This window comes from Pyxicephalus adspersus, chromosome 3 (assembly GCF_032062135.1).
Source record: "Pyxicephalus adspersus chromosome 3, UCB_Pads_2.0, whole genome shotgun sequence".
In the NCBI taxonomy this organism is placed as follows: Eukaryota; Metazoa; Chordata; class Amphibia; order Anura; family Pyxicephalidae; genus Pyxicephalus; species Pyxicephalus adspersus.
This window is the reverse complement of record NC_092860.1, coordinates 71,798,331-71,856,012: the sequence shown is the minus strand read 5'-3', so window position 1 is coordinate 71,856,012 and position 57,682 is coordinate 71,798,331. Positions and strand designations below refer to the sequence as shown.

Sequence of the window (57,682 nt, the reverse complement as noted above, 5' to 3'; positions counted from 1 at the left end):
TCAAGTCACACAAATTGCGAGGAGTAGGAATGTTTGCGGTCTTTGTCTAAAGCCTCCCAGTATGTGATTTGAAAGAATTTACAAATATTGTTGTTACACAGAAACTAGGATAGGAAAGTAGGTAAAGTGTCTCTAGACCATTTTTTTAGAATTATGTGCACTGACAGATAAAAATTTTTCGACAGCCTGTTTTGGATATAATTATTAATATAAATCCCCATGCTACAAAAGAGCTCAGGACTTATTCTAACAATTTTTATCTGTAAAGTAACCTTAAAGAGATATACATTTGGAGCCAAGAGCAACAAAGTAAATTGAACTTAGCTGAAGAGACTTTAGGAGACCGCTTTACCAGTCTTTCTTTTTAGATGTGTTCACCAAAGAAAGTAGAATACCTTAAAGGACAGCATAGATGGCTCACCAGCACGCTCTCTGCAAGGAGTTCACATGTTAAAGAATTAAGTAAGACGGCCATGTGGCTTTCCTCAATGCAAGTAGGTTAATTGGATCCCCTAGAAACTGAACTTGGTATGTGTCGAAATTGAGCAGCAAAACCAAAGCGCAGCGTTAGCCACCGGATGTTGGGTGCAATATAGACACATGTAAATAATAATAAAGGTTAAAACGCAAAAAAATAAATAAACAACGTTTTAAGGGCCATGGCAATAAAGGCCTCTTCCAAGGGTTTACATATGTAGAACAACAGAATGTAGAACAAACCACCAAACAATTACTGATGGTGTTAAAGACTAACTTTTCTAATGCTAGTTGGGTCTGTTATAAACTGCTAAAGTACAAATCCTAAATTCCAAAAGCAGAATCACTACCTGAATGAAAGAGAAGGCATTTCTACTCATGAAACCAATGCTTTTAATCAGCAACTGGCTAGACTTTTGAATCCATACACTAATTTGTACTCAAATCTGTTTTTTTACATGGATTACCATTCAATCTGCATAGATGGATCGTCTGCAACGGGGCGCTACGGCTTGCACGGAGGTAGTTTGAGCCCTGAGAAGGGCCAAGACGCAGAGTCTAAGCAGTAACCAGGCCTTCTCCAGAGCTTCTGATGGTGAAGATGTTGTGCCACTGGTTACTGCCAGCTTGCAGTCCTTGGGCACACCAAGGTGGGCAAAACACGGTACCAAATCACAAAGCAAAAGAATAGTGGAGGAAGGTTGAGGCAGGCAGCAAGCAAGAGAGGTCAGGTCACAAGCCAGGGGTCAAATACCAGGGATCCAAGAGACAGACACCAGTGACACAGGGGCCATTGCAGACACAGGGAACACAGGAGACACTGGAAGCAACAGAAGGCACAGGTCAAAAAATATGTGAAATGCTGATTTAGTGTTATATCAAATCAACAATTTTCTCTTCTTGATTGTATATCACTGTTTTGCTGCATTGCAATGCATTTAAAAAATATATCTCTACCTACTTTAACAGTTATTCTATGTCAAGTCCAAATAAAATGCATTTGTAACATGGTTACCCTTCTATGGAACCCGTTGATCCCGCAGAGAAACAATGTTTTTTCTGTGTTGTGATCCAGCTGCGTGCAAAGCCAAATACAAGGCTCATCTACGCTAGCTGCAGTTTTGAAGTGCACCTGATTCTGTTGAAACGCACTCTGTGTTATAGGACCTGCTGCCTTCATGTTCTTCAGGGTCAAGCCCCCCAACACATCATCCCTGGGGGCGGGAAGCACTCATAAGGACACCACAGGAGATAGAATAACTTGCGGGTCCCACTGGACCTTGACTGCAGGATAAGCCTGCTATGTTTGTGTCATCACGCTGTACAACTATCTATAATATCTTCATTTTCATAGTGCTTTTGTAGTTCTGTTGTTTTCAAAACTCCCTTACTAATAGTAAGTAAAGTCAGGGGATTTGTTATGTTTTTTGCACTTTATTTCATGAAATGATTTTGGTAGTTGAACTGACAAATAAGTTCCTTTGGGTCCCATTTATATTTTGGGAGGTTTATGAATAAACGCTGTTTGTGCATGATTTCCATGTTATATAATTATCTATGGATGATTTGCCTATCTTTAATCACTACTTTAATCATCTTGCAGATCTGAAAATCCTCCTGTCTGCGCAATCCCTGGGCAGTAGAAGTTAATTAACCTCTAGTGCAACGGGGATTGCACACTCTTCTCAATGAATGCAGCCACAGCTCCAATTATTGAGAAGATGCTTGGCAAAGGAGAACCTCCTGACATTGTAATAAAAGTATCTCTTACAAATGATACATTTGTTACAGATACAGAATCTTGTGCTGGACATCTTCTGGACATGATGCAGCCCTGGAAATTCTTCTGTTCAGCGAGAGCTCAACCTCTCGGCGAATAAGAAGGCGGTTTTCACGTACATTTTCAGCAAGCAAGAAAGGCCCGATTCGCCGCAAGATCGAACTTAATATTCTCGCTCGCTCATCCCTAGTATGCAATACTGTTTGGGATTAATGTGCCTATTATAAGACCAAATTATTTTTTGTAAGATCAAGGTTAACACATGTCTTTATCCTTTTATTTACATCTACATGTTTACCCCTTATGGGAATAATATGTCATTGCCATATGATGGTGTTATCTCCTTGGGGGAGTTAATAATTGGTTTGTATAATCCCCCTCCCCCTCTCTTGTTTATATGTGTTCCAACACTGATGCTGCATCAGTAACACATTCATATTTCCCAATATGTAATCATATTGGTCATCTTTTAAGGAATAGGCTATTTTTTTATAATCACTTAAATAGAATTAAATATTAAATACATTTTCTTTATTGTTCAGACATGCCCAAGCATTGATATCTGCTGTTATTCCATCTGCGACATGCTTATCCTCGAGCCAGGGTGCTGTTAAACCATGTTTATTCTGGGATTTCCTAAAGATTATTTATAATCTCTCTATATATATGTTATGGGACATCTGTAATTATTCAGTTTACTCTTCTCTTTATAGATTTTTGTACTTTGTTGTTCATTCTCCTGAAGAAAGAGTTCAGTCTAGGAAACATGTTGAGAAACATTGAGGTTTGACTGTGGAGACTTGTTGCATGAACACTGAGTGCTGTGTCTGAGCTAGCTAAATAGCCAGGGATGGTTAAGAGGGTAATTTCTGATTGGCCAGCAGACGGAACAGAATTGATAAAGCCTGGAATCAAAGGCATGCTCAGAGTCAGAACTGACCGCATGCACAGGAAAGAGGCATCTGCACTTCAGTGTGGAAGAGGTAAGTGTGACATCCCTTAGTAAATCAACACCACTACGGTGAAACTTACCAGATTGGGGGAGTGGGCCCATATACTTTTAGGACAGACAATGACATTTCTACAGGACAACTTCACAGAAGTTAGACTCGGAGACTGATCAGAAGAAAGTGGTGTCAATTGAATTTATTATGTTGGCCATTACTCACAAGCCAAAGGACTATTTGTAAGAATAAATGGACTATGAAAAAAAAAATCAGGAAACAAATCTAAATATACTCTTGGAAGATATATACCACCCCCCCAAAATGAGGGAATGTTAGCTCAACATTAGTGTGAAGGTTTAATATTGATTTTGGTACAGCTTTTTGTAAAAAAAGACAGGCTCTGGAGCAGCCTTTCTGAAACTTTTTTACATTGGGGAACCCTTAAAAAACTTTTAAGTCTTCAGTGAACCACTGCTATAAATACTCTATTCACAGCTCACAGTATATTAGTGTGGTGGTCAGAGGGAAGAATTTCAACCGTTTACCGTTTAAAAACACCATTGGCGCCACTTAAACTGATCTGAGAGGTAAAAACTGCTCATTGCTGAAGGAACCCCTAGCAACCTTTGGAGGAACTTTAGGGTTCCACAGAACACTGGTATAGAAACACTGCTTTAGAGTGCGTATAACACCTGGAGCAGCAGCCAGGAGCAGGCATATCTTGAAAACTAGATATGTTGATTTTGTTTATTCTATATACTTCCTACAATGTGATGTGATTGTGAGCTTCACAAGAACCTGCATGACATCTATCATGTTGACATGACAAGTTCCTAAAATAATTAGAGAGAGAGATTAGGCTGCCACATGTCATATGGAGGACTCCATTGGAAGCATTGTGGAATGGTGGACAGAAACAAAAGTTCAAAGTCAGACTCTTATTGATATTAAAAAAATATGAAACAAATATGTCTACATGCTAACTGTGTGATCTTTGTTATAGTAGAATGTTTTTTGTAATGTAATATTATGTCACTTCGTTTTTCTGTTTTTAATCAAGAAGAAGGCTTATCAGATGAGTTACAGACACCATTTGTTAAAACTTGTACAGACTAGTAAAAGTGATATGCTCATAAGTACAGCTGATTTTCAACAGGTTACTGGCCCAACTACAGCTAGACTAATAAATATGATACAGACATAGTTTAGTTATAGCAAAACAGACTATGAACATAAACAAAGATCAGAAATTGTATGGTTTCTAATGATTTGTCAAAGTTCTCAGCTGCCTATCTGACAAGCTTGTACTAGTCATGGAAGAATAAAATGAGGAACAAGAGAAGTGACATGGAATGTGCATACATTATGATCTAAATGTAAAACTGCATTGGACACTAAAAGCTATAACTTAGAAAGCTATGAGCTATACCAGTCTAGATTGAGGAATAAAATGAAGTTACCTTAACACATTTAGGCTATGGGAGAAGGAAAGTTGCAGGTAGTGACTCACTTCCAGTGCTACTTAGTGGTCTATCAGACAGCTAAAAAAAAAACATTTGCTACAGCACTTGATGGCAACCAAGAAATTTTTTCCCATAAAAGCGCCATTAGAAAAGGGTTTATATTTAGATCACACCAGTAGATTACACTTTGTCCTCATGTAAAGTTCAAACTCTTGCCTCAGAGACAAAAGACATGAGTTTGTTACATAATGTACATGAGGACACTGGGAGGGCAACAATGATGCACAAAATAATCTAATGTGAAATTAATGAAAAAAAGGCAGTGGCCTATTGGTTATTATTTGAATGTTAGCATTGATGGCTACATTTTGTACCCTAGTGTTATACTTGAAGCCTTTTTCCTGTATTTCCAGGTAAAAATAGGTATATGGAAAATAAAAAATAGAAAGTTCAAGCTATAATATGCTCAAACAACTGAATCTGCAACCACAATACTAGTAATATGCAGCAGTAAACAGGTAAATATTTTTGTAGCAAAGAGGCAGGTCAGTAAAAGGCAAACTGCAGAATTGGGAAAGCTAAGAAGAATCAGCAAAAGAAGAAATATAGGAAGCTTTTGATGCAGAGTGTATCTTTTATTAAAACAAGGGTACACAATTATCACTTGAAGAATTGCCTCCGAAACAAGAAGACATATGAATAATGATAAAACTTTCTTTATTAGGTTGATCAAACCAAGACACAGAGAATCACCCCAGTAACCATTCTGTATGTTCATAGAAGTAAAAACGGAAGGCTTTTATATGGCCTACTATCCCAAAAAGGCATCAGAAAGATAACATTAAAAGATGTACTATATGACCTTATGCTAAAAAATATCTGCTATATGTTTCTAGTCCTGAAGGTAAACTCATTCAATAAAGAAGCTCAATTAACAGAAATACCAATAGGATTAAAGCAGAACTAAATCCTTATTTGAAAAAATGCAACCAGGTGGATCCTATATTATAGGGTTATCTTTATTGGCCGGGCTGGGTTGATGGAACGCCCACATAGACCTGCGGGAGTACATTCTTTGTTAATGCCAATATTTTGAAGTTTGGTTGTTGTAAAATTAACACGCTAATTAGGTAATCCTGCATTCTTTCTGTTTTGTACTTTTATATATTGTGTTATGAAGTGATGCAGATAACACTATCTGAGCAACACCCTGAACAAGAAGCCCCAAAATCATTGAAATTGGCATTGATTTCCTAAAAAAAAAAAGTTTATACCCTAATTAAAAAAAACAACAAAAAATAATATAGGAAACCCAGTTAGACACTTGTTACATATGGCTTGCACAGTAGTACAGCTTTCTTGTAAATTCAAAAGTTACCTGTGCATAAAAAACAAATGTTAAAAAGGATGTAGATGAAGAGATGACATATCTCAACCAGCTCTAGGTTTGGCAATAGACAGTACAGCAATGCTAGAGTGGCATTTCTATACATTGCTATGATTACACTTCCAAATTTAGGAGCTGCCATGCCACCTGTCTTCAGATGTATAAGTAACCCCCTTCAAAGGGATTAACATGCCTCTAAAAAGTACTTGTACTTGAGAGTACCTAAGATTTTTGGATTCAGAAGGGACAGCCCAATATTCCTGATTCAGGAAAATACAAATGCCGGACATTTTTCTGTACAGAAACCGGATACAACTTTTCAGCTTATTCTAGTTACAGTGCATGTAAATCTTAGCAACAAGCTTATTTTATTTGCTTCCTTTCAGTCTGTTAAACTGTAAATCTGGTATATTTATTCTGTAAATGCAACAAATAGCTATCGACTGAGCTGTTCATTTTTATTTTGGCTTGACATAACCTTCAAGAGGTTCTTTGGTGGTGTCCGCTACTTAAAGACCTGTACGGTGTCACATATACACGCATGTGCAGTGAGACTGTGTGGCATTGGCAGAAGAAAATGGCCTTGTCTGGGGTTCAGCCCAAGAAGTGGGTACCAATGTGTTTTGTTTTTTTAAATCAAAAAAGTTATACATTTTTTTCTGGTGACTTCAAATTCATTTAGAAAAAATATTTTTACATACAAATATACAATACAATATAAAAACATTTATATGTGGAAATTACCACATTTAAATATACACACAAAAATAAAGCTTGCTGATAATAAAAAAAAAAAAAGAAAACGGCATGTAAAACATTTGTATATGTAGTTTTGTATAAGTGGTATTTATTTTGTACTAAAACAAGTTTTTTAACAAGTTATGCAGTGAATAAGGCAGGTGTTGGCATTTTTATATCTTAAAAAGTGATCAAGCTTGCTAAATTGTCTCAACTTTGAAGTTCATGAAACCACTCCCCTCTTCCTGCCCTCTTAAGTCTAAATTTAGGGCACATTCATCAGCAATCAGTCATAAGAAGATACTGTTTGTTGATGACTACCAGAATTCATTAGGTTTGGAACAATATTCAGGTATTTTTTTTTTTTCATACTTTCTTACATTTTAAATGTTTTATTGTAATAGTGTAAAAAAAGAATAATAACAGAAAGTGAGTGGTGAGGTGTTAAAAAAAATCAGGAAAAGGAAGTTTTTTTAAATGGTCATCTGTGACCAGATTGAGAAACCATAAGCATTTAGTAGTGGTCATTGACTGGTTTTATTGACAGTGTTTGCTATATGGTCACTGGTTGATGGACACTCCTTTACACAGATTTAAATTGAGTTCAGTCGCAGCAAGTCTTTTCCTAGTATCATTTTAATCCTAAATGATTTATTTAAAACATAAATCATAAAAGCTTTTCTTTTGAAGTGTTTTGAAGTGTATTAATAACTCACTTAACATGCATATGATTTTCAGTGCATTTTGGACTATTGTATAATATTTGTGCATCTCATTTATTTTTTTATCTTTGAATCTTTGGCAAATTAATGAAAATAAATGAGATGGGAATTAAAATAATAAAACATCTGTCAGAAGGAAAACATCAGAAGGAAATGTTTGTGTTGCTTTAAATGTTTTTCAGGCCTACAAAAAGCATTCAAACATATAAACACACATACGTAATGTATTGTGATTTAAATAGCAGAATTTATATAGTATATATATATATATATATGTATATATATATATATATATATATATATATATATATATATATATATACGGGTATATAAATATGTATAATCTTTAAGCTATTGTTAATATATACATAGAATTGTTGACATTATTTTTTTTAGCAGCATGACCTACTTTTGAACAAACTGTGCAGTTAAANTATATATATATATATATATATATATATATATATATATATATATATATATATATACCGGTATATAAATATATATAATCTTTAAGCTATTGTTAATATATACATAGAATTGTTGACATTATTTTTTTTAGCAGCATGACCTACTTTTGAACAAACTGTGCAGTTAAAATAGGACATACAACCATGAACTTCAGCTAGCTAACTAATGCTGCTGTTTAAACTAAAGCTGTCTCCAGTCTGTGGCATTAAAAGCCTACTATTATGCAAAAATATACAGGGGTGAGATATAAGACTTTATTGCAAGGCTCTTTAAAATACCTATTACATTAATCAAATTAATGTATATATAAATAATCCCTATTTAATGTACAGCGCTGCGTAATATGTTGGCGCTATATAAATCCTGTTTATTAATAATAATATTAATAATAATATTATATTTATATTTGCATAGTCAGGTTGAAAAAAGAAATAAATCCATCAAACTCGATTGTAAGCTCTTCGGGGCAGGGTTCTCTCCTCCTGTATCACTGTCTGTATTAATCTGTCATTTGCAATCCCTATTTAATGTACAGCGCTGCGTAATATGTTGGCGCTATATAAATCCTGTTTATTAATAATAATCATAATAAACTCAACCATTAGGGAAATAAACATATCCCAGATGAAAACCTCATAGACATAGTTGATCCAGAGGGAACCTTGGTTCCTTCCTGATTCAATGAGGCAATCAGATATTTCCTGGATCAACAGTCCCTGTTATCTTTACTTTCAAGCTTTAATACCCAGTTATATTCTGTGCTTCTAAAAAGGCATCCAGCTTTTTCTTAAATAAATCTATAAAACTTGCTAAAACTACTTCCTAATGAAGTATTTTTCACATTATATATATATATATATATATATATATATATATATATATTTATATACACACAACTTTTTTTTGTTGGACAAAAAAAAAACACCTTTGCAGCCTTTATGTTCTTCCTAATTTTGCTTTGTTGTTTTTCATTTTACCTTTGTAGATGCTGTTTCATGTATAGCATCCTTTTTTCCTGTAAAAACAAAATGAGCTTTTATATGGGGGAGGCGTTTTCAATTAGTTTGCAAGTATGTTTTTTTTTTTTTTTTATTTTATGTTGATACATCATGTATTTTAGGTGAAACAGTCACAAGGCTTTCTTTGAAAAATTAGGCTTTTGTTTAAGGGTGGTAAGGCAGGTTTTAGGTAGTTATATTTTGGGGGTTTATATTTTTATTTGTCATGTTCTTTTATGTTTTTTATGATGTTTAAGGGCAGCATTTAATTGTTACAAACCACTTTTTGATCTGTCTATTTTTTACAGAATGTTTCTGCTTCTCTTAAAAAGTAAAAAAAAAAATATATTATAAGTGCACCTAAACCTCATCACTTTTTATCAATCACATTTACCATACTCCCTTATTTTATAGATACAGTAAAAGTTTGGCATACACAATTTAGACCATTATTTCTGATTAAACCTGTCCTGCTGTTTAACAATTTTATACTACTGTATCTTATATTCTTTTAGTAAAATGCTAGCCTGTGCTGTTTGGGCCTAACCCTGCTCATGAGAAATTTCCTCTTCTGGGCATTTTACAATACTGTATCTTCTGTGGTCTCCTAATTCCTGTAGTAAAACACCTGCCTGTTATCTTTTATTTGCTACAATAGAGCCAATAGAGCGATTTTTAAAAAAAAAATATCTTCTAGCTGTTGGTCAATTTTTCTGTGCCGTTTTTTCTGCCTTAATGTTACTTAAAATGTACCCAATTTGGTCCAAGGTTTATTCAACCAAACTGAGGAAAAGTTTGAATTTAGAATTTCCATTTCCAAGCTAAGTTATGGTAAACAACAAAAGTATGCCCTTACCTGCGCAAAAGGTAGCTTGATGCCTGCTGTATACATGAACAAATACCTCACTGTAACCTCTGAAAACAATGGGCTGTAAAGTGGTGTTGTGCAGCCCCATTGGCTATTGGTTGTATGGACCAGTCCAATTTGCAGAAAGAACAAGCCTATCACAGTTTGATGAATAAGTATGAGTGTGTGATAAAACTGCCTTTTTTTTTTAAATTTAAGTAGATTGGCATTCTGACCACCATATGTCTTTAAAATAGCATAATTTATCCTAGGTACCCTTTCACACAATTTTTTAATAATTTGGTAGGTGGTATAATACTTTGGATAAGGATCGCTCCAGGTGCCCCAAATTTCAACGCATTAAAAGCAGCCAGTCCATTATGGCTACTAAAGACTAGGTGCAGCATCACAGAAAAAGAATTATTTGAACACAGAAGCATTTTGTCAACTTTCCAAAACACAACCATTTACCTGCCTAGATTTAGGGCTTAGCAGCAGCCAGACACATGCCATAAGGGGGTAGCAATTCAAAACAGGATGTATAGACCCTTCTGCATTCATACCTATAGTACTGTGCTGTACATTGTTCCCACATTAGTTCTTGGAGAACTGACCACAGTTTTGAATTTTGTGAATCAAGGCTGTCTCAGCTTCATCTGTCATTTTATTTAAGCCCAGAGAGTCAGAGAGATCTTTGGGTAACATAATATTTCTTCCAGTAAAATTATTTTTTACTTTTCTGCTTGAGAATGACAATTATCATCTGTTTGATAAATTTGTTTTCATGCAACTGACTGTATGCTGAAAAATCACTAACAGTTCTCATCTTCTCAGTTCTCAGTTGTCGACGGTTCTGATTGAATTTAGATTACATTCTGTTTGTGCACTTTTTAGGCTGGTAACTGATGAATACATATTATTTTTTCTATTTTGATTTTTGTATAAAAAAAAATCCTTGACAATATCAAATAATAATGGTAATACAGTTTTTGTTCTACTGCTGGAACAGTGGACTTGAGCTATGTACATACGTCAGATGATTATCAGCGTTGAATGACAGATGATGAATGACCGCAATAAAAATGAAGGGAGAAGAGCACAGCTGGGTGCCAATCATTTGTTCTTCCCCTTTACCTCTTCATAGAACAAAAAGGTGTCGTGTGTACAGCGCTCGTTTGTTAATCTGTCAGTCTTTTGAAAGCTCGTGAAAGTATGTTTCCAGCATTGAAAATAGGGTGTACACAGCCCTAGTCCCTTTTTCCTAGTCCCTAGATTTTTTTCATAACAATAGCTGGTAGCATCTAAAGTTGCTTTGGCAGTCAATTTTTTGTGTTTTGCAGAAACAGTAAATGGTAAAAATTAAGCCTACTGTGGGACTGAACGTAAACTTCATCTCTACTCCCGACCATTGTTCAACACCCTGATCACTGCAGTTTGTACACTGGGCAGCATTTAAATACTTCTAACCCCTGAACTATGTACACTGGGCTGTACTCTACACACTTCTGACCATTACAATCTATATGCTGGTATTCATGTTACCCACTGCTGACCCCTGTAGTCTTTGCACTATGCTGTACATACGATATGCCTGACTATTGAACTATATTTGCTGGGCAGTGGGTTACAAACTTCTGAATGCTTTTTATGTTACATAGTTCACACCAAAGTGCTCATTACACAGGTCAACAAAAAATGAGTTTTGATAATCATCAGAAACCACTGCAAATCAGTTTCGAGGAGATTTCAGATCTGTTTTCTGTTTTTCCTAACAGTTTGTACAGTTATGAGTACTAGTATAGTTAACATTGTACGTGCATGTATTTTGTACTAAAACGTAAGCACCATTGAAGTGAATGTTAATACATGTTCAGTGTGAAGTAAAATAAGGCACACTGTGGTATAGATCTACAGAACAGTATCAGTCAGGTACCCTTGTTTTTTTTTAGAAATGCTTAGAGTATGATTTTCTTGTGTACTCTTTGGATTGTCAGAGTACAGCATCCAGTAGTCAGCCATCATATTTTCATTCCAGAAAGCTTGGTACCGGTGCTCCATTAACATAATGTCCTGGTGAAAACGTTCTCCCTGTTAGTCACTCTCCATATCAAGATTTTCCCAGGAAGAATTCTAGATGTAAGTGCAAGATTGGTATTTTTTAATGACATACGACATTCCAGTTTCTGGTATGAATCAAGCAGATTCTGAACTTCTTCCTTGTATGCAGGAGACTTATGGTTGCCCTGGAAGTTTTCACACAGCCACTTGAATGCATTCCAAGCTTCTAGCTCAGCTGCTGAGAGAGATTGTTTGAAAACATCATCCTGCAAAACAAACTTGATCTGTGGCCCTATAAATATTCCTTCCTATATTTTTGCAGTGCTTATGTTTAGAAACTACTTAACAAGGTACTGAAAACCCATGGAGTTTGATTTACCCATGGCCTTTAGAAGATTCTTCATCAAGCCTAACTTAATATGGAGAGGTGGCAGAAATAGTTTATGCGGATCAACCAGAGGCAGAAACGTGACACTGCTTGTTCCGAGCTTATAGGTATCTCTTGGTTTGTAATCACGCTTGACATAATGGTCTTCCGTAGATCGGCTGTCCCACAGGCATTGGAAACAGCAATATTTTGTGAATCCTCCTTGCATTCCCATCAGCAAGCCAATGACCTTTCGATCCCCACAGATATTATACTGGTGTGTTTTTTACTGGATTGCTTCAAGTAGTAACTTCATGTTGTCATGGGACTCCTTTAGGATAACAGAATGGGCAATCAGTGGTCTTGGTTTGGAACTACCAATATGCAGCAAGACTGGAGGAATTAATGAAGATACGCCATTCAGATGGAACATGCTCTTGTGACAAACTGTTAGAGTGCATTTATATCATGACCGGTGCACAGTGAGCCATCACTATCAAAAAATGTTGTCAAGTTATTATTTCAATTTCTGTAGTGAGTTACAGTTACACCCTTCGCAAGCAAGTGCTTCTGTTTAGGCCTTGAAGCAAAAAGTTCTGCTTTGTCTTTGGAGAGATTTAGATCACAAACGAGATCATTCAGCTCTGCTTGTGTAAAGGTCTCTGGTTCTGAATCTTCATCAGCCAAGTAGTCAGGATCAGATTATTCGGGGTTGTAACTGGCTGCAACTCCAGCACATTCCTCATCACCCTCTACAGAACCAAGTCCCATCATGTGGCAATACCGGAACTGACAATGAATCATCATGGGGAACAGGCCTAATTGCAGAATCGAGGCTGGGATATACAATTTTGTGCTTAGTTTTACCTGAGAATCCACTTTTGTTGATGGTGCAAAAATATTAGTCGATTAGATGGTCTTGCAGGTCTCTCCACATCATTGGGATTGCAAATGGCATTGCTACTTTATGACAATTTAGCCAGTCACGCAGTTCGTTGGAACAACTGGTACAGACACATGGACATGTACAGACATGTGACATGCGGAGCCCAGGATTTACCTGGTCATCAAGTGGACAGCCGAGATAAAATTTATATATCTTTTTAAGTTCTGTAGTATTTTGGTGAAGTTGTGCTTTTGTTGTCAATGAACCACACATGTAACAGAAACTGTTCATGGATCATTGACTGGTCTGGATCATTAAGGCAATTTCTAGGCATGAGGACAAATGAAAATCGATCACATCTGATGAAAATGACATGTTGACCTGTGTTATCTTTCCTCCTCCAGTCCTCCAGACTGACATTCACCCATTAGGACAATGTGATATGTACAGCACCCTGCACCAGGCATGTTTGCTATCATTGATTAGAGAAGCCAACAAAGCAGAGATGTAAAGAAAATGGAAATCTGATTTATAAATTGTATTGGAATGTTGATAGGAGGAAAAGTAAGAAGAGAGGCAAAACGTGGAATGAAACTTTAGTTTTTCAGCATACAGGATTGTGTATATATTCAGTAGTTAAGGTTTTGTTTAACCAAGCTTCTTAGCAAAAAATAGCTATACCCAGTATTTACTGCCATGTGTTCTTCATTATTACTCTCCTTGGGATGCAAAAGGGCGGCCCAACTCTTTCACAATCCTTACTTTAATGTGATGGTGTTACCAAACATTAATGGTTTAACAGCAGATGTACCTGTAAAAAATTTAAATATTGTTGCTGACTGTGCCACCCAAGATCACTCCAGTAAAGAGGAATCACTGCCTGAAAATCTTTCTGAAACTGACACTTCCAGGGGTGTTAATCTTGCTTTATTTTCTGCTGTTCTTAGTTGTTTCTTTAACTGACTCCTTTGCAATGACTCTTCAAATGGCTATCCAGAGGTGATCATATCTTGCTGATTTAAAATGTTGCCAAATTACAGGTATTATGGATCAGATGAGAATACGCACCTATTTAAAGATAGGAAAGCTTTAAGCCCATTTTTGGGTTGGGAAGCAGACACTGATTTAAAAAAGACCTCTTTACATATACTGTAACAGCGAATGTAAAATAGTTCAGCCACTCGTAAATAGTAGAAAATAGCACAAGGGACAAGCATATATTCTCATTATTTAAGCATGGTTCTGATATAGGGAATGTAGCTAATTTTTTGAGACAGCAGATCAGTAAGTTGCTTAGGGTGTCCACCCTTAGTATGCAGACAAATTGGACCTTGAAGATTTGTCCTCCACTGGAGGACAAATGCTGCTGGGGAACTGGTGAATGCTATTTTTTGGTATGATATTTTTGGCATCCTGCCCCCCTATATATCTCTCTGAAACACCACATATTTTATATATACCCCTGGATCAGCATAATAATGACTGCCCCCAAATGATATACTACCATACACCAGTTAACAAATTTCTGCAGCATCCACAGGGGTAAAGACCACTGCCTTTCTGGTCAAAAAAATCAACAGGTATTATTCTTCTTGCTGAAAATGTTCCTAGCCTGAAAAAAGTAAAATACCACATCTCATCTCCCTGATTGGCTGAGGAAAGCATTCCTCGGCCAATCAGAGAGCACTAGAGGTTTTGAATGGGGAGACTTGTCCCCATTTAACCTCTAGTGCCAGGGATTGCACACTAAGCTGATCAATGAATGCAGTCGGCGCTGCATTCATTGATCAGCAGCACAGCCCACAATCTTTTTTTTTTTTTTTTTTTTAAATTCGTGCTTGAACGGCAAATTTATACTGACCACTATCGCTTACAATTTCGGTAAGCGAGAGCGGACGGATTTGCAGCGAGATCAAGTTTTAAAAACTCGCTCATCCCTATTAACGAATCAGGGCAGTCAGAGACTAGTGCTGGTATTAAAGAGTTTATTACACATTTTACATGAGGACACTGCACCATCTACTGATCAACAATCATGCAGGTCAATCGTGCTACTTAACGCCCTAAATTCGGCTAGCTGCAGTGTCCTCAGATGGAGAGTGTGCATGTGCAAGGTTGCTGATGTGTGGAAAGGATTCTAAGCAGATCAAAGCTGCGCCTAGTACCTCACTCAGCCCACTCACCTGGCAGATCTGTCCTCCTCCAAAAGCCAAGTCCACTAATGGGTAACCATGGGCACCCAGATTGGCACCCAAACGGGAGATGTAATTAGGCGATAGTGTGGGCTCAAGGAGGTGTTTTTTAGCAAATGGACCAGATCCGTTCCAGGTTTGCTGGATCACCAAGCTTCACTGATGAAAGTGTATCCTGTTCAGCCTTAGAGAGCTTTAATAAATCAGGCCCAAGAATTTTGTGTGCATGTGAATGTATTGTATATGTGTGAGTTACTGAAGGAACAGTGCAGAGGTAGAATATGATCAATGACATAAAAACATTGGGCAGTTTAAACAGTTGACATTCCAAGTACACTAAAGGGCACTGACCACATTTACCGCACTTAAACCACCGTAGGTTTGAGAGGAGACTTCTTGTTCATTTGATAGTGGCTGCGTAGTGATAACGGCAACTTCTCATTTTCCAAAAGTAAGTTACCATTGGCATCCTGTAGCAATGTTCCCACTAAATTAGTTATCTTTTTCTCATATTAAACTCCTTTTTCCTGTACCTGTCTTTTTTCCTCTTGAAGTCATTTTCCTTGAAACTATTTTTACATATTGGGCCTGATTTATTAAAGCTCTCCAAGGCTGATACAAGAAGATACACTTTCATAAGTGCAGCTGGGCAATCCAGCAAACCTTAAATGGATTTCATAAAAGTCATTTGCTAATTGCTAGCAAGTATTTTTAATCCTGGACCAGATCCATTCCAGGTTTTCTGGATCACCCAGATTCACTGATGAAAGTGTATCCTCTCAAGCACTGGATAGCTTTAATAAATCAGGGCCATTTTTCCGCTTTCTAATATATTGTATCACATTTAATTTAAGTGTCTACCCCCCCCCCCCCCTTCCCAAAGATGCAATAAAACGTGTTGGGAACAGAGATGACTGTTTTCAAATTTATACTCCTAATCCAATATGTTTACTGGTTGAGCTTCACTCTAGCTAGCATTTCTACTAATTACAAGTTGTTATTGTACTACTCCTTACTAGTGTTGATGTTCGAATTCGGGTTGTCCCTATATTCGACCCGAATATGGCTGTTCGAATTCAGATACACCCGACCCGAAAAACACGGAATTCAACAGCAAAAATTCGCCAAAAAAAAAGTTTAAAAAAAAAAAAAAAAAAAAATTAATCCTAAATGAATTTATTTGTATGTGTTTTTATTTTAACTTGTTCTTTTTTTATTTTTTACAGGTTATCTGACAATGACATTATGACATTATGAATGACCGTGGGAACTTTGCCATCACAGCTAATTAAAAGCACGTGCCTTCAATTAGCTGTAACCGCAAGCAATACCAGGGCAATAGAATTTGAATGGAGATACGTATCTCCATTCATCACCTCTACTGCTCTGTGATTGGCTGGGAAATAGGAAACCCTGATGACAGCTCAAGCATCATCAGGATTTCCCTTTCCTCAGCCAATCAGGGAGCAGAACAATCAGTGGAGCTTTAATATGCTGACAGCTCTGCTCCCCAGATCGCTCTCGCAGCCTTAGAGGAGCTGTGACATGTATTACACATACAGAACACATGTCACAGCTCCTCTAGGGCTGCAGGAGCGATCAGTGGAGCAGAGCTGTCAGCATAGTAAAGCTCCTCTGATTGCTCTGCTCCCTGAGGTAAGGGAAAGCCTGATGACAGCAAAGGCATCATCAGGATTTCCCTTTCCTCAGCCAATCAGGGGAGCAGAGCTGTCAGCATAGTAAAGTTCTGCTGATTGCTCTGCTCCCTGATTGGCTGACGAAAGGGAAATCCTGATGATGCTTGAGCTGTCATCAGAATTTCCTATTTCTCAGCCAATCCCAGAGCACTAGGGATGAATGGGCACAAGTTTCCCTATTCATCTCTAGTGCTGAATGGCTGAGAAATGTAAAACCTCAGCCAGAGCACTAGGGGTGAATGGAGAGGCTTGTCCTCATTTAACCCCTACTGCCCTGCGATCCCTCACTGTCAGGAGGATTTCCAGGGCTGTGTTCATTGCAACCCTGGAAATCCTCCTGTCATTGGGATAACCTGTAAAAAAAAAAAAAAAGTTAAATTACACAAAAACACACACACATTAATAAAATAATTTAACATTAAACCCTTGCCCTATTTTTTACTTATATTTTACCCTTTCAGGGAATGAGTAGGGGGATTTATGTACCCCTGTACTCATTCCCCAGGGTGGGGCGGTGGAGATCTGGGAGTCTCCTTAATAAAGGGGGCTTCCAGATTCCAAAGTCCTGCTAAAAATGTTTAAAAAAGCCCCCGTTGTTTTCAGTGGAAGCTTTCATAAAAGCTTAAAAATGCTTGAAAAAGCCTCCATTGAGTTCAATGGAAGCGTTTTCCCGCGTTTATCCCACGTTTTAATTTTTTAAATGATGCAAGCAACGTTTAAGATAACGCTAAAAACGTCCCTGAAGGAAACGTCCTGGTGTAGATTAGCCCATGGGAATGCATGGGGACTTCAAACATGGGCTTTAAAAAGCCTCAGGTTAAACGCTGGGGAAACAGTTTGTGTAGACTAAAGCTGCATACACACGTCCAATAATTATCGTTAGAAACGACCGACGAACGACCGATGAACAACCGATTGGCCAAAAAAAAGTGACCAAGGACACCGACGAACAAGGATTGTCGTTGGAAATAAACAACCGCCATGGTGGATCTGATTGGCCGACAATCTTTCACTATCTATCGTGTGTACGGTCGTTCAGTGATCGTGCATGTTTCTGCGGTACACTTTCCCCTTTACATGTCCCTCCCTGCATCGTTCAAACAATTGTATCTAGCGTGTGGACACTGTTGGTGGATTATATATGAACGATCATATTGTTACAGCATGCACAGAATTGTGCACAATATGATTGTTCAAGTATAATCGTGCATAATCATTGATCGGTCCTAATCGTTCATTTTCTAACAATAATTATTGGAAGTGTGTACCTAGCTTTAGCCTAATATTGATGTGACAGGTGCTCTTTAATCTTCATGTAAAGTACAGGGGTATGTAATAGTGTTATGTATCTTTTTATAATGTATCTTTTTATGTATCCTTTTACAATGTATCTTTTTATGTATCCTTTTATAATGTATCTTTTTACATCTGTTTGAAGGCTGTAGAAGCTCTACACAGTGCTGAATTTTTCCTTCCATTGACTTCAATGGTGTTCGACTTTGACATTCAGCCACCCGAATTTTTTTGCACTATTCAAGCGAATAGCTGCCGAATCTAATAGTGAGCTATTCGACCAACACTAACTCTTACTATCAAGTAAATCAAGTAAATTTTACCATTGCATGCCAAAAAAGCCCCTTTTTTTGCCTATGTTTTCTGTTTTTCTGGAATTAAAGTATTTATTGTTAAACAAACTACATAACAGGGTCTTAAAAAGTTTTTGGTTTCTGCAATTACTAGTTTAAAATTGCATTGCATTTCCTAAAAATAAGAGGCAACAAAGAGATGTAAATTTCTGATGCTCTTATAAATGTCCTAAAAATACTATAAATCTTACTAAATATTGTTAAAAATATGTTTTATTATATTGCACGTTGCAGTGGTTGTAACATACTGCAATCTGATGAAATGTGAGATAAATGTATCATTCTGTTTTTTCTGTGGGTATCATTGTGGGCCAATAATGTAAACTAGCTACTGAGAAAATAAAGTTAATTGGCATGTACTTACTTTGAGTCTGCTTGCTGCAGTAAAAGCACTAAATTAAGGGCAAACAGGGTCGTGCTATAACCTTTGCCCCCCCCCCACCCCCTCCCCCCACCTGAATCAACCTTCGCTAGGCATACAGTGATTACATATTACAATAATATATAAATAATATATAAAATAATATATAAAAATATTACAGAAATATTTTCACCTCAAACTAAATCACCTGTATTACTATTTTACAACTATGATAAATTGAACACTATTTTACATTGTTTTTCTCCCTTAAAGATTGTAATTTTTTCCACCATCTGTATATTCCCCATATTACCTAATGCAATGTAATTTACTCCATTGTCTGTATCCTCACCTATACCTGGATAAATTGTAAATTTTCCAATTATCTGTAATCATTGCAATAGTTTTTCTGCCTTGATGTGTCGCCCAGGACTCTCGTAGGGGAAAATGGTATTTAGTTGGGTAAATGGGTTTTATAGAAGAATAAATAAGACATTTCAGTGTTCTTTGTCTGTTTATTGATCTATGTTGACTACATGTGCAAACTGGTGATCTTTGATGTGTCCATATTGCACAATCAAGGATTCCACACGATTGTCTATAAATATATATCACATGGCAGCACATTGTTCAAAATTCCTCAAAAAAAAATTAAAATTTGGAGGATGCCCAAAACATACGTCTATTTTGATCCCTGAGTTTACTTATCCTGTGTACAAAAAATAGCTATGAACAATGGTTTTCTGCAGACCCTGGGATGTCTGCAGAAAACTTCCATTGGTCCATCACCAATGGAAGGTGATGATGTAAAAGTTTTGTCAAGCTCTTGGTTTTACTTGTTAATCCACAAGGTGTTAGGTATTCCTAACTTCAATTATTCATACTCTGTCCTCTAAGAAGCAGACAAATCAGCAAAATGTGTCAGAAATTTCAGTCTTGTATTTTGACATGAGAGGTTGGTTAGTGTGTAATACAATACAATAGTATTTGGAAGACTCAAACCTTTACTGTGTTAACTGTGATATGTAAAAAGTTTACTGATTCTAGATGTAGAACACATTATGGATGTTTATATCTTTCAAACATAATCAAAATACCTTTTTGCTGTTAAAATCTTGTATGCTTTCAATGTTGTTTTGGTTTGTGAATAGCTAGGATTTGGCACAATTCAGGATAGAATACTGTACCAGTAAGTTGCAGGTAAATTTAAAAAAAACTTGTACGTTGCAGCCTTAGTCCGACTTTAACTCTTTTCCCACTATATCATGTTTTTGGCACAGTTGTAAATATTTACTTATGAACGTAAATGTTCATTAGGCTTGCAGGTGATTCAGTCCTCATAAAACATCTTCTTGTCATTAAACCCAGTACAATCATCTCTGTGGTTCAGCTAGAGGGAAACTCTGACCTAGACTTTTTTGTCTTGGGTACTGTAAAAAGCAAGATCTATTGTAATTAACATCTTTTTTGTTTATCTAAGAGTTTAAAATGTTCCTGTTCCAGCATTCAAAAATAAATTTTGTACTCCCTTATACTGCATATGTATGTCCAGACACACACACATATATATATATATTAAACTGTTGCATTATTACCTTTTTCTATTTATACATTTACCTGAAAATATTTTCCCTACAGCCAGGTAGACACTTAATTCTTAAAGTTTGAAGTACCTTTACTCTCACTACTGCTGACTTAGTATTTCAAAAGGGCAGCTACAGTTAAATTCAATTTAGGTTAGTTTCCTTCATGCAACCACATTTTACAACAAATACCCACACTTTGTTTCCTTTTTTGCTTTCCTGTCTGCAGAAAAACACCTATGTTTTGTCATATTTTCTTTCCTGTCTGCAAAAAAGCACCTTTTGTAAACCATTTGTTCCATGTACATGCTTTAAAATGCTTGTAGTATGCTATACAAAATGTAGCAACAGCTGTAGCAGCTTTATATTTAACATCAAAATGAGGACTAAAGAAGACCCTTCTATAATGGAGACATATGAGGGTGCCTTTCCAAACATCCTAAAACTGGAAGTCTCCATATTTCTCTGAAGATATTGTTTTTAAGAACTAAAGGAGAAAAAATGAAGAAAAATGAAGATTCATAAATAGAAAAATTTATAAATAATGAATAATAAAATCAGCCAGATTAATTTCATTGTAGAAGTGATATGTACAATTACATGTCTGAATAAAACAAATCTGTCACAAACAAAAAAAAAATCTTTAAATCATTAAATTACCCTCTCTCCTGACCAAGCCATCACATACTAGTTTAGAGCGAGAGAACACACTTGTTGCAGCAACTATTCAGATGGTAAATGCTATTATATCAAGTACAGCTAGGAACATGAGCTCATGCCCAGTTTCTCTAGACAGAAATGTCACTTTCATTTACTCCATCTTTTATATGTTTTTGAAGCAATTTAGTGCTTATGATTCATTCTTATGATTGGGACACTGTTTAGAAAGTTACATGTATTATTTTACCAGTAAAGAGCATTTCCTGCACTGGTTTCCTGTGTGATTCAGAGATCTTATATATTTTTGTATTGCTATGTTTGTCTTTTTGCTGTTTGCAGATAGTGTTTTTTTTTACCTAATTATAAAAGTGGAACTTTTGGCTTGGGAACTTTTGGGTGGAAATCTAGTTTGAGAATTTAGAAGCCATTATGAATACATCATTATCATACAATCCTATTGATGTATTGGATTATCTTATTGAATAAATATTGATTTTACAATTTTTCTTTAAATGTTAAAAAAAATAATAACAAAAAACTGCATAGCCTGTACACCCCCCCCACAGGTACCTTTCTTTTCATTTTTTCCTCAATAATCTACACTCCATAATGATTAGGTGAAAAGAGAATTTTAGACAATTTAGTACACTAACGGAGCTTCCATTAGTGTTTAAGGAGTGAACCTGTGCAGACACATGATATGGGCATATAACTTTTGATTAAGGTGCAATTAGGTTTCAAAATTGCTGAACTGAAAATAAACCTAAATAAAATTCACCTAAAATGTAGCACCAATTACTATACTGATTACAATTACAATACTGATGCTGTGGTTAAACTTCTCTCTATCTGGTCCATGTCAAGCTTTGTGCTTCCAGCTATGGGTCAAATGTGGATGGATTTGTATTTTATTGAATTTTATTTATGTCAATTGTTTGTTATATAAGTCTGATATGCCCTATTTTGCTCCCTAAAAAGCAGACAATTATCAGAATATTATCTGTGAAATGCATTGAACCTGGTTTTCGGACATATGTGAGAAATTGAGGCTACCAAATGATCAATGTTTTTAATATGCACTATTGTCTTGTTTTGATGATTTTTCTTTTAATTTTGAATATGAATTGAATTATAGATGTTGGTTGTTTTTCTTCATCAACATAATAAATTAATGGGATGTGGCATATATTCATACGCGTTAGACAGAGTAAAACATGCAGAAGAAAAATATGTATTTGAAAAGTTTGGAAAAATCATTTAAAGCGATATTGTAATTTTTTGATTTTATTAAATTTTTTTTTCACCTTGTCAATATAGGGTCCTGACTGTAGATTAATGAGAAAAAGTAGCATCAGGCAACATACCAAATTTGAAAAAAGTGAAAGGGCTCTGGATACTTTATGAAGCCACTGTATGTCTTGTAATCTGTTAGCAAGAGAGCAAAGATTTTTGTGGTCATCCAACTATACAGATAGCAACCTTTGTGCCAGTCAGTAATTGTCAGTAACAAGTCAGTGTGTTGTTCAAAACAGGAAAGGGGCTTATATATAATATACAGGCCGAGAAATAATATTTACCCCTTTTTATTTTTGAACAGTTTTCTTTTTAAAAAGTAGTTTTATTGAAAATAAAAAAATAAATGAAATGTTTACATTTTTCTTGTTATCTCATATATACTGTAAATTATTTGAAATGATTCTCTGACATCATCAGACAACTAGAAGAAAGAGAGTGGGCTTTTTTTGCGGCACAGAGGACACAGAGTGATAAATAAAATCCATTGTAACTTTTAATAATATGCAAAAACCATAAAATCAGAATTTAACAGCATTCACATGATGACAGACTGTACTATTCACTAAAGGTTCTACAAACTTGTCTGAGGGTCATAGGTCAAAAAGCTGGGTCTTACGCGACGTGTTTTCACTAATCATTAATGTCCTCTTTGCCGCAAAAAAAAGCCCACCCTCTTTTTTCTGGTTGTCTGCTCTTTATGCAAGTCCAAATTTGAACGAAAAGGGATTTGGCAAAAAACCAACTTGATTGGTAAATAGTGTAATTATACCCAAGATACAGCTAGTTACACTCACACACTTATCCTCTCAAGTGTCATATCTATTTTACCCTTTATACATATATATATGTAGATCTTCAAAAAAAATTGTATTTACTATTTACTATAATACTATTTGCAAGTGTGATTTTACAGAGTAGCAGCTGTTCCTGTTGTTTTATTAAAAAAAAAGTTCTGAAAATAATATAAAAGATGTGTGTGGGAACATCCTGAGGTACATATGTATGTATATATATATATATATATATATACACACACACATTATTTTATTATTTCTAAAAGAATCACCTAAAACTTGATCTTTTTTTTAACACATGCCCTAAAAAAAAACTATTGCAATCAAATTTATATTTGCTATATTTAATTTAAAATAATTATTTTAAATTTTATTTTTTTATTTTTTATTATTTTTTTTTTTTTCAGGACTTAATAAAACCTGGTCACTTTAAACATGCCAGATGCAGCTGGCCATTTGCCCTTCTACTATGGCAGCATATCCCGGGCTGATGCAGAAGAGTTCCTCAAATTGGGTGGAATGATGGATGGCCTGTTCTTGCTCAGGCAGTGCCTGCGAACTCTTGGTGGCTATGTCATCTCTGTAGTCTTTGATCTACAGTTTTACCATTATCCTGTGGAGCGGCAGCTAAATGGCACTTATGCTATCTATGGAGGAAAGTCTCATTGTGGGCCAGCTGAAGTTTGTGAATACTACTCTAAAGATGCAGATGGGTTGTGTTGTGTCCTCCGACGACCTTGCAATCGGCCAAGTGGGGTAGAATGCAAGCCTGGAGTTTTTGATGACATCCGAAATAACATGTTGAGAGAATATGTGAGACAAATTTGGAATCTAGAAGTGAGTAAGCAAGGAATTTTATTAAGAATTTTTTTATGCTTATAAAGATCTACTTTGCTTGTACTCTACATGTACTTTCCTGCTTTTTTTATCAACAGAACTTACATGAATGAGTAAAATATTGTGCAAAAAACCTATATCAAAATTATATAAAGGAGAACAACCTATCATGTATTCTGGGATGATATCATGAAAGTGATTAGATTTGGAACAAATATGTGTTGTCAACCTCCTAATAATGATGTAAATTGAGATAAACCACTCAATTTGGTTAATGTGCCTAAGCCCTTAATGTCCGAGTAGGGACAACTTATGAGAAAATGTAAGGACAGAACAGTAGGCTACTTACTTACTTTTTCTGTGCCGCAAGTAGCCTACCGTTCTGTCCTTACATTTTCTCATGATTTTATAAAACACAAGCAACTCCTAGTACCAAGAGATTACATTTTTATGTCCTTAAGTACACAGTAGGGCTGCATTATTTCTTATAATACATAAGTAATATTTTTTTAGAAAAGAATCTGCAGTATACAATACCAAAAATCTAAAAAGCTACGTCCAATAGCTTTTTTACTTTAGAAATGCTTTACTGAGCTCCCAAGAAGCCATAGCTAGGCCAAAGATCCAACTGATAATTCCCCTGTCCTATTGCAAATCACAGAAACCACTGCCACCACTGGTAGATGGGTACACAAAAAAGTATACATCTTTGATAACTTTGAACACCTGAAGAAATTCATCCTTATGCAAGGATGCCACTACTAAAAACATAACCTTAAGTTTGCCTTCTCAACTTTTTTTAACACAGGGAACCCTTGAAATAACTTTATGGTGTTCAGGGAAGCTCAGCTTTATTAACTATATCCACAGCTCAAAATAAATTACCATGGTGGTCAGTGGGAAGAATCCCTCTTACATTGTAGGCCATTGGAAAGACTTTCACCCTTGCAGATAGTCAAAAAGATCACTGGTGTCAGTAAACCTGACCTGAGAATCACAAATTACTTATTAAAACTCCTAGCAACCTTTGGAAGAAACTTAGGATTCCACAAAACCGATTGAGAAACACTGGTCTAATCTATCCCTGGTTGAGAAATACTGCCTTAAGTAATATCTAATTATTGCCCCTTACCTTTTCTCACAAAAAACTGATTGAAGTTTAAAATAAAATTGATTAATGCCTGCAGAAGGGAATCCTTGGTGACATAATTGGAAACATTTTTCAAATGGATTTTCAGCACATTATTGCAGAAGAGAAATCTGTAATTAAATAGACTCTGGTTTATATTTTACCAGTTTTAGAGTAGTTGTACTTATTGTTTTCATTCTAGGAAACATCACTGAGAATCATGTAATTTTTTTAGCGCCATGCAAACAGTCACTCTTACAGAAAACCTAAATATTATGCCCTAAAGCCCCAAAAAATGTTGAATCCTGTATATTTTCATAGTAGCATCAGAATTAAGCAGTGTGTTGTAATATTTATTTTGTTGCACATTAGAATTATATTGCTTGACAAGTAGATGTATATAATGAGGCTTTCTATTTCAGCAAGTACCTGGTTTTAGGCAACAAACATTTCTAAATTTGAAATTGTAAACTAGGGCAAAAAAGACATTAGCAAAGGTTGTTTTCAGAAAAAAATATATATCACAACAATCAGTAGATGGAAAATATAAGAAACTGAAGGTATAGTCAAACTTTGAGTATTCTTTTCTATTTAGCGTTCTTTGCGGAAATTTCAGAGCTACCTTGACATCGTTATATTTATGTTGGGGGCCATGTTGTCACCCTAGGCTATCATCCTATTTTCATCTATATTACATAGAGGATGAGTTTACAATTTACTTTATGTTCAGTTTAATCAATCAACAATCAGGAAATGACTGATAAAATTGATCAATCAGGAAATGATAAGCATGCTACAATTTCTGTATTTGTTTTGAATGATATTGGCTGAAATATTGATATTGAATGAAACTATGAATATGGATATTGAATGAAAACTAATGTGGCTGTCATATCTTAGGACTGGTAAGTTTTATAATACAAAATGTTTGTTTTGGGGTTTAGATTTTGTTCAGGGTATACTTTGTACTAACAGTGCAAATGACCAGTTTACACACATTTTCATTTTAAATGATCTTTTATGCAGGGAGATGCATTGGAACAAGCAATTATAAGCCAGGCTCCACAAGTGGAGAAACTCATTGCTACCACTGCACATGAGCAGATGGCATGGTACCATGGAATTATTAGCAGAGATGAAGCTGAAAGAAAGCTGTACTCAGGAGCACAACCAGATGGCAAATTTCTGTAAGTATAATGTTAGCATCTACTACTTTAGATTTATTAGAATTTTCTACTGTTCTATATACTATTACTATTTCGTATCAATGTCAAACCCCAAAAAACACCTGCGGCTAGGAAATCAGAGGTACATAACCCATTGCAGATGGTTTCCTTGTTCTGGAGCATGCCAGATCCCAACATCCAGAGAGCAAAAATGTGAATGAAACTAGAAAGCCAATCCTGCTTATTATCTGTCTACCATAAGAGTGAGTTGTGCGCAGGGACAAGCTGCATAAGAAAACCTTTAATTTATTTTCATGCTCTATATCAATAAGATTTTGTGTTACTAAAGTAAATAAAAAAACATTGGGCCTGATTTATTATAACTTTCCAGGACTGGAGAGGATACACATTCATCGATGAAGTGCAAAGTCCATTGATATTTGTTATGTTTTCAGTTTTGTACCAGATCCATTCCAGGTTTGCTGTGTCACCCAGCTTCACTGATGAATGTGTATCTTCTCCAGTCATGGGGAGCTTTAATAAATCAGGCCCTCTATATCACCGTGTATTAAATCACACTAAAAGACTTTGGATTTTCATAAATTGTCAATATTTACAATATAGTATTATTTTTTGGGGATTTAAATGCCTTTCTTTTAATAGTATTTATATATAATATTTTTTTTTCTATGTATTATAAAAGCAAGTTGAAAACTATACATTAATTCAGGTTTGACTAGCAGAAAATAGGTAGACTGTAGTTTGAAAGTACAAGTTGTATTCTTCAAGTTGTTCGATTTATTGTGACACTCAAAAATTGAATGGCAAATTATGTACTAGACAAATAAAGGGTATGTGTTATTTTATTTAATTTTTACTAGCAGTATACATATGCTTACTTACAGTATTGGTAAATGAAACCCAAAAAATAAATATCTTTTAACATACCAGATATAGAAGGAATGTATTATCCTGATACTGGAAATAAGTCCACCAAACAAGTGTGAAAGACTGGAACCTTACAATCAAAAACTGGCTAAAATAGAAGAACACAATGCTGCCAGCCTCAGTACATTCAAACAGGGTCTTGTTAGTCACATTTCAAAACGACTGCCTATATACACAATTGTTTTGGTTTTTGTGTTCTGTCCGGGGCCCGCCATTATATTCCACACTGCCATCTTCTTTCTTCTTAAAGGGGTTGTGAGTTTTAAAAATGGAAATTAAAAAAATAATGGAATTAGAAAAAACTCATACGAATGTCCCTAATAGCTTAGCAAAATATCAACTAAAATAGAGCCAGTAGCTCATTAGTGCTTGTTTAACTAACATCATAAAATACTCTATTGTGTAAATAGCTACATTTGTAGAAACTCAACAAATATTAACCTAAAAATTGATTGGATTTGTCCATAGTTCAGTTTGACTTTTAGGCTAATTACATTAAAAGGATTAATCAATCTGTTAATATTTTTTTGACTCTTGTTTATTTGAAGGATAAGGAGAAGGAAGGAAACAGATAACTTTGCCCTTTCAGTAGTCTATGGAAAAACAGTCTATCATTATAAGATTGACCATGACAAATCTGGAAGATATGCAATTCCTGGAGGGACCAAGTTTGACACTTTATGGCAAGTAAGTTAAATTTTACCAACAACTAGCCTATTAGGCAAGTTTTTTTTGTAATTTTGCATATAGCCTAGGCAGAGGGCCGATATCAAAATTTTCATACACCTTGCTGACATCTTTAGTGGGGCACAGCATGAATAAGTTTCGGTTATCATTTTTAGCATTTCTGATAAAACAAGCACTTCCTATAGCAAACATTCAATTGAGGTAACACATAAGTTACTAAACAGTAAAAATATTAGCAACATGAAAGGATTCTGTAAAATACAGTGTATGTCAATGTCACCAGAGAGTGCTGAAATTCCAAAAATAACCAAGCAGCAAACCAGTGGCACAAAGAAATGCATGTGCCACCACAGGAGAAATATAATGGTTAGTATTGCTAATCTAATTCTAAAGCCCCTAGTTGTTTGGTTGTTATGCTGGGACTTCAATGCTTCTGTGTCCCTGATCTGTCACATCCATCCGCTCTTCAATTCAGGATGATACAAGATAGAAGGAATATGTCTAATTGAATCAAATTTAAGTGGATTGGCCTTAGATGTCCTTTAAATGTAAATCCCAAGAGATGCCATTCACAAGTACAATCTACAATCTACTTAACAAATAAGTAAATGATAACATTTTCAAATGTTGTGTAAATGTATTTCTTGCTTTGTCTTTATTTACCTTTTGTCTTTTTTGCTGTCATTATAAAGTTGGTTGAATACCTGAAACTTAAGCCTGATGGAGTCATAACTGTTTTAAGAGAGGTTTGTCCTAATGGTAACGCATCAGCTGGTAAGTCAAACCATACTAACATCAACTAAGAAAGCAACATGTATCATTATTAAAACAGAAATCAATAGTGTTTTTGTAAGAAAATGTTCAGTTCACAAAAATTGTTGTTGGATCATCAATTAATATTGCAGTCATTTTTTTAATATTATTAAGCTGCTGAAACCAATTATTTCTCATAAATATGCCTTTTTGTTGCATACAGAATGTCACAAAAAATTGACAATATAAAACAATTTTAGATCTCTGCAAGACCTTTTTGTTTAATACACTCTGTTGCACTGTTCTAATACACAGATGTGTTATTGTACCCTATGTACTTGAATATAAAGTGATTTGAATATAAACCAGGGTAACTAGTTTCACCTGAAAAGGCAAGAAAACTACATTGACTCAAGTATAAACCTAGGGCACAAAACACAGCTATCACTTCTAACATTTGAAACAGTAATCAACGGAAATGCCAATAAAAGTTAATGTGAATAAAGTCATCCATAGGTAAAGCATCTATTTAGGAGGGGAAAATATTAAAATCAAAAGGGTTCCGTCTGTTTATCTTTTTTGTACATGTTAAAGGTTTTCCACTTTTGAGTTGGTTATGATAAGTCACATTCTTTTAAAGGATCTTTTGTTCATAATTATTGGCTACCAGTAGACGGTGATTGAGTATAAACTGGAATTCCTTCTCTAATAGCATTTTAGGTAAATCTTGTTTTATACTTAAGTAAATATGGCATGTTTTTTTCCTGAAGTATATTGAAACAGCCCATTCTTATGCCACCAAATAGCAGTGCTCGAAAAAATATTCCTGCACTATACTATGAACATTTTTCACATCTGTCTATTGTAAACTAGTGTTCTTTTGGATGTGATTGTGTGACAGAATGCCATTTTGCATGAAATATATACCTGTAATGTGCATTGCAAAACAGTACAGTATATGTTTTACCACCTATAAGGGAATGCCTAATTATTAATCCATAAGGCAGTCTTAAATTCATGTTAATCTGATTTTGCCGAAGACTAAAGGCATGGAAATTGTAATTTCAAATGGAGTGTTTATGCAAACCAACACAGTGTAATTTTTTTTTAGGCATTTGTGCTGCACCACCCTCACTTCCGAAACCTGTGAGTACCCAGTTTGTTTTTGTATAATGAGGGAGAATTGTATAGAAATACATTAAAGAAATTATTGGTTGCATAAACTGCTGCAAATTTTGTTTCCTCCAGAGGCAATCAACAGCTAATTTTGATGGCTACACTCCTGAACCTTTCATTGGTAAGATGTATTTGAAATGAATAGGTTTGTTGCAGTATCCACACTTTGTAATCATTAGAAATGAAACTGCTTTTTTTGTTTGTATAAAAGACACACAAAACAATTAGCCAATGCATTAAAATACAGGAAATTTTAAAGTAAATTTAAAATTCAGTCCACTATTCACTTTTTAAAAAAAACATATTTTTATATGTAAAGAAACCATTAGAAAAAATAAATACATTTAAAACACCCTAAAAAGATTAAAAATTTGCTTGCTTTTCATATATATATAATCACATTTTCTTGTAGAGCTCACATTTAGGAGATACCAGTCACTACCTCCAGTCACTGTGCCACCACTGTATCATACACTGCTTTTCCAAGAACTAGCTTAACCAACAGTTTTCAAGGCCTTTTTATACTATAGAGTAATCAGCTTTGCTTATCCTTGAGCTCATTGGAAAAATACCCTAGTTGCCAACTTCCACTGGGTGCAAGTCAATTTCCACTTTCCTGTGTATTCTTTCTTCAAAAACATTTTCCCCCAAAACTCTATAAGTAGTATAAAAAGATTATGAGGTTGTATACAGTGGAAGGTCCTTTCTGGATTTATATTCTGTTAAACAGGACATTGGGCACATTGTCAGTCAGGTGTCATAGAAGTCTGTATACCATAAAATTATTGTTATTATTGGACCCATTTGCTTTCCACTGAAGCATCATAGCTTAATTTACAGCACATGATATAAATCAGGCATTACAGTTCTTACGGACCACATGTGGGAGTTACCACCACATATTTGATGAGAAGGTCCACCACTAGCAACATGAAACAATGAAACACTAGCTATTATCTTATGTGTTAATCTAATGTCTGCATGGACTACTTACAAATAATCCTCCCTGTGTTTCATGTTTGGGGAATCCTACAACTTGTTACTATGCTTCATGTGCAGATATGAGTATAGGTTGTATCACTGGCAAACTAGTTCCACAACAGATGGACAGGTTAGGTAGTAGTAACTATCCAAAACAGGGTAACAGATATTGTACTTTTCTGAATGCCTCTTTACTCAATGCATTTACCTAGTTGTGTGTGTTTAAATGGTGTCAAAGATGTCCAGTCATATATCATTTTCATCCAGCTTTGGGTAAATGGGCTGCCAGCACACCATATTGAAGTGGAGATAAAAGGAGAAAGTGCAATTGGATTAACCAATCTTAAACCAGTTTATCAATTAACATCAAAGATAATCTCTATTCTAATTTTTCTTTGCAGTGGGAGGTAAGCCTCGGATTTTGCCCATGGACACCAGTGTTTATGACAGTCCATACAGTGATCCGGAGGAGATAAAGGACCGTAAAGTCTTCCTCAAGAGAGAAATGCTAATAATAGATGAAGTTGACCTGGGTGCTGGAAATTTTGGTTGTGTTAAAAAAGGAGTGTACAAAATGAAAAGGTAAGTAGGTTCAGTTTAAATCAGTTTCATCCCTTATTGTGACAGTTGTGACGTCATCTGCCTAGACACAAAAAAACTAAGCCGATGCTGTAAGACACACTGCAATATTTTGAATACATTTCGTACTAGCTTTAAAAAAAATTGCATTTATTAAAAACAATCTCATAAAAAAGATTGGCATTACAGAATGATATTCAATGACACTGATCAACTAATATATGGATAGCATTAGGGTCGGCTATTTGTCAAGGTCTGATGACCACTGCTGTAGTACGCATCTAAGCAGCCAATGTTTGTAGATTTTTATTTATTTTTAAAAACAAATGAGTTACAATCATATTCAGTAGGAATATCTTATACATCAGTTATAAACATTAAACAGGATGTAGCAACCTAGCTAATCTAGCACAATTCTCACATATTGGTTTCAATAACATTCAACAATGTTGCACTCTTCCACTCATTTTCAGTCTTGACAGAATAATTGAACACACACATAATGAAGGTGGTGGTGGGGGGAGGGGGGGTTGGGGGGGTTTAAAGGGAAACAGAAAAATGAAAGCAGGGGGGAAATAGCAAGAGGGAGTTTTCTGTATTAAACACGCATTAAATCCTCTTGTAAAACCGAAGCTCTGGGTTTATAGTTGTTACAGGCTTGATATCAAAGCCGGAGATGCAAATTTTTGGTAAGTATCATTTAAGGTGCTGGATAATTTTTAAATAAAAAAAAGTGTTATCATCCTTGGACAACACATCTTGGCACAGGAGTATATGTGTTTTCCAAGTTTTTGCTACTGTCTGTTTAGCCACCAAAAAGATATAGGTGCACAATTTGTGTATTGGTGATGGCTTAAAATGTAGCAGGGCAAAACAGGGATCATTGGGTATGTTCACCTCAGAAGTCTAAATAATAATCATGAAAAACCAGGTCCACTATGCATGCAGTTCAGTACCCTGTTCTCTGTGACCTCTAAAGCTCACAACCCTGTATTGTGCTGGGAGAAGTGTCTCAATCTGGCAGGTACCATGTACCACCAGAGGGTGGGTTACCTCAGGGTAACAGTAGGTTGTTGTGGATCATCGGAGTAGTGGCAAGTGTGGTGAAATTAGTCCACTTTTAAAGGTAGAAACCTGTGTTTAGGAAGAGAGCCAAGGGAGCCTGCGAATATCCACAGGGTGACATAGGTGAGATTCCAGCTGAACCCGGAGTGGGGCTGCATTTCCTGCAAACAGGCAGGTGAATGGGGTATTTGTGTGGCCTGATAATATTTTAGTAATAATGGGACTCCCAGGCCTCCCTGCTTTTGTGCAAACATGTTTTTTGTGATACTTGTTTTTTTTATTATTGCAAAAAAAGGAAAACAAGGCGTAGGACTGATGTAGGTACTTTGGAGGGGAGTGTCCCTAAATAATACAAGAGTTTGGGGAGGATGGTCATCTTAACTGAGTTTATCCTACCCATTCATGATATTGGATGAGAGCTCCATTTTATGGGAGTGGCCTTGAACTGTTTGAATATGGGGGTGCAATTTGAGTATTATAGGCCTCATATGTGTGGGTTGGAATAATCCCCAGGTGCTCCAAGTGGAATGGTGTCCAGGTTCCCAAGGAGTTTTGTAGAGATGTGGAGATCTGGGATGGCAGTGCTAAATTAAGTACTACTGATTTGTCCTCATTCACTACCAAGCCTGATATTTGTGCATGTTCATTTTAATAATATTATTACAAAGTATTTATATAGCTCTGCTGTGCTTTTCCAAACCTATAGTTATGTCACCAGCTGTCCCTCAAAGGGGACCACAATCTAATGTCCTTACCACAGTTATATATCTTTATTACAATCTAAGGTCAATTTTGGGGGGAAGCCAATTACCCTAACTGCATGTTTTTGGAACGTGGGATGAAACTGGACTATTCGGAAGAAAACCCACACAAAAACACAGAGAGAACATATAAACTCCATGCAGTTAGTGTCCTGGCCAAGGTTCAAATGTGAGATCTAGCACTGCAAAGTGCTAACTTCTGAGCCACCGTACGTTTGGTAGAGGGCTGGGAAATGGTTTTGTCAGCAGAGTTCATTTTGTACAAATGTTGGGCCAAATCTATGGCATATATGTAGGGGTTGGATCCAAACAGCTGTGCCAAGGTTTCTAAGGCCAGGATAAATAACAATAAAGAAAGGGGATAGCCTTGATGAGTGCCATGATTAGTTGGGATGTTTGTAAATACTTTGTATGTGTGTATTGTACCTCTGGTGTTCCTAGGCACTTTAGCACCAGATATCAGACTCTACTGTGAATGTGCACTGGTCATCTGAAAAGATAAAAAGAATGGAGTATGTTTGTGCAAGGAAAGATGAAAGGGAAGACAAAACCTGAAAGTGCCAAGCAACAAGAACCCAGGGAAGACAGAGAGAACAGCAATATGTGCAATAGATGCATATACCAAGCAGAGCACATGTAGGGCTCTGATACAAAAAAGGATGCAAGGCACTCAGGTCCGGAGGTTGCCGGGCTTTGTATGCTACAGTGTCTCTTTATCTAACCCACAGTGCTTTGTCTTGTAATAAAGTTCATTATTACAACAAAACTTTAAGCATATTTAAAAAAGTAGATCCTGGTGTTGTTCAAACATGTCTCTGGATCTAGATCTGTTTGGCCAAACACTTTTAATCTGTTGCTTCAGGCTGAATCCAAATTACAGTATGTAACACTGTATATGATGCTACAGTACAGGTTCCAAAATCCGACAACCTTCGGACCTGAGGTGTGCTGGTTTTTCGAAAAATCCGGATTTTTGAAGGTTTTATATGCTGTAAATATTAAAATGAAATAACACTAAATGAAATGTCACTAAAGGTAAAGGAAATTAAATTTTAATGTTCACCAACTAAATAAAACAGCTTTACAGAACTTTAGTTCAACTAAACAAAATAGTACCTGGGAATTTTATTCGTTACTTTACCCTCGAAAAGAAGCTAAATAGCAGATAGGCTGTCGGGATGATCATCTTCATGAATGACAGTAACAGCAACAGGGACAGCTTCATTTTATGGAGGAAAAGCTAGACCTAACAGCTTATTCTGGAGTACAGCATCATCAAAACATAAACAGCGCCAGAAAATTTGAAAATGCGCTCTGAAATCCATGCCGGAAGACCAGATTTTTGAATGTCAACTGTATTACCAAAGGATTTATATCTGTTGAGTTTATTAACACAATAACTTTGAATTAAAATAATACCTGGTTACATAATCAGGTTAAAAAAGCCACTGCTCATAGGGTTTAACCTCTAGGAAAAAAAAATAGACATACTAAAAAAAACCTGCATATTCTAGATTGAAACCTATATGCACAAATAATCTAGAGTAAGGCAAAATGCTTAACCACCTTGCCGTTAAGCCCGACCTTCGTTCGGGCACAAAAAAATTGCAAGGATGGTTAACCCCGAGATTTTTCACAACCATACTTACCTGGTCCCCCTGTGCTCATCCAGCGTCGTTTTCGTTTTCCAGCGTCGTCCTCCGTCCAGCGTCGTCCGTCGATCTCCCTCTCCAGGGTCGGGTGCCAGCGGGACCGGTAAGATGCCGGCTGGCATCTTGTGTTCTGCCGGCCGGCATCTTGTGTTCCGTCACCCGGCCTCTTACCTGGTCCCGCTGATCGTCCGATGTCCTTCTCGTTCCAGCGCCGGATGATCTCTGAAGGGAGAAGCCGTCCGGCGGAGAAAAAAAAAACGGACGGCTCCTCCCTGCGTGCGTGATGACGTCGGCGCATGTGCGGGAAATTCAAATAGAAACTCATTCATTCATTTTGTATTGGATTCAATACAAACTCCTGTATTGAATCCAATACAAAATAATTCAAATAAATACAAAGTGTGTAATTGGTAAATTCAAACTGTCATTTTGTATTGGATTGAATACAAACTCCCGTATCCAATCCAATACAAAAAATAAAAAAAAAGTAAATAACTTGGAAATTCAAATTTATATTTTGTATTTGATTGGATACAAACTTGCGTATCCAATCCAATACAAAATAATATAAAATTAATACAAAGTACATAACTGGTAAATTCAAACGCTCATTTTATATTGGATTGAATACAAACTCCTGTATCCAATCCAATACAAAAAAATAAAAAAATAAATAAAATAAAAGTAAATAACTTGGAAATTCAAATTCTTATTTTGTATTGGATTGTATACAAACTCCCCTATCCAATCAAATACAAAATAATTCAAAACAAACCCCAATAAATACAGAATCAAAGTTTTAAAAATTGCCACTTATTCCCTGGATGGCTAGTGTGTAACACTGTGTCTTATCTTACCTTTGCTGATCTTCGCCTAATTTTGACCATTTGCTGCCTGCTTTGACCTCTGCCTGGACTCCGACATCTCTGCCTGCCGCCTGCCCTGACCTCTGCCTGGACTCTGACATCTCCGCCTGCTTTGACCTCTGCTTGGACTCTGACATCTCTGCCTGGACCTGGACATCACCGCCTGCCTGACCCCCCTGCCATGGCTTCAAGCTTTGTTTATGTAGTCATGTTTAAGCTGATTTTTGTGTTTTTCCTTTAATTTTATTAAAAGTAATTTTTTTTTTTTAAATGTGTGTTTCAAACATTTTTTATATTCATATTATCTACTAGACCCTGTTCGGACATATTTCTGTAAGTTACAGGTCTACAATTTAAAAAAAAAATTTCATGAAAAACAGTGGATCACTTTTGGTACAGAAATCTAGACCTCAGTGTAACGCTCAGGAGGTTAAAGATCATGGTTCAATATAGTTCATAGCTCCATGGCTCCGTTTAGTTCCTTTCTGGTATTGGGAGAGCTGTTAATTTTTGCACCTGCATTATCACCTCTCTCTATAGGCTGTTGTGCTGACATACATTGTGCATGCATGGTCCACTGTTGTCACTGTCAGAATGCTGATCCAGAGATGTATATTGTGTAGCCAACACTGTATTGAGTGCACATAGACATGAAGTTGTTGATAAAGGCTAGAGGAGATCACCATCACTGAGATGCAAAGAAAGTTAAAAACTAATATATATGCAAAAACACAATTGTTTTACATATTTATAAATCATTCCTCTTCAAATTCTGCATGTTTGCTCAGTTTATTACTCATTCTGCCACCCAGTGGTCAATTGTCAATGGTGCACAGCAGTCACAATGGTAAATGCAATATTTATATTCTAATTAAATTACGGGTGAATCGACATGGTAATAATTTATAAATACATCTCTTATAGCACTTTAGCAAACACAATTTCATCCAGTTAATGATTTGATCTTCCGGTAATAAACTTAAAAATGTGTGTGCTTACTTATCCCTTGAACAAGGGATGCTCCTGAAACAAATGTAAAGTTTTTATGCACCTAAATGGTTTTGTCATTGAAAACTTGTGCCCTAGTTGGAAGTGCTATGTTCAGTTAATTTGCATGCTGGAAGCACAGTTATCCAGCAGGTCAAAAAGTTTGCTATTTGTTATAGTTGTTCATTTCCTGTGTTGTAAAAAGAAACCATAATTCCATAAGCACAAAATTACAATTTCAAAGGGAATCTAGTATATGTTGTAAACATATATGTAAGCAGCATATTAGCAGAATTAGTGTTACCCTTACGAAATTATAGCTGGATGTAGATTTAAATGAAACAGTAATTTTGAACAATATAAAATTTCAAAGTAGATTATAATTCAGAGTAGAGTAGACCTTTGAAGGATACATACTTTAATTAAACTGTGTTTGTATGTATTTAGCAGAAATTCTACTTTGTTCTACTGTCTTGTGAGGCAACAAATGTCAATATTGCAACAACGGTAATGGCTTGTTTTTCAGGCGTCAGATTGACGTGGCTATAAAGATGTTGAAGATGCAGGGTGAAAATGAGAAGGCAATAAAGGACGAAATGATGAAGGAAGCAGAAATTATGCACCAGCTGGACAACCCATACATAGTCAGAATGATAGGGCTGTGTGAGGCAGAGTGTCTTATGCTGGTCATGGAAATTGCATCAGCTGGACCCCTGAACAAATTTCTGCAAACTAAGAAGTAAGTAAACATTTAAAGCTGACCTAGATTTAGGGTCCTTTTTCACTTATTGCTCTATTTCCTTGCATAGTGTACACTGGCCCCAGTGGGAGGATCAGAAGAGATTGCACTTATCTCACATTTGGTGTGTGTTCAGTGAGCTACATTTCCCATGATTCCATGCAGACATGTGCAAGCAAAAACATCTATTTGAAGAAATTGGCAATTTTTGCAATTTTGAAGAAATAAGCAATTTTCGCATCTATTTTGCTGTAACAATCCTGAATCCTGTGAATATAAAAATGGTTGCAAAAATACATATATGACAACTTTAAAAGTTTATTGCAAAGCCCCTGAGCATGGTATTGACACCAAAAAAGTGTGCCAGAGGCTCAGGTGCATGTAAATCAAAGTTATAGTATTGTTGGGAAAGGTATTTTAAAGCAACCTGTCAGCTTTTAAACTTGCAAAGGTTTTGCCAATAATCCGAAGTCAGTCAGAAAGTGACTCTTAAAAAATATGTGTTTTCTTGACCATATTTTAAGTTTGATATATGAAAAAAATGACAGGCTGAAACTATTCATTATAAAAAGCCGGCATGTTGTTTATTGTTGCAGGAACAGGCAATGTGCCTTCTGCAATAAAACAAATGTACCTGTCTGTTCACTGTCTTTTCTGAAATGTACAATGAGCTGAGTATGTGTAGGTCAGTGCTTGATCCTGGGTCTCCTAGTATATCCCTGGCTCCTGAGAATTATTCAGTCTTGCATGTAAAATGGTCAAACGCCTAAACCCAGAAGAAGATCAGGTAAAGATGGTGGAGCCAGTGCTGCAGTAAGGATAGGTAAGTGTACTTAAAAATTGCATACCAACATGTAAACTTATTGTATAAACAACCTACTTCCTCACAATTTTTTGAATTGTTAATTGTATGTCATGTCCCCATGCCCCCCCCCCCCCCCCCCCCAAAAAAAAAAAAAAAAACTCTCTCAAACCTAATAAACATAATTTCACTCATGCCCAGCTATTTGCAGGGCTAACAATAATGGGCTGTGGATAGGGTACAACTGGGGTATGGAAGATTGCACCTTACCACAGAAGGAAGCATAAGGTAAGCACACCGCTGCTTCCCTAATGCATATTACCTAAACCTTCCAGGATTTTATGAAATCCATAAAGTTAGTGTCCTGGCAATCAATTTGTGGGCCCCTAAGCTTTTAAACTTTGAAATATTCAGGATTTTCTGCAAGCTCCAGGGACATTTTTTTGGCAGGACAGGAAACCTTTAGGTATGAAATATAAGGGTTGCCATTGCTGACCTCTTTTTCTTACCTGGCCATTCTGACCCAGCTGCTTATATACTTACCTGGAACAGATATGCAGAGCAGAAGCTCAAATTTCTGTCTAATATTCGAATGAGTGTGCTTGTTCTAGGTCAGTGACCCAAAAATTACTGAAATTATGAACAGCCAGCTGTTTCAAGGTCACTAATGGCAGAGCCATTTTTTCTTAATAAAGGAAACCTATAAGAAGAATCTGGTATGTCAAATTGGCCATTTGACAACTCTCACTAGGTTCACTAGGTAACAAAGGTCACATTAAAAAAGAATTAGGGCATTTTGAAAGTCTCATTCAAAGTAATATGAACTTAAAAATGTTAGTAATACATTTATATTCTTTTCTGCAGAGATGAAGTGTCTGTTAACAACATTGTAGAGTTAATGCATCAAGTCTCCTTGGGAATGAAATATCTAGAAGAACACAATTTTGTGCATCGTGATCTGGCTGCACGCAATGTCCTACTAGTGAACCAACATTATGCAAAAATCAGTGACTTTGGACTCTCCAAGGCACTTGCATTTGATGACAGCTACTACAAGGTAATCCTTTGTTAGTGTTATAAATTGTTAATATGTGATAGAGTCTTCTATCATAACTTGTTATATATAAATAATGTAAGGTTTAGTACTCCAAGCAGTTTGTCAAGTGTTGCATTACTTGTGCAACTGCCAACCAAATAATATACAAACAATGCACACATTAACACTTTCCTCTCCTAACAAGGCATTTTAAAATACAATTGTTTCATGATTTGCTGTATGGAGTTAGTGTTTTTTTAGAACTATTTATACTGTGGTCTTTTCCCCTCCAAGCATTTTACCATTGTAGACATGAGCTCCAGGCTGGTATTTAAATTTCATTGTCTTATGTAGAGCTGCTTTGTGAGGGACAGCCAAAGGACTTTAAACCATTTCTGACTGTCACATTTGCCACATTTTAAATGTGTTATGAATTGTGTTATATATACATACATATTACATGCCGCTTGACCCAAAAATGTTTCATTATTTAAACAAAAAAGAAATTAAATTTACCTGATAATAAAATTAAACTTATGGGATCTATTCATCTATAAAGCTCTATAGTGAAGAGAATATACCTTAAGTATTGTTTCTGTCTTAGAAAAATAGTATGCTGCAGGTAGTTCAGCAAGTCAATAGCCTTTTCTGACTTCCCCTACATCAATCAGCTGCATGTGACTGGTATGGTATGGAAAAGTAGCAGATTCACCAAAAAGTCCTATATAATATTGGTTCTCCCTTATAATTTAAGACACACAAGAGGTCTAGACCTGAGTAGCTGGGAAACCTATCAGTTCTGTCTTAAAGATAATACAATATCAAGTGACATCAAGTCTGGTAAGCACAACAAGTGATGTCCTTATCTGATGAATGCCCCTATGACATGAGCATTCATAGTTGGCTGTCCTCAACTTAACAGCCTAGGAGCTACTCAATGAATTCATCTGTTATGTTTGCACATGCACCCTAAATTGACCGTAAAACTTCACATTAGAATGACACATTCGCAAAGCTATAGCAACAGTAACTATCTCCCATTTTATGTCACAAACTACAAAGGCAGAGACACCTGACAGGTACTAATGGTAATAGCTGAATTTTTGTGGACCCCAACATGCCATCCCACTGGGAAAGGAACCAAATGTGAACATACAAAAGGCAAATGCATGTACCAATTTACAGGAAGGTAAGTATGTTTTATTGCAGAATGGACTTTCCTTTTTTAGGTCCCCTAAATAGAGGGGCAGACAGTATGTGTAGCCTAAAGATTTGGGCCATACCAAGCTCCTGCCTTCCCAGTGGGGAGCTCATTGTTGGGAAAGAGGACCTAATCCCCACAACCTATTCTAAAATGTGTGGATTGTGTGGTTTAGGACCTTATTTAGGTTCTGTAAATCCTTCATATTAAAAAGCTGCCACCCTCCAGATAAATAAGGTGAAACTATGTTACTTTTTAATACCCAGCCACATTTAAAGAGACATTTAAAAAGAAGACTGCAAATGGCAGTTAAAGGCTCAAAGCAAAAGAACAGTAAGTAAAGTGTTAAGTTATATATGTATACTGCAATGCTCAGTAGAAACGTTTCGCAGTGAATTATGCACAATGCATGCACTATGGTGTAAGCAAAATATTTCTATTACTTTACAATAGTAATTTTATGCTTTAAACACAAGATGGCCTTAGAGTGGTACACAGTATTCAAGTATATCCACTTTAAATAGTCATTAATGTGGGCATTAAAATTGTAAACACATTAAAAAAACAACCCCAAGCATGTTGTTTAGTTTTTAAGCACATTACAGAATTATAAAAGTCTAATTAAGACTTTTTTCTCTAAGAAAGCCACAACTGTTAGAAAAATGTAAGTGTGCATCTGAAATATTAAAGAGGGCGAGTAGGTTAGGGAGAGACAAAATATATTGCCTGGTGGTGGAAGCTTGTGTTTAACTAACTTTATTTCACTATATGTACATTGTTTCTACCTGTTCTTTCCAGTATAAAATATATAGGCATTTTGAAAACATCAACTGGATCTTCATATATTCTAATCATCAATTATCTTTTTTTTTGTAGGCTAAATCGGGCGGCAAATGGCCTTTAAAATGGTATGCTCCAGAATGTGTACTTTATCGTAAGTTTTCCAGTCGTAGTGATGTGTGGAGCTTTGGGGTAACCATGTGGGAAGCGTTCAGCTATGGTCAGAAACCTTACAAGGTAAGGGTTTTGAGGTGCACATTACTGATCTGAATATTTAAAACTTCAGATAGAACATTAAAAAAAAGCAATTTGAAGACACCTATTGCTTATTTTTGTTTTACAGAAATTAAAGGGCAATCAAGTAATTGACTTTATTGAGAAGAATGAGCGTCTGGCCTGTCCTGCACAATGTCCCAAAGAAATGTATCAGCTTATGTTAGACTGCTGGATCTACGAGTGAGTAAATACTTATATCCCTACCTTTACTCTTATATTAGAATCTTACACATTATATCTCATCATATAACTCAGATGTACATAATGACAACCTTCTTTTTAGGAGGCATATAAACCTAGGCTTCAAAAGTTCATAAAGAAATAATTTAGTTATAGGTATAGTCTAGTCACCACTTGACTTGTTATATCCCTCAGAAATTCCAGCAAGATTAACACTGCATTATCTATAAAACATCAGTATGGGTAGAGTATTTTTAGTTCTCCTCTATTAGTAAATAACCATAGTACTAATAATACATTTCCATTCATTTAATTCCAATTAATTTAACTGTGCTCCAAATAAATTATGTATGAACTGTCCCTCCAGGTTCAAGTGCAGTGTTAGTATGGATGGGACACCGCCCAAAACTTCCTGTGGAGTAGAGAGTCTGGGCCTGATTTATGAAAGCTCTCCAAGACTGGAGAGAATACACTTTCAGAAGTGAAGCGGGAGCTGGATGATCTAGAACATGGAATGGATTTTTTAAAAATCATTTACTAGAAAATGTTTTGAATCCTGGACTAGATTCATTCCAGGTTTGCTGGATCCCCAGCTTCACTGATGAAAGTGTATTCTCCCCAGCTTGGAGAGCTTTCATAAATCAGGGCCTCTGTCTCTACTACAGAAGCCCCTAGCGTGTAAAATAGAATTTATGTGAATGAATGGTCATAGGAAGCCTCATGTATGTTTCAGTGCCAGTAACAGCCCTGTGCACCGAAAGACCAGACTGGAACAATGGACACAGTTTGGCAGTGTGTAATATCAGACAATAGCATAATTTTTACCAAGAGCATAGAGTGAAACATCCTACCTTTTTGCTTGTAGGTGTCCACTGCTTTAAAATGAAAACACCCTTCATAAATTTAAAACAAAACAGGTGCATGTAGGTTTTTTTAAACCAAAAATGATCTTTGCCATTTCACACTATGGGTCTAAACCGTAGGGAAGACAATAACTACCTACACTGAATATGCATTGTATACTAATATTTGGGAAGAGTCAAAATATAAAGGTCAAGTTCTCTATATATTTATTTTAACTGTGCTTTTCTGTCGATATCAGCTTGCTACAGAACGCAAATTTAAATTAGCAGTAGAGAGTGGTAACTGCTATAAATCTCTGGTACAACTTTGTTAGGGCTTGTTCACATAGATAGTTGTGAGTCATGTGCTAAGACAATCACCTCCAACTGTGTTTAATTTTTTCCTGGCAGTACACAGGCAATGGAATACTGGATCACAATGATCTACAGCGCACACCCACAGGATCTGCTAGGATCACTTGTCACTGCCTACCTCCACTTACCACTGAAATACCCTCATTCATTTTAGTGATAAATGTCATAGGATAATGGTAGATTAGCAGCTGGTAGGCAGTACAACTGCCCTGTGTAATGCGCCTGGGCACACAAACCACAACCAACTCCAGATATCCTTGAATAAGGTTTATTCAGAATGGTACAGCACAGCAAGGGTTAATTTCAATCAAGCAAGGTACAGAAGGATAAGGCAAATGCAGGTCAGTAACAATCCGAGGTCAGGGCTGGCAGCAGGCAGAATGGTCAATAACAATCCGAGGTCAGGGCTGGCAGAGTTCAATCAGAGTTAGTTTCAGACCAGGTCACTGAGGAGATGACAAGCAGATAAAGTTTAACATACACAAAGACACACCCAAGCACACTGTGGTAACAGAGGCTATAGCGGGCAATGGTGTAAAGGACAGGCTCTCCTTAAATGGCCAGGATGACCAATGACCTTGCGCCACCTGGCACCGTTTGATAGGAGACTGGGTAAATCCCCTGCGGCTAATTGGCCGCAGGGAATTAAAACTAACTATGTCCTGCCCCCGGGCGAGGCAGCCGAGTGCCACGCCCTCGGGGGGTACAAGAGGGACGCATAGTAACACGCGCACCTCTTCCTACAGCACCCCTAGGACGTGCACTACTTTGCACTTGTTGCAAAGGAGTGCTGAGAGCATGAACATCATTAACCACATCTAAAGGGATGCAAGGGCTGCAGCCTGGCTGAACAGTAGTTTGGCCAGGACGGATCCCTCCGCCTGCAGAGACAGACAAGCTGCGGGCAGGGAAGCAGCCTTGGCCATGCTGCCTGCTACTGCGGCGTCTCCCTCTGTGGCTGGGAACCCCAGGGACACCGCGGGCTCGCAGGGCGGGTAAGTTCCTTACACCCTGTAATCCATTATAACCCTGTGTGAACAAGCCATAAAAGTGACTTGGCTAAATTATGTTTTTCATCTATTGTTTCCACATAGGATGGAGAAACGCCCAAATTTTGAAAATGTGGAAAACCGGATGAGACTTTATTACTACAGTGTTGCTAACAAGACTGAGGAACCAAGTACTGCTTCAACTAAAGAAAAGACAGTCTAAATAGATCTAAAAACCTGTTTAGACCCCAGTGAAACAAAACAAAGCCCTTTACCTCAAAATAAAGAATACTATTTTGTGAACATTTTATTGATAAGTAACTTAAATGTCATAATGTTGATTAAATGATTTACATATATATATATATATATATATATATATATATATATATATATATCTTATGTGTTGTATGATTGGGGGGAAATTCTAGTAATATAAATTTTAGTCCATAATTAGCTGCCACTTCAGTTACTTTCACTTTACACAGTTACTTTACACTTTAAACTTTAAAAAGTGGTTGTCCGTTAAATTTAGTCCAGGTCAAATTTTTTCATCATATTAGTGTTAGGAGATGCTTATGGGGCCAGTGATTTCGTGCTGTGCACCATAGGAGTATCCTACACCATTTATTCTGACCAGCGATATAACTTGCAACAGCAAGGAGAATAAGGAAATATGAGCTTCTCCTGCTTCCCTTTAGCACCCCCAGCTCACACTCTGAGGCTGTGCACAGTTGAAGGGGATTTTAGAAGCAGATTAGTCCCTGGCTCAGTCCTGCGCTGCCATTGGCTGCTGGGACGTTATAGCATCTCTTCTCCCAGTCAGCAGTATCTGTTGTGGTGTTGAGCTAGGCTGCTTGGTTGCTAGTGCCTTTGCCTGTTTCTGCCCCCTGGATTGTATGCTGCCTGGATTGACCTTTTGCCTGTGACCCCAACTCTGCTTTGTATTTCCCCTTCAATACCTCGTCTAGTGGACAGAGGTCACCCTTGTATGGCCTCTGGCTTGATATTCTGGATTTGCCTCTGTAAGAACCATGTACTGTATTATCAGCGAGGTCCTGGTCCTCTGCCAGTCCTGAAAGCATCTCCCAGCACAGTCTCAGGACCAAACAAGGAGACAGGAGAGTTGGGCAGAGCCATAGAAGGGCAGCAACCAATCAGAAACTTTTTACAACTTTGCCTTTTTGAACATAGGAGGAGCACTACCAGAGCCCTACAAGATGACTGGCCTCTATGTTCCCAAGACATGTCCCTCTGGGACATGAATATTCCCACAGACTATTCATTTGCTCACTATGCTGATGCCCTGATACAGCTATAGAAGGTGTTTCCCCCACATATATATTCACAACATCATCAGAAGTATGCCCAAAAGTTGTTGGGAGTCCATACAGGTAAATGGGGGCCACATAAACTAGTGACAATATCGGTTGTTTTAATAAAATTTATGCTCAATACGTTTTATTATTTTTTTTATAGTTTTATCTTGTGGTTTTTTTTTTTTTTTTTTACAATTTCATCATTTTTAGTGTGATTTTGAATCCATCACACAGTGGGTAATGTTTTTGGTTTCCATTGACCATTTGTATGTCATTTTGTTCTCAATGAATTACTCAATGTATGTCAATAAAAATTTAAATATTTAAGTCATCCATATCTGATATATAATTTAAGCGTATGCTTTTTTTTTTTTTTTTTTTTACAGTGTATAAATAAAGTTAAAGCCTAAATAGGCAAATAAGGTTTAACCTTTTCATATGAGAATCTGTTATAAGAGAAGAAAGAATTTTGACTATTATTGTAAACTGTGATTTGGACCACTACAAGCATTTTGAGGTGACTAGTGATTGTTTATAGTACATTTCTATTTTTTTAAGATTCGAAGCCCAGAAGTGTGGCATTATACACAACACTCATTGCAAATTTGTACATGTGTTCTAAATTTAAAAATAAACCATCAATCGAGGTGTGTCCGGCTGGCTCTTAAGATGGCCTTATTCTTATTCAAAGAGAGCTCTGTGCGAGTTTGGGCATTAGCAACATTTCTTTTCAGCAACTGTGACCCTTGGAGTGTTTTACTGGTGTTCTGGATCTATACCACCCTGGACAACATGACCAAACGGAAGAAGGGGAAGACGGAGTCCCAGAAGCTTTCTAATTACTTCAGGCCGCAGCAGTCCCGGCAACAGCAAGATGGTGGCGAGACTCCTCTTCCGCCCCCCCCCCCCACCTGCACATTCAGCTTGTGAATCCTCCCCACGATCTGTATGTATGGGTAGATCAGAGGGAAGTGTGGTTGAGTCCTCCCATCATACAGCTTCACCTGCAGTATCATCTCCAGCTCCGCAGAATGTAACACTCCGGATCTCGCTGTAGGCGGGACTGGGGATGATTCCCCAACAGCAGGCCCGATAGTAAGTATAGAACTGGAGCACTTCCAAGTGGGAGATACAGTGTTGTCCCCATCGACCCTGAAAGAAATGCTACTGTCTTTGAGACATTCCGTACAGCAGGATCTAAACTCCATGCTAGGCAAATTTATTACATCACTCTCTGGATTTGGAAAACGACTCCAACATGTAGGATCAAAAATGGGGGAATGGCTTGGGAATCTCCCAAGCCCACAATGATCTGATTGATGCTCATCAGGAACATGCTTCTGCGATAAATTGGCTTAGATCCAAGGTAGCAGATCTAGAGGACCGCTCCCAGCGTAATAACATCAAAGTAAAGGGGATCCCAGAAACTGTTATCCAGGGAGAACTGGGACCTTTTATCAGGAATATGTGTCACGCATTAGTTCCATCAGCCACAAATTTGGAACTCACTATTGATCGGGCCCATAGAATCCCCAAGCATGCGTTTCTTTCTGCTGAGGTCCCACTAGATGCATTGATCCGCATGCATTTTTTCACATTAAAGAAAAACATTAAATAAATTCCCAATAGATAGTTCTGTTTTTCTTTATTTTATTAATTCAGCTTTATCGGCTTCTTAGCTTTAACTTGGGATTTCAGAAGACAGTGTTGATGCTAAAATGGGAAAAAGCTTTTAATTTTAAAGCTCAAGATTGTAATTGGCTGGCCGCCTTGAATGCGACATATCAAACTACAAAATGTCTGGATCATTGGGATATGTACCAGAAGGTGGTTAACCAATTGTATTTGTCTCCAGTAAGATTAGCACATTTCTCAGCTTCTAGCACAAACATTTGTTGAAAAGAATGTGGTGAAATTGGCACGCTACAACATATTTTATGGCAGTGTATATCAGTTCGATCTTTCTGGAACCAAATTATTACTTTGGTTTCAGAGAATTCGGGCACCCACATTCGAGCTGGCCCTGATTTGGCGATCCTACATTTAGGTTTAGATACAGTTCCTTTACCGGCTAGACCAGTAGACATTCATATTTTACTGAGTGCCAAATTGTCGATTCTACGCAAGTGGAAGAGTTTGAACGTGCCCACAGTGACTGAAGTAGTTAAGGATAATAATGCCTATTGTTCCTACAAACGAATATTTGCATTGGATTAAAATAGGTTTAAGCAGCTCCTTAGAGATTGGGAAGTATGGTCTAACCGTAAGAAATGTGTCATCAACATCTACCTTTGATGTAAGTAGCTAGCTTAGGTTAATAGCTAGATTTGGTAAGATGTACAGCTGTATGTAAGGTATTACTTTGTTTTTTCCCTAATGGAAATTTATTCTATTTACAGACGTTATTGACTGGTATATGGTCGTTCTTGTACTTCTTGTATCTTTTTCTTTTTTTTCCTCTCTTTTTCTAATTCTGTTGGCTCTTTCTTTTTGACTGTTCTGTTTTATGGAGTCACCTTAATGGTGTCTTTTTCCTTTTATAATGTTAAAAGTGGATACATGTAACCTTGATATGTTTGCTTTTTATTATCAGGACTTTTTACTTTTGTATCTTTTATTAAAGAAAAATGTATATAAAAAAAAACCATCAATCAACAATTCTCTCAGTCCTGATAAAAAAAAGAAAAAGAGGGGGCGTGGCTGAAAGGATCTGCTTGTACTTCTAGTTCCATGAATCGAATGCACCGTGACTTCCCCTGCACCAGAGAGACAGACGTCTGGAGAGATATCCCAATAACACACACACACAGTATGGTTTTAGGAATATACTCTAATGTTTACTTAACGAAGTGGTCTTTTTATACAGATAATTATACAAAAGAAGGTTGGTCTTTAGTTACATATATAATGTTATTTGACACATTGTAACTGGGCTGATTTGTTATATAGGTATGTCGTTGTCTTTTTTATTTTGTTGCTTAGAGTATTGGTTTACACTCTGTGCTATATGCTTCTGCTAGCAGAAATGTAGCTGTTTTTGTACAGGTTTATCATGTGTTTTATACTTCTTTAGACCGGCTATGTTTTTCTTTTTTGTCATATTTCTGGGCATGTGCAGCTCCCTGGTATCATTATCTGTCTGTTAATTCGGAGCCTACAATGTTATGTTTTCTTTTTTTTTTTTATGTTATGTCTACTTGTTACTTTTTCTTTTTCTGAAAACTCAATAAAACTGATTGAAACAAAAAAAGAAAAAGAAAACAGAAGTCACATAAATTACAAGGATATACATTACAATAGTATTTAAAATGTTTTAAGGTTTATTGTAGAAATATAAATAGGCTAATAAAACATTTAAAAAAATGTAATAATTAGAAAGACATGGTTATTGTAACAGTAAGAATCAATGAGCAATTAAAGCCCTCAAAATTAAATGGAAGCAGATCAGTAAGGATAAGATGCAGGTTTGATGAAGCAGTTTGGTACAGGACACACCCTAGCAATGCAGTGGTTAAGTGGACAAGGTGTCACTCCGCAGACCTGTAAATAATCCAAGGCCTTCCTTCCCTTTTCTGTAGTACTGAAACAGTTAGTGGAGTCAAAGTGACTCTGACTGCTTCTCAGGAAGCCTGGAAATAGCTTGGGGACTAGACTGGGTGAGTAGTGAATAAAAAATATTTCACTTCAAACTAAGTTTATTTGTGAATTGTGAACTAAAATAGGAGATTATCAATTAGTTTTTTTTATAGTGTGACAATAATCTGTGATTCTAAATGAAAATGTCAAATGTACACGATGGAACTGTTTTAGCTTTTGTAAGCTTTATTCACAATTTACAGATCTGTCACTGGATTTAGAAGGTATGGAAAATGAAAACAGTTATGGGACTAAGGTGCAAAAATGATATTAAACATTTTTATAATTACATGTAGCCAAACCTTTCTATACTACATGAAATAATATATTTACACATAATATATACATATTTATTTATGTAAACAATTTAAAATCCCCAGAATAGCTGAAATAATTCCCTCTTTAAGAAAACATTGCTAGTGTTTAAAGTAACGTTGTTCTTTTGCTCTTTTTTTATCTTGCATCTATCTATTAGAATTTAATACTTTTGCATTTTATCCAGAATTGCAATTGATGTGGATTTCCGTGACATAAATAATGTAGATGTGCGTCTAGGGACAATAGAAAACCTTTTTTTAGTAAGAGGAGCTTCAAATATCCCATACCTTCTTGAACAACCATATGTGAGAAAGATGCCCTTGTCCCTCAACACTAGGACAAGGGGACTTTTAACATGGCAACAGGGCATGGAGGGGGTTTTCCTTACAATTCTAAAGGGAACCCTGAAAAACCTGGGAGGTTCAGCTAAATCTGTATTGGAGTGGTTTAAAACTAAAAGCCTAAATGTCTTTAAATAGATAAGACTTTAATCCCATATATTTGTGATTGTTTACTAATCTCTAATTTCCCATTAAAAAGCATTTGAACAATATGTGAAAAATGAAAAAAGTTGGGTTTAGATCCATTGGTTTAAATCTGGTACAAACTTACTCCAAAGAATTTAAAATTGTAATTGCAGCCAAAGTTTTTTAAAGTTGTGTTTCAATTCAAAGAAGTAACCTGGTAAAGCATGATATATTGTTTTTATTATAAAATACTAATTTGGACCCTTAAAATAAATTCCTGGCATACCTAAACTCAGAATTTTCACTTTACATAAAAAGGTAGACAACCCTTTTATGTTAAGTAAAAATTTTGTGTTTGTTTTTTTTTTTTAGGTGCAACATCCTTTTTTTTTTTAAAAAAAAAAAGGATGCAGCACCGCCCCCTAATCGATCCCCTAGGCGATCGAGAATGAATGGGAGCGCAAAGCCTGGTGAGGTACTCGGGCATGCACAGAAGGAGCACCCAAGAGCCCCTCGGGATGTGTGACGTAGGTACCCCAGGAGGCTCTTGGGTGCTCCTTCTGCGCATGCCCGAGCACCTCGGACATGCACATCGGTAGCCCTTTGGTCAAAAGGGGAAAAAAAAGCTGATCTCACACAAGCACCTGGGACAGGTGACATAATAGGAGGAACTCTGAAGAAGAGAAGAAGATGGCGGCACCTGGAGCGCCAGCCTGAAGACGGATACCGGGACGACGCCAGACCCGATGGAATAGACCTCCGGACCTATCGACTGCGCTGCGGGATTGAAGGTAAGTGTATTTTGTTTTGGCAAAATACTTATCCACAGTAGTATAGTCTACCCCTCTAATGCAAGTGAATGAGAATTTTTTTTCTTGCTATGTAAGTATCCCGGGATGCTGAAAACCTCTGTCTTGTTTAATTGCTGTCTGTATCCTGACTTCTCTGAAGAAAGTAGGTTAATCCCACCTTTGTCAGTTGTCTCTGGTGCAACCATTTTACACATATATGAAAACCCGGAAAAGATTGTAATTTCCTATTATGGCTCTTTATAAAATTAAATCAGTTTTAACTTAAATCCCAATTTAAAACATTCTAGCATTGGTTGGAGGAAATTTGTTTTTGTGGCATACAATAATTTATACTGTATATCAACAAGTTATGCTCTACTCTTTTAAAAATCAGTTGCAGAGCTCTATATAAACAACGTGGTTGATTTACTAAAGCAGTAAAGCAGGTTGTAACTTTTAAAGTATGTGTAGCATACAATAAATTTGGACTGACTTAATACTCCAGTCTTAGATAGAAAGAATCCTAATCATTTTTATATAATATGTGAAACCAAGAGCCAGAGAGAGAGAAAAAATAGGATATTCACACAAATGTGAAGAAACAGGGTAATTATAGTAGTATAATAACAGAATAATTTAATGTAAACAGAGTAAGGAAACTGGTAGTAGGATATCTTTACCATCAAGCTTGTCAAATGAGATTTCTGTATATCGGTCCCCATGCATCCTGCTTTGTGGCCAGAACTATATTTATCTCAGAACACTTCTTCTCACATGCTTTGTCATAAATCATTAGGGCTATGAAAGACTATAAAATGTAAATCTTTTACAACTTTTTATCACAAGGGTAAGAAGAAATTGGTCTATAGTTACTATGTTAAGAACAGGCATGCTGGAATCAAAGTCTTGTTCAAGGCAAGTTCAAGGCAGGTTTGTGTCAGGATTTAGTTAGTATCGAGTCAAAAATGAATTGCTGATGTCCAGGCTAATCTAGAGAATATGCATGATGTGCAATCACTAACCATTCGTTGTTTTTATTATTATTATTATTATTATTATTATTATTATTATTATTAATAATAATAATAAACAGGATTTATATAGCGCCAACAAGAGACATACCATTTCTTGGATTTACTAAGATTTATAAGTGAACATTACATTTATGTAAACCCTAAAACAAAAAAAAGTGTATTTACTACAGTTTACAGTAGTTAAGTGTGTTGACCACAGACTTTACAGATTGTGGAATAAATAGATTACATGGAATTAGGAATAGGTTTTTATCCTATTTCTAATATATTTTCTAAGAAGCTTTACCATAAAAAAATATGCAGTGGTATGCACCATGTAGGCACCAGAAAAAACATTCATACAAGTGTCTACAAATTAGGCTCCATTTAACTGTTTAGTTTTAGATCAGAGAAGATGACCCCAAAGACTATCCTTGTAAAGTCTTCTTAGCAGATTATCCAGGTTGGATCATCACTGTGTTGTTTGCACTTATACTATCCATTCACAGGCTGGGATGGATGGGACAATCTGGGTTTAAGAAAGTAGGTAAATATTTCCGGCCATCAGTCTGAGAACTTCTAGTGGCATAAAAATAAAAATTACTTTGGGTATAATTTTTGAATTAAAGGTGAATATTGCAACAAATTTGTTTTATGTTATTTACATTATTCTTTAAAGGGCTATTTGTTTTATCTTGTTATTTTTATGGCTAGAGTTCAGCTTTGAGCTGACAAGCATAAAGTAAACCAAAAATGCTCAGGGTGAACAGCTCTTAATTGAAAGATAAAAAATCACTAACAACATGTTATTAATATTATTATTATTATTTTTATTATTAATAAACCGGATTTATATAGCGACAACATGTGCAGCGCTGTACATTAAATCAGTATTGCAAATTACAGACATACAAACAGTAACACAGGAGGAGAGGACCCTACCCAGCAAAGCTTACAATCTTACTTACCTTTTATACTAAGAAACTGAACAAACTCACTATATATGCAGATTTATGAGGTGAACACACACTTTAAAAGACATTACGCTCTGTTCTGTTCACCCTCAAGATTATTAACAAAATGTTCTGTGTTAAGCACTGAGTTGTTGTTTTAACCTACAGATGGCTATGGAAGTATCTAGTATGTCAAAAATACAGTTAGGTCCATAAATATTTGGACAGAGACAACTTTTTTCTAATTTTGGTTCTGTACATTACCACAATTAATTTTAAATGAAACAACTCAGATTCAGTTGACCTGCAGACTTTCAGCTTTAATTCAGTGGGTTGAACTTTTAAAAAGATTGCATAAAAATGTGAGGAACTAAAGCCTTTTTTTACACAATCACTTCATTTCAGGGGCTCAAAAGTAATTGGACAAATGGCTCAAAGGCTATTTCATGGGCTGGTGTGGGCAATCACTTTTTTTATCATTATCAATTAAGCAGATAAAAGGCCTGGAGTTGATTTGAAGGGGGGGGGGGGGGTGCTTGTATGTGGTCAAAGGGGCTCTCCATGCATGAGAAACAAGCTATCCTTAAGCTGCAAAAACAGAAAAAAAAAAAACATCCGAGAAATTGCTACAATATTAGGAGTGACAGAATCTACAGTTTGGTACATCATGAGGAAGAAACAAAGCATTGGTGAACTCAGCAATGCCAGAAGACCTGAACGTCCAGGGTAGACAACAGTGGTGGATGATCGCAAAATCATTTCCATGGTGAAGAGAAAAAGCAGTACCCTTGTGCACTGTCAGGGATACGGGAGTTCCTGGTGACTTTGGTGCATACAGCAGTCGCTAGGGGCGCAGCGGGAATTTCAAATTATTTTGTATTGCATTCAATACAAAATAACTGTATTGAATGCAATACACTGGATTTATAAGTCTAAACGCAGTACATTGTCTTTCATTAAAATGTATTTTACAGTATAATAAATTACTATTAGTATAATAAAGTTTGAAACACAAATTCATGTCAAGTTGATTAATAATTTTTTTAATTTATGATTTTGGCATGATTTTGTGTTTCAAACTTTATTATACTTGTTCCAATAATTATACTGTAAAAATAAATTTTCATGAAAGACAATGTACCGCTTTTAGACATAAATCCAGAAAGAAATGAACCGCCCAGGAGGATAAGAATAACCAACAAATTTCTTGAGCCATTGTCTATCTGAGTTCTAAATATTATTTCCCCCCAAAAGTTTAGAGACATATAGACTATGTTGAAATTAACAACATTTATAAAATAAATATATTAGAGAGAGAGAGAGAGATTATTGAGAGACCTTCAATAGGATTTGTTGTATTGATGATGCAACATCTAAGCATTGTCATATTCTCTATCTAAATTATTATGGATTTCTAAAGTACACACACATTGGCATATACCCAGGTGTTCCCTCTAAATCCTGGGGTTTGTAATGATAATTCTTGTGTCTTGTTAGGAACATTGTGCTATAGCAGGTGGTACAGGTGTATTTGGGAAAAGTGACCTCAACAGAACCTCATCAGAAGGAGATGGACCCTGGTGGGCATGGTCACACTAAGCCTACTAATAGAAATGTCTTAAGGGGTAGACAATAATAAAAATGCTGAGCCTATTTGCTACGCATACTGCACAAACAAATACCTCCTAATTACTGTGTTAAATGTGACAGTCTTACAGTAAATGATCATTCTAATAGCTTCCATTCAATTTAATGTAGAATATATATATTTACCAATCAGACCACTCATCATAGCACATCCAGGGCAGCGATCAGGTTTTTGTATACAGCATATTGAGTTTTTGTGAACAGCATATATAGAGCATACAGCAAAAAGGCCAGGCTTCCATGGCATATACAGTACAGCAATTGAAGTGCAGGGGTCAGAGCTTCCTATTGCAGATTGGGGATTTAGTGAGAGTAGAAGTTCAGTGGCCTGGAGAAATTGCCAGAAATCTGTCTAAACTCACACCCAGCCCATTTATCTGTCTGGATGGAAGAATGAAATACCCCAGTATTGATGATCCCTAATACTAAGTTCAGACATCATGCACCCACCCTTTGGTCCATATACACAGCCTCATGAAAGCAGAAACATGCATCTCAAGGTTTTTGCAATCATAGAGTAATAAAGGGCATTCAAAAATCAAAATATGCATTGTTTTCTTCTTTCATCTGTAACGTGATACTCACACAAATAAGTAATAACACACACAAACATCTGACAAAACCAGCAGTACAAAATAAAGCCTGCCACAGGTGCAATATCTACATTTAGAAAACTATTAAGCTCTGAATTAACGCAAACACAGATACTAATATTCATACATTATTAACCATACACATGCATATATTATTCTTATATGACACATTATACATACTATTCTTTAAACCAACCACACCCAATAAGCTTTCTAAGCCAAAGACTACATTATATTATCACGTTTTATTCAACTATTGATGTTTTTTGATAATGCTACTTGTACAATGTGTAAATATACCTTTTGTATATTTGAAGTGCATTTGAAGTAATCTTACTAATATATGAACATGTACTTAGTATTTTTTCCTTTTCGTGATCTATAGATAAGTAACATTCTCAACTATCCCCTGAGGAATCCGCAAGGCGAAATGCGTTAGACGTTTTGAACGCTATATGACCATTTTTATAAATTGATTTTTCATTTTCTCATTTGTGTATAAGAAAGCCTAATGGGGATGACCCTTTACATCATTCTTTGTATAAACCAATCCTAAGTGAATTGAATAAACTTCTTGTATACTAATACTTGTAATTATTGCCCAAAAAAACAGCTTTCTTTCAGTTCTTTTGAAACTTTTGCTCACTGTCCAATAATTTAAAAAAATGGCAATCTAATGCTTAGGAGGAAAGTAGGATTTGGATCTTAAAGAGAAACAGTTCCTCAAAATCAGGGACAGTTGAGTGGCATTATTATACCAGTGCACCCCAGTTACCCATCACCCCACTCTCTACAGTACATTTTCACCATGCAATAATAACATGTCATAATGCCACACACTCACTCTAGTTGCCAATCTACCCCACCCTCATATGCAATAATACCAGTACTGTACACTAAAGTATAACTCAGAAACAGCAGTTGACCCTAACTTGACCCACAAATCAGGTAACCTGAGAAACTGACATAATGCAGAACTCTACTTATTACGCTTTTACTCTGGTGGTTGGTGGTAAGTGTGTCCTTTAACTGTTGGTGAAGAATGGCATTTGCTTTCTTAAATATTGGTGGTCAGTGGTGATTTAGCCTCAAACCCATTGGTAGTTAGTGGCCCCTTTGTTGATAAATGCAATTACTTACTGTTCAGTGGTCTTACTCTTTGTGGTAAGTACATATCAGTATGCTATAAAGTTACTTGTAAAACCCTGATCCTATTGTTGGTCACATGCATTAGTACATTTAAAAATCTGTGTATGCAAAAAAATGTTGGCACAATACAAGTCAGTATCCCACCCAGTCAGTGTTTGTTCCTTCCCACTGAAGGTCTTTAAGTACATCATTATCAAAAAAGACGGCAGAAGTCCCATATTGCTTGGTCTGAACTCCAAATACTGGATTTCCGCTGTGAGACAGAATTATATGAGCAGCATTGAGGTGTATATCCTACTGCCCAGTGCTGCCTGTATACTACAAAGCAAATCACCACGACAGTCTAAGTAACTTGCTCTGTTAGTTCTTGTTAGTTCAAGGTCACCCACTGGGCAGGAGACAAGGGTGCATGCACCTCATGTGAAGGTCCAGCAATTCCTTTGTAAGAGGGCATGTATAGTAAAGCTGCGTACACACGTCCAATAATTATCAATGGAAACGAACGGCGAACGACCGATTGGCCAAAAATCTTTCTAAAGTAACCAACGACGCCAATGAACGAGGATTGTCATTTGAAATGAAGGACCGCCACGGTGGATCTGATTGGCCGATGATCATTCACTATCTATCGTGTGTATGGTCGTTCAGTGATTGTGCATGTTTATGCAATACACTTTTTCCTTTACATGTCCCTCCCTGCTACACTATAGGTGGATTATATTTGAGCGATCGTATCGTTACAGCATGTACAGAATTGTGCACAATACGACTGTTCAAGTATAATCATGCATAATTGTTGATCGGTCGTAATCGTTTGTTTTCTTTGCTCAAAACTCAAATGTATAGCAGCTTTCAGGCACATGTTTATGTGTTCACAGATGGTTTTTATTGTGAACACAGATGTTAATATTTTATGACATATTCCTTAACTAGCATGATAAGTATTTTCTTATTTTAGATTCATATCTGTTTTTTTTAATCTATGTTTACCACAGAGAGCAGTGTCTGAATAGTTGCTTAGTGTAATTCTGAACTGGATGACATTAATTTGCCAAAAGCACTGTGTATCATAATATTATTTTCATTTTTTTTTAATCCTCTGTTGAATCTTAGGTCTGATCCCCTCTAGCCTCTTTCAGCTACTTCTATATGCACTTACTCCAGCTTTAGCCACACATAATTGCTCTGAAATGGTTTCCTGTGTAGTGTGTTTCACTGTGCACTCACTTGCAGTCTGCCAGGGGTGTATGCAACTGGAAAACAATGTAGGAGCACAATTGGTAGGCAGACGGCAGATTATAGGACATCTGAACAGTTCTGAACAAGGAGTTTCAGCCCTACAGAAAAACTTATTTGGAGGATAAAAAAATATAATACCGAGATTGTAATGCTCAGCCACTGCAGGTGAGGTGTTTTGTTGAAGCATTTGCTAAAGGAAACATGTTTATAGATGTTGTTTGTTTCCACTTGTTTTTTCCCCTGCATTTATGTAGTTTGTACAAAGACGCACCCAATTTTAAAGGAGGAAAATCTAGAAAAAAAGATTCTGAAAGATTATTCCCCTTCTGATCACTCATGTGCCATTCATACCGGTATTCCCCTTCTGATCACTCATGTGC

The 57,682-nt window shown here is 36.3% G+C and overlaps 1 protein-coding gene across 1 annotated transcript; it reads left to right on the top strand.

Annotated features, from left to right (window-relative positions):
- The first annotated feature begins 7,084 nt into the window (after nucleotides 1-7,084).
- LOC140326507 (tyrosine-protein kinase ZAP-70-like) lies at nucleotides 7,085-45,831 on the top strand. Its single transcript, XM_072405156.1, has 13 exons — nucleotides 7,085-7,144; nucleotides 23,778-24,207; nucleotides 26,363-26,523; nucleotides 27,999-28,137; nucleotides 28,830-28,911; nucleotides 30,002-30,036; nucleotides 30,139-30,187; nucleotides 31,449-31,629; nucleotides 37,484-37,696; nucleotides 39,363-39,555; nucleotides 41,612-41,752; nucleotides 41,859-41,971; nucleotides 44,283-45,831. Exons 2-13 carry the CDS (start codon nucleotides 23,806-23,808, stop codon nucleotides 44,398-44,400), a joined length of 1,827 nt encoding a protein of 608 aa, XP_072261257.1. The 5' UTR covers nucleotides 7,085-7,144; nucleotides 23,778-23,805; the 3' UTR covers nucleotides 44,401-45,831.
- Nucleotides 45,832-57,682: the final 11,851 nt, after the last annotated feature.

Coding starts and splice junctions, on each gene's coding strand:
- LOC140326507 (XM_072405156.1), top strand. CDS start 23,806: ATGCCAGATGCAGCTGGCCATTTGCCCTTCTACTATGGCAGCATATCC. Junction 30,188..31,448: donor CACTCCTGAACCTTTCATTG/GTAAGATGTATT, acceptor TTTTCTTTGCAG/TGGGAGGTAAGCCTCGGATT. Junction 37,697..39,362: donor AAATTTCTGCAAACTAAGAA/GTAAGTAAACAT, acceptor TCTTTTCTGCAG/AGATGAAGTGTCTGTTAACA.